This window comes from Mytilus californianus, unplaced genomic scaffold, assembly GCF_021869535.1.
Source record: "Mytilus californianus isolate M0D057914Y unplaced genomic scaffold, xbMytCali1.0.p SCAF_9, whole genome shotgun sequence".
Lineage (NCBI taxonomy): Eukaryota > Metazoa > Mollusca > Bivalvia > Mytilida > Mytilidae > Mytilus > Mytilus californianus.
This window is the reverse complement of record NW_026262745.1, coordinates 85,577,047-85,649,135: the sequence shown is the minus strand read 5'-3', so window position 1 is coordinate 85,649,135 and position 72,089 is coordinate 85,577,047. Positions and strand designations below refer to the sequence as shown.

General features: G+C 32.3%; 1 protein-coding gene across 1 annotated transcript; it reads left to right on the top strand.

The window, feature by feature from the left end:
- The first annotated feature begins 36,470 nt into the window (after positions 1–36,470).
- On the top strand, positions 36,471–62,110 carry LOC127714745 (tripartite motif-containing protein 55-like). The gene is made up of 2 exons (XM_052220795.1): positions 36,471–36,568; positions 57,118–62,110. Exons 1-2 carry the CDS (start codon positions 36,566–36,568, stop codon positions 59,026–59,028), a joined length of 1,914 nt encoding a protein of 637 aa, XP_052076755.1. The 5' UTR covers positions 36,471–36,565; the 3' UTR covers positions 59,029–62,110.
- Positions 62,111–72,089: the final 9,979 nt, after the last annotated feature.

Below are 72,089 nucleotides of genomic sequence, written 5' to 3'. Positions count from 1 at the left end.
AACGGAACATATCAACTAGTTAGAAAGTTCTTTTTTGCCAAATTAGTCAAAACCGGAACTAACAAACTAGCCCAAAAGTTCCAACGGAACTTATCAACCATGCAGAAAGTTCCATTTGGAGAATTGATGCGAAGTAAAAGCGCAACATATTATATTTGAACGTTTCAAAGGGAAACCAAAATACTGATTACAAAAGTCAAATGGAACTTATCAACTAGCCACAAAGTTCCTCTGGCAAATAAGTCAAAACCGGAACTAACAAACTAGCCCAAAAGTTCCAACGGAACTTATCAACCAGTCACAAAGTTCCATTTGGAGAATTGATGCAAAGAACTACATGAGGAGGGGGGTATTCTTCCCTCTGTTGAGGGTACTATGAATACTAAATTTGCATGATAATGCAACTTATTCCGTTTTATGTGAGCTATGAAATACAACTTAAATTTTGCATATTTGTCCCCAAGAAACCCCTTTCAGTGCGTTGGGTAAATTAATGATTTGCTCTTATATATACTGATACCAGAGACATATATATGTGTATATATGTCTCTGCTGATACTCATTCTTCCCCCTCTTTCTACAAAAAGGACGAAATATGGTATATTCGGAACGATGTAACTAGTTGTTCTGTTCCGCCAGAACTATTCAACTAGCTACATTGTTCCGGGACTTTTCAACTAGCTACTTTTTTCCGGAACTTTTCGACTGCACTCGGAATAAAACAACTAGTTGGAATGTTCCATCGGAACGAAATAACTAGTTGAAAAGTTCCGCCGGAACAAAGTAACTGACGGAACATAGTGGCTGTTACACAGGGTTTGGTCTTTTCACCACCGAACACCACCGCACACCACAGAAAACCGCCGAACACCCAAAAAGCCACCAACCACTAATAACAGTGATATAATACAATACAACGATAAAATTCATTAAATTACGTAAAATTTAATCAGTTTTTCGATTTTTATGGGCATAATTTTATGTTTAAGTCGATAATCAATATAATCATTATAAAGAAAAACGTCTCCGGATTCATCAATATTTTTCCGGATTACATTATGTGTGTATATTATATTTCAAATAAAATTCAAATATATTCATAATTAGTAATCAGTTCATACATCCTCGATCTCTATTCATTAGTTAGATTTTGATATTTGTCTCTTTTCTTACTATTGGTACAAGTATTTTATAGAAGAACAAAATGAAAAAAATTATATGTGAGGTGTCCAGTGGCAGTGGTGGTTTGCGGAGTTGTGGTGTTATAGACTCTCCTTTTCTGTTCAATGTAGATATTTGGTCTCTTAATCTTATTATTTGTTGAATTGATAACTTAAATATTATACTTAGGTCACATTTATAACGATAAAAGATAAAACAAATATTTTTTTGGGGTGTTCGGTGGTGTTCGGCGGTGTGCGGTGGTGTTCGGTGGTGAAAAGACCTACCGGTTACACAGGCATATACAGAATGTGACGGGGTTAAACATGTTAGTGGGCGCCCAACCCTCCCCTAATCCTGGGACAGCGGTGCAACAGAATAACACAAGAACTGTACAAAACAATATACAAAAAACACAAATGATCAACAGCAACAAACAGCAACCACTCAATTACAGGCTCCTGACTTGGAACAGGCAAATATAGAATGTGGCGGGGTTAAACATGTTAGCAGGCGCCCAACCCTCCACTAACCTGGGACAGTCGTGTAACAGTACAACATAAGAACACACTATAATATCAGTTGAAAAAGGCTGAACTCTCAAGATATTAACAAATAGAAATACATGTAACAAAAACACAGAGTGGACGTGGCAGGGTACTTGTACATCCCAACAACAAAAAGACACTAAGTACAGATCTGAGAGTACTGGCAGTTACTTGCTGACAGCTAGTTCAAAGCCAATAACTACTTATAAAAAAATCATGCATCTAAGACTAAATGCTTCTAGGTCCTTTATAAAAATATGGAGATGTTGTATGATTGTCAATAAGACAACTATCCACAAGAGTTCAAATGACGAAGATAAAAGCAACTATGGGTCTCATTACGAACTTCAACACTGAGAAAAACACACACCATTTAAAGTCAGCTTTTAAGGACCCCGATATAAAAATGTGAAACAATTCAAACGGGAAACTAACTGCCTAGACATGAACCAACGACAACCACTTAATGACAGGATCCTGTTTTTGGACAATCCCATTAAGAATGTGGTGGGGTTAAAAAGGATTGTATGCGCTCCACCCATACACTTACCAGGGACAGTGGTGTTACAGCACAACATAAGAACAAACTTTAAACGTTTGTTTCAAGTGGCTTGTGCAATGCTAACAAATAGATAAACAGTATGAACAGGATGTAGGATCATGAATACTCATAACTTTACACATATTGCAATATATATTCATTTATGTTTTAATTTATCAAACAAAACCAATAAGTACATATAAAAACAACATTTAAAATTTTTACTACAGAATGAAAAAGATAACCTTTAAAGGGGCATTAGGTACAAGATATAACAAAAACTTAGAATATGTTTTTGTTTTTGCTCAACCAGAAATGACAGTGAAATAGTGAAATAATAATTCGCTTTTAGCAGTTTGGTTAGAGTTTGTCAAAATAAGCTAAGAAACATAGCTGATGAATTATTCACTTGCAAGTGAAAAAAATCCTCACTGAATCCGTATTTATGCGACCTTCAATTTAACCCTTTAGCTAGAGATTGGTTGCGCATGAATTATGCGTGTTCAGTTATTAAAAGGAAACGAATGTCAACATTGAGAGTGAAACAAGGGTAAACCACTTGATTGACTGATTCGATCCACAAGAACTCATTCTTGTACAGGTAAAAGCGATTTTATATGATTAATATATATTTTTTATTTATAATATGAAATCAAACAGTCCTAGGAAAATCTTATTATCTATGAAAGATTTTGATAGAAGTTTTAAAAAAAAATTTAATATAAGATGTATTAAATCGATTCAAATGAAGGACGGTATCAATACCTTGGCAACCACCTATATTGTACATGTACTAACTTAATATTGATTATGCTGAATAAAAAATATTGATCACAGTCTAAAACCGCAGGGTAACTCGGAATGTTTCGTAAACAATAGAGAGTGGTCTACACTGAACATTTAAAGAAACGGAAAAATGAAATGTGAAAATGGGGTAGAATCTTTTAAGAACTCCATATAGGAAGGTGCACATCCTCAATAGGATTGCAAACTTTCTGTCAAGCAACAAAAATATCGGTTAAAACAAAAACTGTTATCATCTTGAACATTTAGCTGCCAAATGACTTGAAAAATAAGAAAAATATCTTTAAACAATTTCATGATAGCCTGTTTATAACTTTGACATGTGTGCAATCATTCTGTAAAGTTTCAAAGGTACGGATTTAAACTAAAGGAAGGGTTTTTGTACCTTCTTTTGAAAAATTTGCTGAAAAATCAATAAGTTCGCAAATATAATAAGAATAAAAAAACTTCCTGAAACAGTTCCACAATTAAAAGCCACTTCAAAATGTGAGCAATCTTTCTATGAAGATTCGTTGATCTGTGTTGAAAACTGAAGGAGGGCATGACACAAATAATGTACCCACTCTTCCATGCCTGTACGCCAAACATCATCAGTTTATGCGCCGTATTTGGATTTCGCCAAACCCAGCCAAAGATGTGCAACTTGTTCCTTAACTTGTCGCCTGACATCCTTCGTGTTGTTTTTGGCTTTTTTTCCCCAAAAACTTTGAACAGAGATATGAATCTGGATTGCAGTCCTATATTTAAAATACCACTAAATGATGCATATAATAAAATCTTAATTTACTATATTTCGTATGTGAACTTAAAGTAGAGTAGAAAATTATCAGATCACCATGCTCAGTTAAAAAGTTATGTGCTTAGCGGAGTAGCGATAAATACCAATTTTCAAGTCCTTGGTTCGACCTTGCCGGGGTTCGAAACAGACACCTCCTGACATTTTCAATAGTAAATAGAGATGACCAAATCAAGAATGAATAAACTTCTTTTTTTCCTTTTCTTCCGAACGAATTGTCTTGCTTTGTCTTCCAATTCACTCATCAGTTCAAACTAAGCGTTTGCAGGTTGTGGGTTAAGTTTGATGATAATTGTTTTTACTCTTGTCATTGTCTAGTACGTTAGTAATAAAATAAAGATCTCGAGTTTATAAGAATGGCGAAATACGGGGACTGTCATGTTCATCCGACATTTACGGTACAACATTTAACTGCACCGGCTGTTTCGACAATAAATATCCTTCGGTTATGCTCGTGGCCAGAATTTGAAAATCCAAAACTACTATACAAATGTTCAAATGTTAAAAAACTGATATAAACAAAAAAGGACCAAAGAGAATAAACGTTTGAAGGTTACCCTTGATTTGTTGGTAATCCCATCTTCCTTTCGAAGTTATACTTTATGACATCACGGAATACTAATCATGACTTGAATTTAGTTTTTCATCGAGAAACTTGAATAACACTACTAAGTCATACAAAAAAGTATAATAACAAAAATACCGAACTCCAAGGAAAATTCAAAGCGGAAAGTCCCTTATCAAATGGCAAAATCAAAAGCTCAAACACATTAAACGAATGGAAAACATCTGCCATATTCCTGACTTGGTACAGGCATTTCCTTATGTATAAAATGGTGGCCTAAACCTGGTTTTATAGCTAGCTAAAACTCTCATTTGTATGACAGTCGCTCAAAATTCCATTATATTGACAACAATGTGTGAACAAAACAAGCAGACATAAAAGGTAAAAATGTCAAAAATCGGGGTACAGCAGTCAACATTGTGTTATAATCTTAATCACTATAAATACAAACAAATATGAAAACAACAAAAAAAAACCAAAAACAAAATGACTTATAGACATATAGACACAGCACATAAGCAAATGTGAAAGACAAGAATAGAAAAATTGACCACAGCACAACAACACATTGGCGGAATGCATAAGTTCTGAGCCGCGCCAAAAGGATATTACCAAAAATGGACTAAACAGTAAAGGTTAATAATTTACAAAGACAAATAAGAGCACACTATAACCCGAAATTAAGATGATAAACAACGTCAGGAAATATAATCTATAGTTACTTAAAGACCATCATGTATTATTTGTGAAGTTGATACAGAATATCTATCAACAAGGTCTTGGTATCTTCCGATGACTTTTTTAGAAAAAGAACGAGACGTTCTTTGACATAACCCTGGCTCATCAACTTTCTGCTCAGACACTGGCCCATTGTTTTCTGTGTTAAATTATTTTAGCTTTTTTGTCCTATGTTCATTTCATGTCAAAACTATACATTATCCTGACTTGTGCTGAAAAATTCAACATATCCTTAATTGCATATCAGAGCACACTGAGCTGGTTCTCAGAATTTTAGTAGTACAAAACAGGTACTTCTGATCTGAGCAACATGGTGAATATGCTCTCCTATTTCTTTTATTCAAAAGAAAACTATTAAAAGGGTTTTACAGTGATCCCTCAAGCTGTCATTTGATACCCAATTTCTTAAATAAATGTACATTTTTGTATTTTACTTATTTGACAATGTTACATCTATGCGTAGAAACTAGTTTGTTTAACATATGTACTACTTTATTGTATGATTTTTCTAACGGGCCTGAATTAGTGGTTCTATAGGAACAAGACAGTGACAGAAATTAAAAAAAACAAGAGTGCACACACTGAAATGTCTCGCCTTCTTTACTAACCATTGATTTTATGTTGATAGTCCTAAATATAAAGCTTTACTACAAGTAACACATAAACTTAACATGATCCAAGAAAATGAGGTCAAGGTCAGATAAACCAAACGAGAAATACATGTACACCTTACAATCATTCAATAAACCAAACATAGTTGACCTATTGCTTATAGTTTCTAAGAAACAGTCTTAACCAAGAAAACTAAATATTGACCAATGAACCATGAAAATGAGGTCAAGGTCAGATGATACCTGCCATACAGACATATACACCTTACAATCCATCCATACAACAAATATAGTTGATCTATTGATTAAAGTTGAAGAAAAACAGACCAAAACACAAAAACTTAACACTGAGAAATGAACCGTGGAAATGAGGTCAAGGTCAAATAAAACCTGCGAGACTGACATGTACATCATAAAATATTTCCATACACCAAATATAGTTGACCTATTGCATATAGTATCAGAAAAAAGACCAAAACTCAAAAGCTTAACTTTGACCACTGAACCATGAAAATGAGATCAAGGTCAGATGACATCTACCAGTTGGACATGTACACCTTTCAATCATTCCATATACCAAATATAGTAGACCTACTGCTTATAGTATCTGATATATGGACTTGACCACGAAAACTTAACCTTGTTCACTGATCCATGAAATGAGGTCGAGGTCAAATGAAAATTGTCTGACGGGCATGAGGACCTTGCAAGGTAAGCACATACTAAATATAGTTATCCTATTACTTATAATAAGAAAGAAATTAACATTACAAAAAATGTTGACTTTTTTTTCAAGTAGTCACTGAACCATGAAAATGAGGTCAAGGACAATGGACATATGACAAACGGAAACTTCGTAAGATAAGGCATCTATATACAAAGTATGAAGCATCCAGGTCTTCTAGCTTCTAAAATATAAAGCTTTTAAGAAGTTAGCTAACGCCGACGCCGCCGCCGCCGCCGGATCACTATCCCTATGTCGAGCTTCCTGCGACAAAAGTCGCAGGCTCGACAAAAACTACTATGAAGCACTCGATTTCACTTTTGGTTCGACGTTACTCAACCTTTAGTGCTGCAGGTAGTGTCTTTGATGTTGTTTGGATTTTCCCCTTGTTTGTGCCATTGTATTCTTCATTTTTTCTGTGATTCCCATTTGTGCTGTTTACTTTTTGTTTGCAAAGGGCTGAGTATATGTATGACATTAAAGGTCAAAAATGATATCAAATGTGCTTGTGTTTTCATCTACATTTCTATGAACGATATTTACAGATTGATAACATCTTAAACTTTGTCGGCAAAGTTAAGTAAAAGATTGAAGACCGTTTTTCTTATTCAGTCAACTTCCATAATGTTTTAGGCTTGAAAATTTAGCGATGAGTAATGTCAAAGATAAAGAATACACATTTGAGCAGGTGTGATTTTTTTTGTCGCTAACTGGATTTGGAAACATTTGTAAGAAATTAAATTTAGAGCCTAGTAATGGTTACTTTTTAGTTCGAATGCGATATATATTTTGGAATATTGCACTTGATAGAACGTCATGCTGTTAAGTTGGCGTGAAGTGATGCTAATATTGATTGATTGCAAATTGATGTAGTGATTACAGACGCTGTTAAAATTCACATTATTTTAGATTGATTTTAATCAAAGATGAATAAGAAATCCAACATATTGACAGTCTTGAAGATACACGTAGTAAACGTCAGTCCTTTGATATCATCAGTTTCACAGACATTTCTTTTTTAAATGTATATTGATTTACCGTCATAATTCACCACAATCAGTTCTTCATTTTGTTTGTCGTAGTTTATCATTGAAGGTTTGTCAATGCCATTTGTCTTATTCAATACTATTTCGGCTAATGAGCGAAGGGTTTGCTTGACAAGAATACTATTACCTGTTTTGCATGAAACAAATACATTATTTGTCTGTTTTTATTCCTGCCAGGCTTTGAAGTCCCTTGAAAAAGTATGTCCAGGGCGGTTTGCTAGTGGCCATAAAATATACCATAACTTCATTTGTTACCATATTGTAGGTATAAATATTTTCACGGTTGTTTACGTGCAGTTTTAAATTTCCTCTGATACGTTCATTCTGATCAACTATGGTACCAGATTCTGTCATTTGTAGTAAACCGGTGTCTTGACATCGATCGCTGACGAGAATATCTCTTAAGTGTTGACATGTGTTTGAATGTTCGATGTACACTTTCTGCTCATCAATAAGGGTTACGGGAATTTGCTGTGATCTGATTATATCAATACTATTGGGTATACCAGGCAAGACCAAATGGTCTTTCTTATGACGATCTCTGTAGTGAATAATCAACCGCGGGTATATTCGTTTAACAATTGCTATACATTCTTTAAACGGTATTAATTTCATATCAGCGATGCATATATACATCCCTCCATCAACATTGTACACATATTATACACAAGAAGACAAAAATTATCCTTGTCAAGTATTATCTTATCTCTAGAAAAACAATAACAATAATGTTACCTACCTTTAACGAAATAAATGAACATATTCCTCAATTATCAATCAAAAATACTTGCCACGTGTAACTGATTTTACCTACCTCGTTCAAGCGTGTAAGGTGAGTGACCTTCAAAAAGGTTCACTCGATTAACATAATGTTGAGTTGGAAAAAAAATACGAACATTAAATTCCAATTTAAAAGTTTCAACCATACTTTTCTCATTCTCTTTTATTTAAAAGAATTAAAACATTTATTATGTGGTATTTTTTTCGCGCTTTATAAAATCGTACAATTTTTAAAAAATTTTTTTTTAGTTATTCACTTCATATAAAAAAAATCAGATGTATCAAGCATTCATTTGCTTTCTCTATTTTTTTTATTAAAGTTTATTCAACAACTATTCATTATAACGCAGCCTGTACATTTACCTCCACAACCTGAATTATTGTACATATGTTTTGTTCTGTTTTTGACTGGAGTGATGAATGAGGGTTTAGATATAGTTAGTGTGTTGCTTGCTTTACCATATTTGTATTTGACAATGGGTAATGATCTTCAAGCTTATCGCTCGTCGATAGGTCAATTCTAAAGTCAACTTAATTCAGTATTCTGTAGAAAAATGTTGTATTTAAGAAAAAGACACACTTATTTATTTGAATTGTTCTTGTTTATTATGAAATGCAAATGTTTTGCGTCGGTATGCTTTTCTATATATCTTGATCTTTTTTTTATTGAAACCAATGTTAATATTTGTGATACTATTATTGATTATGCTAAGTAATGATTTAGAAGCTAATCCTAGTCCTTCGGGTGGTATTTTCTCAATCTTTAACCTAAACATTAGAAGTATGCGTAATAAAATAGACTATGTTGAAAGTATTAGTAACGAAGCCGATGTGATTTGTTTAACCGAAACTCATCTTGACGAAAATACAAAAAATGAAGATATTATTATTGAGGCTTATAATAGAAATCTTATAGAAAAGATCGCAATGGCTCAGGGGGAGGAATTATAATTTATATCAGTAAATTTATTCAAGCCAAAGCAATACCTGATTTTGATTTCGATAATGAAGCGTTATGGCTTGACATCAACTTCCCTTCACATAAATTGCTCCTTTGTGTTAAATATCGAGACAACCTTCTAATAATAATACTTTTTGGAATAACTTCCATGAATCCATAGAAAATGCATCGAGCTATTCTCCAAATGTTGTAATAACTGGTGATGTAAATGTAGATTTTCTTACAGAATATTCACATAAAATATTTGACATTATGAGACTAAATGGACTGAAATATGTTATAAACGAACCAACCAGATTTTGTGCCACACGCCAGTCCTTGTTAGATCCTACTTTAAAATCCGAGTCATGTGATGTCTACGATTCCCATGTAATACAAATAGATCATACGTATAGTGTTCATGATTGAACTATTATATTCTTGAATAATCTCACTAGGTCAAAAAATAATACTACTTTTAAAAGAATGATTTGGGACTATCGAAATGCCGATTTTGACAAATGTAACTCATTGCTACTTTTGATTGGGAATCGATAATTAATGCTGAAAATATATAGTATGGATCAAAATTGTAATAATTTTACAAATAAATTTCTTGAATATATTAATGACAATTGATACTTTTCATATAACCTTAGACTTTAAAATTGGGAAAAACATCAGGTAATGACACAATTAGTCATCAAATGTTAAAAAAATTTAATGTCAGTGTACCTTTATCATTGAATTTAATTTGCTGTTTGAAAAAAGCAGAGTTTCCTAATCAGTGGAAAACAGCTATTGTCATGCCGCTTTTCAAAACCGGAGACAAATTACTGATTTCCAATTATAGACCAATCTCATAATTATCAGCTGTGGGCAAAGTATTTGAAAGAATTGTATTTAAAAATGTATTTAATCACTTAATAGCAAACAAGTTATTACATGTATACAAATTCCAGTCAGGTTTTATTCCTGTTCATTCTACCGTTCACCAGCTAATAGAAATTTACTATAGGATATGTATGTCACTTGATGATCTCTGTATAACATCTCTTAAATTATGTGATATCTGGAATGCTTTTGATAGGGTATGACGTACTGGCCTCTTGATAAAGCTGAAAGCATATGGTATTGATGGAAAACTGTACGAATGGTTTGAAAGTTATATTTCAAATAGAAAACAAAGCGTTTCAAGTTCATATTCGCCTTTTGAGAATACTAATGCAGGAGTTCTGCAAGGTTCTGAATTATGTCCCCTACTATTGCTTATTTATGTAAATGACATAGCTGATAATTTGATAAGTCTAACTCGATTGTTTGCTGATGACACATCCCTTTCTTATTCCAGTAATAACCCTTACACAATAGAGGATGTCTTAAATAGCGATTTAGAACTAATTTCAACCTGGTCTAAAGATTGGCTAATTAATTTTAATCCTAATAAGAAAAAGGCTATGATATTCTCCTGTTATACTTCCTTAGATGATATTGAAATAGAATTTCAAAATCAATCAGTAGAATTTGTCTCCTGTCATCAACAATTAGGAATAAGTTTGATATCAATGGTAAATTCCATACACATATAGAAAACATTATAAATTGTGCATGCACAAGATTAAATGTTCTTAAAAAATTGAAATATGAATTGAATAGAAATTATCTTGCTCGTATATACTTAACATTTATCAGACCAATTATGGAATATGCATGTGAGTTATGGGATGGTTGTACTCAAAAAGATTCCGACAATTTAGAACATGTTCAGTTGGGAGCAGGAAGATTAGTAACTGGGTTGCTCATGTTTGCTAGTCGGGAAGCTATATATTTTGAAACAGGCTGGCAATTGCTAGTAGAAATAAGAAAGTCCAGAAAGCTCAATATGTTCTACTATTTACATAATGGGACTGCCCCTGATTATCTCTGCGATTTAATGCCCCTTCTTGATTGTCAAATATCTAATTATGATTTGCGAAACAGTAATAATTATGTAGTACCCCGTTAGAGACTATATTACTAGAAAATCCTTTTTTCAATCTACCACTATTGAATGGAATAGCCTAAACCCCGACATACGTACTTCCAGAAATATAAATATATTCAAACGAAAGATGAAATCTAAATTGATACAGCCACCCTCCTATTTTAGTTGTGGCGATAGAAAAATTAATATTATTCATACATGTCATACACGTTGGAGAATTATGTGCAGTTCTTTAAATGCAGATCTGCACCGTGTAAATATTAAACCCAATCCCGCATGCAGCTGTGGGCATCCTCTTGAGGATAGTATTCACTATTTTTATGAGTTCCCTTTTCGCAACGAAGCAAGAGAAATATTGTTTTTAAAATTAGAAAGATATGCTATATCAATTGAGCTTCTATTGGCTGGTGACGGTGACCTGAATTCCTATTTTCCAACATTTCACTCCAGTCCAGTCTTATATAATATTCCATATCATATTGTATTTTTTTGTTTTTGTTTGTAGTTTTATTACATGCATTCCTACTATGTTTTTCGTCAGTATCTAATGTATTTTGTGTTTATATTTATATAGGGAGAGGACGTCACTAATGTTGTTATAACTTGTGTCCAATCCCTTTTGCTACTTTTGCAAATAAAATATGTTTAAACAAAAAACACTGAAAGAAATTTTAAGATCAAAGTCAAAAGAAAGCTTTACACAAGTTTTCGACGATTCACTTCCACTTGGCACATCCATCACCGAATCGTCTTGTTCTAGCTCATCTATTGACGATCCAAATTCCAGCTCTTCGTCAAAACTTATTGCACATACTCATCACTTTTGTATTCTTCATCTACGGTGTGTGGTAAATTTCGACGTACACGATCCAAATGACGATTAATTACAGAATTATAATTTTCAATTCTTCTGCAAAGCGTGTCGTCATATTTTCTAGATCTGTTAGTTTTGAATTTCCCGGATTTATTTGTTTAGTTAACTTGTTCTTTCGATCCTGCATTGATGAAATAGTTTGTTTGCGGAAGCTGTTAACTTAGCATCATCAACGATATCGCCAAGCTCTTTAACGTCAGAGCAACATCTGTGGTATTGTTATTTTTACAAAGCAAGCAACATGGTTTGTCATGTTCAATACAAAAATATTCTTATCATCTTCTAGGATGTTCATCACACCTGAACCACTCGTTTATCGTAGCTTTGATGTCAAAGTTATAAACGGTAATTTTGAAACCATGTGGTTTCGGCTTTGAGTAAATGATTTATGTTAGTTGGAACAGTTTCCGCGTACCACTTCTGTACATTCAACATATCTGAATTCGCCACACAATGCTAATTTCGTACAAGACACGGCTGACAATCGATTTTCTAAAAAATATTAAAATGTGTATATTTATATGCTTTACCCTATTTTCTGTGACAAACATTGAGAACATATTAAATACTATTTTAAAAGATATGCAATGTTATTTTCTGGTTAGTGTTTTTCAAACCTCAAGTATATATGTTTAGATTTAGTAGAATTCTTTGGTTCTTAATGCACATTTATTCGTTATCAATTTTAGCATTCTAACTGGTTTGATTCTAGCGCCACTAATAAGTTTGATATAGACGAAACGAGCGTCTGGCGTACTTAATTATTAGCTTGGTATCTATTATAATGATTATGAGTTTTTTTACAAAACGTTTTCATGCATTCGAAAGGTGTCTTGTATCGCAGGGAACACGTAAAATAAACCAGATTTTTTTTGCTTTTACGTATATGCTTTGTCAATGTGCTCCTGTCCTGACGTCTAGAGTCCTTGACAAATTCATGGAAAGGCTTTTCCATAGGCAATCGATGGTGTATATAATATTGTCTCGTAGATTCCCCATCTGTTAACTTACCTGTCCATTTTCGTCATCAAAATTATTTCTTGAAAATGAAAACATAGTTACCATTTCAAAAAGATAGCAAAATATAGCCTTGGCAACTGAATATATAAAAATATTTACAAAATAGTTATTTTTATACAATTGCAGAACCAATATCAATTAATGAATTCGAACTATTACTACTTCATCAACAGTCGTGAAACATATACATATTGGTTTTATTATGCATTCGAAAGGTGTCTTGTATCGCAGGGAACACGTATTTGCCACTGAACGTATAAACAAGCAACAATAAACCAGTCAACAAATGCCATAAAATTGTAGAACCAAGAAAGCAATTTTTAATTATTTTCTAAATTTCAAGTTGCAAGTATTTCAACATTTTTTTAAAGGTGTTGATATATTCATTGTGTCAAATAACTGCAGTTCGTTGGAAAAGGGTTTCCCAGCCAAATCAAATCAAAATCATTCTTTTATATGCCTACAGTACAGAAGCGATGGGGAAAACGTTTCCACACAATGTTAAACAATGTTTTATTATTGTTAGTTAGTATTCAAATTAGTTGTTGCCTTACAATAAATAATTATTTACTTGAAGCGATATGTGAGTATGAGTGGTTCTATGAATTTATGTGCGGTATGCGGAATGAATTTGAAAGATTGCGCAATAATTCTATAATGGGAATTTATATAGGTTGTGTAACTTTACCGGTTTGGCGGTCAGTATTTAAGCTAATTGCACGGGTTTTTAGTAATCGAGGACTGGGTAATGACCACACAAACGCACTATGTATAGTCAGAAGTTTTTTATATAGTACAGTATCTTAATGTGTTGTATCTATTTTGTTACAGAAAATGTGGTTGTTCAAGATTCTGCCAGGTAGTGCATCTTGTGTTGTTTTGATGGACTTTATTATTGTAGTTATATTGACTTTTAAGGCAAATTTTAATACCGGTAAAATAGCCACTGCATTTTTTTCATTCCATGCCAAACAACTATTTTCTGTCCGAGTTTGAACGTCTGCTCAAGGTGGTCTGCTTGTACGGGGCGTTTTGCCTGATTCTATTTGTAATCTATTCCAATTAAATTTCCAGTTTATATTTTGCTAGCGGTGTTTTTTGGCGACTATTTAAAACGAATGAGTTTTTCTTAACGAAAGTGCATTAATAGGCCTGAGAACACATTTATTTCGTAGTGCATTTCTTTTAGACAATAAATGAAAATTAAAAAAATCCTACCTGCGCTTTCTCAATAATATTTTTACAGTGTGTTGTACTACTTTTGGGACAAATTATATCAAACTTATAGAAAACTTTATCAGCTCTAATTCAAAATATGGACATATTCATGTTAAGGGGGTCATGAAATCTTTTGACAGCTTCCGAAATGCTAATTTTTAACCTTTTTCAGCTGAACCAAATCACTACTTTACTTTAAAATTCATGTCCCAATTTTTTACAGTGTAATTTCATTCCCCTACTTGCTATTTGAGGCATAAAACACGAAAAAAAAATTTGGAAGGGATATAAAAAAGATTTGCACGTATTTTCACACATCATCCTTTCTATAAATTGGATTTCTACTTTCAAAACAAAATTTCATCGGGAAACAGCGTGCATCATAAATAAGAATGTACTGCAAACAAATAACCAAGAATAAAAAAAACTCTGTTATGCATAAGGATATATACAGATAAATCGTACAAATGCTTACTAATCAATAGAAACAGAACGTTTGAAAAGTCTTTTCAAATGTAAAGAATATTAAAGCAATAGAATTTTCGTAAGACGATGAAGCATTCAATGTCAACTAATGTATTGCATTAAATCTCTCGGCACTATGCATTTAGTCAAAATTACTGTTAAAATGTTTACCAAAATAAATGGATTCTTATATATATTTAATCAATTTGCGATTAAAGTACAGTGTAAGGCCTACATTTATTGTGTCGACAACCGCAAGAAACACGATTGAACATGATATCAATAACGTCAAGAACGATAACTCGTGGCGTAACGTCATACGGTATCGTTTAGTATTTAAAATTAAGTTATAAGACTGAATTTAGTCTTGAGAAATCTCTCTCTGTTCTCCCTCCTGCTTTGATGTATAGTATTATTAAATTTAGATGTGGAAGTCACAAGTTGCCAATTGAGGCTGGTAGATTTTTTTCTTTTGATAGATCTGAAAGAATTTGTGATTTATGTGATAAGGAACAACTAGGTGATGAGTTTCATTACATATTTAATTGTAACTTTTTTAGTGCTGAAAGACATAAATTTATACCTGTTCATATCTATAACAACAGTAACATTATTAGTCTGTCTGAGCTAATGAATAGTCATGATAAATATACACTTATCGGCTTGGCAAAATTTTGCAAAATTGTTATGTCTGTATTTAAATAATCATATTTGTAATGTCCAACTGCATACATCAACTTCAAATGTATATATGTTTGTTCATGCATTAATTATATTTGTTGTTAAATTTATTGTACTAGTATGCCTCATGTGAGGCCTTTAGTGAAATAAAAAGTTTCAAGTTTCAAGTTTCAAGCATTATTCCATTACAGATCATATCGTATACTTGTACATTTCACAACTCGTTCCTCTGATTCGGAACGGTCTTATGTCGCCGATTTTGTTTATTTATTTGTAATTTGTATTCAGAAAGCAGTAGTCTATCATCCCTTCAGAATGTGCTCAAACTAGTCTTTTTCTATTGTGATATTACACTATTGTTTCAGATAAGGGTGAAGGTTGGAACCTATTAAAACGTTTAAACCCACTGCATTTGTTTGCACCTGTCCTAAGTCAGGAATCTGATGTTCAGTAGTTGTCGTTTGTTGGTGTGGTTCATAAGTGTTTCTCGTTTCTCGTTTTTATATAGATTAAATCGTTGGTTTTCCCGTTTGAATGGTTTTACACTAGTCATTTTTGGGGCCCGTTATAGCTTGCTGTTCGGTGTGAGCCAAGGCTCCGTGTTGAAGACCGTACTTTGACCTATATTGGTTTACTTTTACAAATTGTGACTTAGATGGAGAGTTGTCTCATTGGCACTCATACCACATCTTCTTATATAGTTACTAGTGTAAAACCATTCAAACGGAAAAACCAACGGTCTAATCTATATAAAAACGAGAAACGAGAACTACATAAACAGACGACAACTACTGTAATAAGATTCCTGACTTAGGACAGGTGCAAACATTTGCAGCGGGATTAAACGTTTTAATGATACCAAACCTTCTCACTTTTCTGAAACAATAGTATAACATCACAACATAGAAAAACACACTATAAAATATCAATTGGAAGGCTTAACTCAATCAAAAAACGTAAATTAACACACAATGAACGAATAAATTTTACCTGTGACACCTGAATGCAAATACACAGTTAATAATCTATTTTGAATACAAACACGACGAACTCGGATGAGAAACTTTGTAAACGAATGAATGTTAGTTACCCGCTTAAGATCAGTGGTTATCTTCACCAATACTGGACTTCTTTGTTGCTAAAATATTATACTGTCATCTAGAAAATGTTGTTTATCTGTCATATATCACCATTTCAAAACCAAAATTCAACTAAATTGTTGAATTAAACAGCTTTACCTAAAGTTTTACTTATAGACACCATATATATCAGAATTTTTTGTGTATATTTTTTTAATGCCAATTCATAACCAATGTTTAAGTCTTTAAGAGACAAATGCCGAATCACTAACGACTGAAAAAAGCCCTCTGACATTGTGAAAACATTTACGAGTATACTTCGTAGCACATTTATCCTAAAATCTTAATGCAAATTAATGGACAAAACAATTTTGGGCTAAAATTATATCATTCCACAATTGTTTTGCATAATTTGTTATTCCTCATTTGTTTTGCTAAGCAACAACATCAAAAGAACTATATATGTTCGTGTGAGTCGGGCTCGATGATTTAATTGGATGTACGAGTATTTTCATCGATTGTTAAAATGAAAAGATTTTCGTGTACATTTTTTATTATCATAAAACCCTATATATACAACCTTGCATCCAATGTCGTCTGATAGGATTTTAGTATTTCGGCAGTTAAAGATTGTGTTGGTCCTCTTAGACTTAAATACAATCAAATATAAAAAATATTCATATACTAGTACATGTTTAATTATAAATATTTAAATGATTCATCAATACATAGCATGACAGATCTGCTATCATAAGGAGTCCAACTGTCAATTGTTTGTTTTAAAAGTCTTGATCTAGTAAGCATGTCCCCTAGACTTTTTTGTTTGCTCTACATAACTATTGGTTCAACATTAAACACTTGCCCACATTCTTCGTCAAACTGCAATAAATGCTAATATTTTATGATATTTTTTTTACGTATATATGGGTTATATTTTGTTATTAAAACTTAAGAATATATTCTTTCTTATTTAAGTTTCTGTGCTGCAATATTTCAGTAGAATCAATAAATATAGCATATGTAATTATACTAGTTTCGTCTTTTTTGACGTTATCATAACCACTATCTTTTGTTATGGTCACTTGTTGTTTCTGTATCAGCCGATTCATCTTTAATAAATCCTCGGAATACATGCTGTGATGGACAGCTAGCTATTTCGATGCAGATTGAGAACATTTGTTTCTTTTAAATGTATTTCATGGTCAAGAATGCCATATGTTGTAAATCTTTGACCTTTAGTTACAATAACATCTATGATTAGTTTGATATTTAATGGTTAAACTTCAGTAAAGGATTGTCCAGACGAAAATAAATATTTTATTTCATCTGATGTTCCATTATATATAATAAATCCATATCACCCTGTATTGTCCATGATATTTCGTTTTTATGTTGAAATGCAGAAACTATCTGATTCATTATTTCAAACATAAGTATGCCACAGATTTCCGGTTAAAGGACTGCCGCCAATTGCCGTACCTATTATTTGTTTTTTTTTATATATTTTCCCATCAAATTCAAATAAAAAATAATCTATAATAAGTTTGATGTTTAGCTAGCTATAAAATCAGGTTTACCTCACTATTTTCTTCGGAAAATGCTTTGACCAAGATAGAGATATGACGGGTTTTTCACTCGTTCCGTTAATTGATAATATTTGATTTTGTCATTTTATACGGACCACCCACCCCATCCCCTCCCCAACACTCTGTCCCTCCTTTTTTGAATTAACATTGGAGTTCTTTTTGTTATACTTTTTGTCATAGGCTCCTTTAACTGCAACTAATAGAGCAATTTTAGGAAGATTTGTTAATATTTGTGTTGTATCAAATGAAACCAACAGGCTATTTGCTGTAGGTTTTAATTTCTCATTGATAATAATGAAAGTTGAAAGTATAGATCTGTTATACGGGTAGACTGATTTTTGCGAAGCTCGTTAATTTAGGGATCTATGCAGACACAAAATATATATCGTTCGACAATACACAATATTTTGTGCGCTCACTATATCTTTTGTGCGTTTAATATAAATATATAGTGCGCACAAATATATATTTTGATTGCTCGATATAAAATATTGTGGTCTCAATTAATATTTTGTGCGCTAAATATAAATATATTTTGCGCACAAATTCATATGGAGTTTACATGTGGTAGTGCTGTCTGATGTCTCCAGTTCAGAGAGATTCGTCAGTCATAATAGAGGATTTTTAAGGTTTTATTTTGACAAAAGGTCAGATTACAGCAAAATTATCACACTTTTCGCAAAATATTAGTTATGTATAGTTTTTTTTAATCGAAACTTGAAACGAAATGATATTTTTGAAGCTTCGTTTTAATTGTCGTTCGAAAACAGTATGCGCCAGATGAAGATTTCGTTACGTTCATCAAAGAAGAAACATTTGGATCCCAATATCAAATTTTCGCCTTATGGAAAATACACGCTATTGCTGAATTAAGTTGTGGTTCTTTGAAAATGTAAAATTGGATGAATATCTATTTTCCGCACTTTAATACTCAGTTAAATCATAAAAGTTACAGATCAAGCTTGAGTTCCTTCTGGACGAAAGATTTTTGCTTATGTTTTTGCCCATTTTTTTATATGATTTCTGAATCAATTGATTCGGTCTTATGAAAAGTATAGAAATAAATTTTTTGTAACAGTACACTGCTTTTAGATTAAAACAGATGCCTCAGGGATTGGGTTCCATTAGCAGTTGTTAGTAAGTCGGCATCTTTAAATGAATATTCTGTCCCCAAACATCACGGTAGGTATAGTGTCCTGCTGAGATTGTGAAAACTATACATATTTTGCTCGAAATGGGGTTTGCTAAACGTCGGAAACAGAAAGAAATATCTATATGGACGGATTTGAGAAAAAAATTGATGAGAACTACGAAAATTAATTAAGACTGAAATAACGAAATCACAAAAGTATGTTGAAAATAAGAAAGGAGATATCAAGGAAATTATCAAGCAGTTTTGAAACAGTTTAAACACTGTCCCAGGTTAGGGGATGGTTTAGTGCTCACAAACATGTTTAACCCCACCACATTCAATATGAAAAAAAGGTAAAATTCGTCATTTAAGGGCGACAACCTCTGTAACAAATCAACTGACCGTTTTGATGTGAATGAATATTAGGTAGAGCTCAACATTCTAAACATGTCTTCCTGGTCAAGTTTTTATTCATAGCGGTTTTCAAATAACAGACAACACTTGGATTTAATCTCTATGTTCTATTTTTAGTCATGTCGGCCATCTTGGTTGGCAGGCAGAGTTATAGAACACATTTTTTTTTAAAATACATCAATGCTAATTGTGACCAAGTATAACCAAAACTGTCAGAAAATTTCTTATAGGACATGTGTTCGGTAAAACTTGGCCCAGTAGTTTTCCCGAGGAGAAGATTTTTGTAAAAGATAACGACAAAGAAGGACGACGGACGCCAAGTGATGAGAAAAGTTCACTTTGCTCGTTGGACCAGGTGAGCTAAAAAATAACTCTCAAAGTATACAATCAAGAAAGATAAGACAGGTCTACCAGCAGAAAACGAATACGACAAGGCAGAAACAATGAATGAACAATTATCTGTATCTAATAAGAAATAATCAACTGAATACGTACCACTAAAGAAACCATTATATCCAAAATAGAAAGATATAGATATAATTTATGATGGGGCGAAAAAAAATTAGGTCATGGACTCAATACATCAAAAACATGAGGGCCAGACGAGAAAGCCCTAGAATATTTAAAAAAAAATGAATGAGCACCTATCATTAGTCACCTATTCCAATAATCCATCAATACCTGCTCAATACCTGATGAATGGATAACAGCAGACATTTGTCCATTCTTTCAAGAAGGCTGACCATTCGATACCGATGAGTATCCTTAAAGGGGCATTGGTCAAATTTATGTTCACCGATTTGGAGCAAATTCTCATATTTGATTCATAACATACTAAAACGTTATCCAAATTTAAAAAAAGTCTAAAATAAACAACTTACAAGGCATGGGTTCGATAATATGTATCATCGTTTCGTGTGTACTTTAGTCTAGACGCCAACTTATTAACTATTGAGTTGACTTCCGAAGACTGCCGACGGAAGTATAAGCGATATAAACATACATATAGATATAAATACATGTAGATAGCAAACTCGTGCAACTGGATTTTTTTTTTAGGTCTGTTTAATTTCATATTATAGGTTAAAAATATATATGGTAATCATCGTTTTTTCCTGTACAAGAATGAGTTTTTCTGAATCGAATCAGTCAATCAAATTATTTACCTACTTTCAATGTTGACATTCTTTTCCTTCTAATAACTGAACATGCATAATTCATGCGTTATCCATTTCTAGCTATTGGGTTAAATTGAAGGTCCCATGAATTCGGATTCAATGAGGTGGAATTATACACTTGCAAGTGAATTATTTATCATCGATGTTTCTTAGCTTATTTTGTCAAAATTGAACCATACTGGCTGCTAACAGCGAATTATTATTTAACTGTTTCACTTTCATTAGCTTCATTCGTAGCTTGTGCCCCTTTAACTTGCATTATCTGCAGCAAGATGCTCAAACATATAGTATGATCTAACATAATGTGTCATCTATTTCGTTAAAATATCATCAATGAAAAACATGCTTTTCGTCAATATCGCAGTTGCGACTATGTATTGTCATCAATGATTGAGCTAAAAACATCGATAATGACATCAAACAGATATATTTATATTATATTTTGAAAAAGCCTTCGACACAACCCTACATAAACTAAAATCGAAATTAAACAGTTACGGGAAATCAGGTAAACACTTTGTTGGATTGACTCATTCCTACGCTACCGCAAGCAAAAAGTTATGGTAAATTTGACAAAATCAAAATTGTCCACCATGCGTGGATTGTGGGGTACCTCAAGGCACTGTCCTTGGTAAGTTGTTATTTAGTCTACATATTAATGATATGATGGATAATCAGGTGTTTGCCAGAATAAACATACAAACGATCAGATGCGTAGTGTAAAATAAAGTGTCTTTTTTCGTCATAAAAAAAAGAACATGTAGAGAATAATGATTTTTCAGTTATCTTTCTATAGCACTACAATCTTTACAATCTACAAATATAAATATATATTATATAGGAGTAACTTTCAAAATTTCAACATTCCTTAAGTGTGAATGAATATACATGCATGTCTATGTTAATGTTTTCGATCATAGTAACGCTTAAAACAGCAAACTGAATGAGTGACACTATTTTCAATTTTACTATTGTAAAATGAAATTAACGGCTACTTGAACGGGATTGAAATTTCGGAGAAGAATTAAGCGGCATGCCATTCAAAGCACTGTGGACAATTTGATTTTTAGAAACTCTAAAACATTACTACTGCTAACTTGAAAAAGACACTGTGCAATTCGTATATCCGTGTACTGACTTTCCGCCAGTTTTTCTCACACCAATTCGTGTTTATTGATATTAAAGTCCAGAAGAGCATAAAAAATATGGTAATGCTTTTCCGACGGTAACAGCGTACTTCAGTATTATAATTGTTTGAGAAAGACTTTGTATAGTGATTGATTTTGTCAAGTTTAACATACAAATAAGTGTATCAAAGTTTCTATGTCTAGTTCCCAGGTTTCCTGATCGGTTGTAGTCCATAGTTCATTGTCCCATCGGGTTTCTCTTACGTTTTCTTTCCATTATACAAGAAAGGCAGTGGCTATTCGTCCGGCTAGCCGGACCAATAGTCAAAAATGTCTATTCATCCGGCAAGCCGGACAAATAGCATTTTTACGGTTTTTCGCTATTTGTCCGGCCAAAATATAATGCTGAAGATATAACATCGTGTTTTGAAGGAGATAGATAAAGCATGAGTAGTTTTAAAATATATTGTCCAACATCGTTTTATGAAAAAGAACTCATTCAAATAAAAAAATAAACTATACATTTGATTCAGATTTTTTTATTCTAAAGGAATTTGGGGAGTGGGGGTGGAGAGGGGGGGGGGGGGGCAAAAATGATTCTCTCTTTTGTTGTTCTGCCTATGAATTTCCTGTAAGGTACATGTAAATAGTCGGGCCAATGATTTTTGGCTCTACAGACATATATGATTCCAAAAGATCCTGAATTTATTGTTTCTGTGTAGTTTGATTAAAGTAAGGTCCTGAAATGATTATGCACGATTCTTCATTTAAATTGTTCGGCGATTTTTAATTCATAGGAAATTAGAGAAAAGGGTAGGCACGTGTAACATGTCCCCAAAAGTAGGATTGGGTTTTCGATAGAATTTAAAAAAAAAATGAATATTAGATACAACAGAAAAAAAGGGGGGATACCCCAACCCTGGTGTCATATTCCCAGTCCAGGCATATCAGTGCATTTTCATAGATCTCCGTTGTAGTATAACTTAAAAATAATGCATCCAAGCAAGTTTGATATAGTATTTTTCTGAATGCGTTTTGCCTCCATAAGGTAAATGGGGGTAAATCATCAATTTCACTTTGATTTCAGGCTTATTCCTCACAGTTAACATGTATACGCTATTGTTCTGGAATCACTCCTATAGAAATTTGTTTAAATCAATCACATTTTCTCTTGTTTTCTTTATGACATCGTTAAATATAAATCACGATCTCCGATTCTCAAAACGTCCATTGCATGCGCGCGTTTGTTATCCGACACCTCATCCGGGACACTTTCCGCGTCACATGACACTTTATTTGATATTGAAGATTTGCGCATCCGCAGACGGATGGCCGGACGAATAGAGATTTTTAACTATTCGTCCGGCTAGCCGGACGAATATACACTCCGTACAAGAAAGGATAGAGGGAAAATCGCCAATGTAGAACAACACAACAAGATCGCCACATCACTAACCCTAATTGAAAGCAATTAATAAAGAAACAATTTGAAAGAAAAATTATGAAAAGCATTTTCCCCAAAAATGTATTATTTCACAACCTATCTAGAATCGAGGCGAATATCCATCTTTTCAGGCCGTCTGTAGATCTTTTTTGTGTTGTTGGGTTACTGTGTTATTGACGTTTATCAAATATCTTTATTATTTACTTTTTAAATAAGAAAAGTCAAACAGACTTCAGTGAATTGCATCCCCGCTCCTTTACGACGTACGTTCATGGTCACAAGTAGAATTTAAAATAAATGAACCGCTGGAACAATTGCAAGTGGTTTATGCCATTAGATTACGTGCAATCAATATTTTAAAAACAAAGTCTCATCATCGCATGCCAATTATTTCAATACTTTATGCTTTAAAATCTTTTATCTTAATACTGGAGTTAGGTGAAATTAAACAAATATCTGGAATTTAAATTTGATACTAGTACAAATAAATCAGAAGAGCATTAGTTTAAGTGTAAGTCAGCTAAAAATATGATAAGTAATGGAACTCCTTTTCGAGAATTTTTTTTTAAAGCGGGAATAGGCTGACTTGGACTTATTTAGCATAGGCAATATTTGGCTCTCAAATCGTAAGAAAAGAAATCTAGAATCGGCTTGAATTTGGTTAAAGACCTTTTATGAGATATTGTTTGATTGATTGTTGGTTGCTTAACGTCCAGTGGCAAATATTTCATGCATATTCTACACGAGAACAAATTAACAATAAATACAATAGGTAGGTTCTGTAATAGAGGCGTCCGGGATTAAGGTCGGAGAAATTTAGACTACCACGGGAAATGAGGGTATACTGGATAGGGCCAGAAATTTAACCTTGCAACAGGTCACCTACGGACCTCTCAAAGAGTTGTTGCAAGGGTTCTTAACGTGCAAAGAGCGTGGCACTCTATTTACACGAGGCATCGGATTTAACGTCTCCGTTCTGACCGGACGTGGCTGCAAATTTGTATATCCCGCACAGCCAAACGGACGCCCCACTTTGACGAGGGTTTTACTGCCCGTCGGAGGAAGACCAATGGTGACCATATTTCTATTCCCCAGTCATCCTTGGGGGTATGAGATATTGAAGTCTTATATGCAATGAAAAGAGGGTGATATTGGGAAAAATATTTTACCCTGTATCGTTAAAAAAAAACAAAGAGTCCGAACAGTTGACACAAATTCCTAAACCTGACATGTCTACATTCTTACATGTATTACTCTGTTTCTGTTTTCCGTTTCCGTTCCGTATTCCTTTTCCGCTTTTCTTAACCCCCATTTTGAGCACTGTTTTACTTCAAATTCAGCATTTCACATTGTCCGTGTTTTTTCGAGAGCAATATTCAAAACGTCCAAGTTTTTTAACAAATGGTTCGGGTTTCTTTTAGATTTTAATGCAGCTGATTTGAATCCACATTTTTCAATTTTATTATCAATTATACATAAATAACGTTAATTGAACCCTCAAATCCGACTGCAGACACCGGCATATAGCGAACACTTTGTGAAAAATACACACAGTAATCGGAGTCCAAAGGAACTTCGCCATAAAAAAAAGGAAAATTAACAATCAAGAACAAAAAATCGTTTCTTTTTTTGTATAGTAATTAAGAGTTTCCCGTGTGAAATTGAAATATAATTATTCAAATCTAGAATAATTACAATCATTGCTGTCTGTTTAAGATTTATTTTTAGCAAGTTCCTTTGGGTAAATATCCGCAGAAAATGCGATTTTTTTTTATTATTTAAAGCAAAAATATCATCAAGATAACGGTAAGTGTTTTTAAATTTATCAAATTTACTTCAGACGGATCTTTTCTGAGATTGGCAATGAACACTCTTATCACAGTTGCAGAAAAAGGCTTTGTATGAGTTACAGAAAATAAATCTGCAATCGTGACTCTAACTCAACATCAAAATAAAACCTAATAACATGGCCGGTATATGATTGATATGATTGGTCTACCAGGTGAAATTACATTTTAGTTCATTTAATCCAGCCTGTTGTATTTGTTTTATCTTCTCCGTTTCAAGACGGTGAATGTTTGGAGGATTATAAACTCTACCTTTATTTAAGTAGCTGGAAATGATCAATTTGATAAACTTAATTGATTGTGTCATTAGTAAGTAATATCCCGAGGAAGGATTGCCTTGAAGTTACATCATGACCTTCTCTATTTTATTTTGATTCTAATGCAGATGTTTTCAGTTTTATTATTCAATAAGAAAACCCTGAGTATATTAGATATTGTTTCATGATTTTTTTCAAATAAAAAAACTGACTAATTCATGTAAAAATATGCACAAAAAAAGATTATAAATAATAAAATATCTTTCAATTTAACTTGAACCTTGGTGTACAATTTTTACGTAAATTCATAGTATCACAAATGTTTTTACTTTAAATATTTTGGCTTATCAGGTCATCAAATTATAAACGCCAGAATTATGCCAAGAACAACATGTACAAATGAGGGTGGGAGAAGAGGGGAATAGGGAGAAGCTGGTGGGTCAATTAATACTTCAATATATATGAGTGTTCCATTTCAGTGTCAAATGTTACAACCGAATGTTTATATGACTTAGCAATTGGAATGTCCTGGCTATGTTGCATAAAGTTTAGATCTGGAAAGTAAAATTAGTAACTACTATGTTCTCAGTCTTATCTTAATCAAAAAAAAAACAAAAAAAAAACATTTCCTTAACCATTCGTCCAGCTTATTCAAGTCATGGTCAACAACTGGTTTAATTGGTAGTGTATTGGGCCATTCCAGTTAATTTCTGACAGGTGGGGACGGATGGGGAGAAATTTTTTTATTCGTATCAGAAAAAAACATCATGAAAAACTACCTATCAGATCTAGAAATTAAGACCTATCAGATATAGAGTTTCTGTTCATATTGGGTGGATGGGCTTTCATGGGAAAAATTGACCTATCAGAACTTTTTACTGCAAGGGTTGTACCCATCGGAATTTTACTGACACTTCAACCTGTCAGAAGATACCTTCCATCCCTGGTAAACTTTCATTTAGTACATAATATATGACTAGTGAGTGTATCTTCGTTATTAGGCAAAAATGTATTAACTACTTTTTTGGACTTGGGGTTAATTTAGAACTTTGCATACGGTTTAAACATCTGCCTATTATGGAAGATAGTATGTTAACTGTCATACAAGTGAGAGGTTTAGCTACCTATACAACCAGGTTTAATCCACCATTTTCTACATTAGTAAATGCCAGTACCAAGTCAGGAATATGGCAATTGTTATCCATTCGTTTGATGTGTTTGAGCTTTTGATTTTGCCATTGGATTAGGGACTTTTCGTTTTGAATTTTCCTCGGTATTCTGTATTTTTTTTACTTAACTTTTGACTTCTAGATATTTTTTGGGTTGCTGTCATATTTACGTTTATCCCACACCACCTTTTATTCATATTTGTATCAATTGAAACTATTTGCAGACATAAGGCAAAACAAAATACTGTGCCTGGTTCATTAAATTTTAATTCTATAGTTTTCACTGGATTTTCAATAGGAATTTTTTTTAGGGTCGCAGGGATGTTAACAAAGGATATATTAAATAAATTAACTGAACACTGCAATTGTATTTGCCTTCTTTTGTATGGTTAAAGGGAGGAAGACAAGCAATAATTATTTTTTAATTGAAATGAGATCTTTGAGTACTGAAATTATATAAGTTTTTCCATGTGCATGCATGTGTGGGGAATGGAAAAGGAGTGGACAATTTGTAATCATTTAATATTAATAACACTTATCAATGAACATAAATCAGAAATAGAATGAGAATTAAGAGGATGTATTAAACTTCTATCCGATATCTAAATTCAAATAACATTCTTTAATAAGCTGACTTAAAAAAGACTTGAATACTGCAGATTTGCAAATAACAACCTGTGTAAATATCTGCAGTATCAGTTATTCATTTAGAATCCCGCCTTTTTGTACACTTACAGCTGACTGAAAAAGATTTCCAATAATGTCTTTTTGAAGGAATCATAAAACCTCATGTATATAAGTACTTTCATTTTCAGGGGAAAGATTTATTCCTAACACTCTGATCCACGGGAAATCAAATGAACATGTAATATCCACTGAAGTTTAAAACTTTGTTAAATAACAGCTTTTGATAGTTGATATTTCCTCTTTTCGTTAATATAAAACACCTATACAGCCACACATGTTTACACTTGTTCAAATGTGTCTTCACAGCAGGAGTTGTCCTATGATCATGCTATCCCAGATGACTGATAAGAAAATGACCATGCAGCTTTGTTTTGTGGATTACTTTATACATAAATATTTCATTACATAAAATAGATTGGCAAGAACCAGTGGAAAACTGTCTTCTGACTTTTGAATTGACAAACACAGAACATACAAGGTTTTTTTCCCAATTGATTTAATACTACAATGCAGAAATTAAAAATAGGACTATTTTAATTTTAAACAATATTACTAAAAGTAGTTAGAAATGATAAAAAAAGAAATATGACTAATCTTACAAATTGACTATTTAAGAACATATTGAGTCCAATTTTGCTTACCTCAGGCCGCAGGCACTTGTTGCGGAATTATTTGTTTACATGATAGGTTTATTGGTATTTTGTTTTTAGAAACTAGTGACTGTGTCTCGAGCATATTTTGGAAATTCATTCTTTTAACAAAGGAAGCAAATACAGATATATTTTGAGTATTAGCAATGAAAAATGATATACAATCCGAGGTCTTTCACAAAAAGACAATTAAAAACATAGAAATTTTTCATATATGACAAGACATATAACAATCCTATATTCCTGAGATACCTTGTGAAGTATGTGAATTTTATCCATCATTCTTTCATAATTTTACCACTAAGTTGGCATAGTTTATTTTGCAGTTAACATTTAAGTATAGTCTGTGATTATAAGATTTCACAACCTAAATAATTTTTTTAATCTTCATGGTATTTTTTTTTAAACATGGACAAGAGTTCCTTCGGTGATAAGAGGTTAACCATGAGAAAAGTTTGGTACATTTTTTTGGCAGTCGGCGTTACACTTTCATACTGGCAACAACATTTTCGGGAAAGAAACATGGTTTTCGGCGGAACCCTTTATGATTCTATAATAAATCAAATTCAATATGATTAATTGGCAGTTCAAGATTCTTTAAAACACACCATAAAGTTTAAGAAATTCCTTCCTTCAAGAAAAGTTTCATATTTTTGTGTCGCTTTCAGTTATTAATTTCTGTAACTAAATTTTTGAAATAATATTTCTCCTAAAAAAACAGGCATCTTAATCTTATTTATATTCTAACAATACATCGGGGTATTCCTAGCACAAATAATTTTCACTCAATGCAGATCTCCAAAAGTGTGTTCTTATACAAATGTGGATGATACATGTGTCTTCTTTAGTTGATTTTTATCTGTGGTCTATGGTCCGGTTACCATGGTTACAGATAAAATTTTCATTCCAAGTCATCAGACTATAATATCTCTAACCACAACAGCAAGGATGCTAACAAGTGGTTGTTATTAGCCCTGTCTATAACTTCACTTTAATTGTGTATTAATTTGATACGGTCACTTGTGTTTCTTATCTGCTGTAATTATGATAATGCTTCTGAGTGCATCTCTTATAAATCATTAGAATGCATGCTGTGAGGGACAATTTTAAGACATAATTTGTGAGATAGATAAAAGAATATTTTCCTTCCAATGTATTTTCAAGGTCAAGAATGTCAGGTTTTAAATCTTTAACCTTTAATGACAATACAATCCAAGAAAGATGTATTTCTAAATTATGTAATCTTTAATAAAGGGTTATTATAATTTGTTTGCCAGATAAAACAAATTCTTTAATTTCATATGATTATGAATTCAATGTCCCTGTGTATCTGCCATGATAAAATATTTTGTCTTAAAAATATGCTGAAATGCAGAAAATATTTTAGTCATTATTTCAAACATAAATGCTGTATCTATTATTTGTTTATATATCATCCAATCAAACTCAAATACAATTTTTTCTATAATGAGTTTTAACAAATGTAATAATACATTGATTGGAGGGGAAAACAGGTGTTTTTCACAGCCACTTGTCTCAGAAAAAAATTTCCTGTTATGTTAAGGTATATTGGAAATTTTTTTTCTGAGACAAGTGCCTGCATGTGTTGTTTTTGTATAAATATCCATTCACTGTATTGTGGACAAAATTCAATTCAGTCATAAATACAATACCAGATAATGTATGATACGAAACTGTCTAGATACCAAAGCACCCCTAAAATCTGACATAGGCATTTTTGTAACCCCTAAGATGTAATTATTTTTACCTTGCAAACTATTTACTGCTGCAAGATCCTCAGAAGTTTTTTGCATATAATTGTACGTGTCAGATGAAAAAACCCAAAATTACACACCTAAGATGTATAAATTTTACACCCCTCAGAAAGGACCATCCATCCCCCTTTAGCAGACACTAACTGGAATGGCCCATTATAGCCGGGTAAAATGGCGTTCCGGCTAAATGGAAATCAAGAAGGAATATTTCGCTCCTCAAACTTTTATTTTAGCAGTCCGGCAAGACCGAACAACAAACTCCAAACCAAATGTAAAGTAACATACAAACAATAACAATATATATAAGCACAAGCCATTAAAGGATTAACATATACCAAATAGAAATAACAATAGATTAGAAGAGTAGTTAATGTCCGACACGTATAGGTAAATTATTGTCTAAATAACAGAGAATAAATAATTAAATGAATAGAGTAAATGAATTCAAGTCCTTTGTCCAAGATTATGACACATAATCCGTGTAAAACACTTATGCCTAAATTTACGACAAAGTTCAGAATAATAAAATAAATGCAAAACAAGAATATACATTAAAACAATTGAATTCATAAAATGTTGTTTAAAACTAATTTCATTACACAGTCCAAATTGTCCGGTCATATATTCCCGCGGCCCTTGAAGACACGACCCGGGTCTTACTGTTCATCTGAAATTGTTCCGAAAGTTTCTTCTGTGATTGTGTCGTCCTCTGTAACGATAGTTTTGGTTTGGATGATTATCTTCTCTTGTATTATTTGGAAAATTGTCCAATTCGTCTTCTACATGTAGTTTAGTGATTCGATCCCGCATATGTTCTTTGTCGCGTTTTAATTGGTATTGCTGGTCGATTGCTTCGCATCTTTGATCGTAAATCCGAAAATTAGCTTCTTCAAGATCAGTAATGCGTTCCCGTAATTTTTCCATATCTTTTTTATCATCTGCACCTTGTTTTTGAAATTTTTCTAGATTGCTAACAACACTGGTATGCTTTTGATTTAACTCTTTAAACTTCTTCTCATAGTGTACACTTTTGATTTTAAATTTTACTCTCTCTGAATTCACTCGGTCGTGCCTGAGTCTAACGTTATCTATACATTCCCTATTATAATCTAAGGTTAGAAAGAAGTCCATCAGTTCAGTAGTACATGTATTGAGTTCCGCACAAGGAAAAATTGACATAGCTTTCTGTTCTTTGAATTTTCTCATCCTTTCTGCGTCGCGACGTAATTTCGATTTCGATTTAACTTTAACAACTTTCACGTCCGGTTGTCTGTGAAAATTACACATTCTGGCGAAATGTCCAAAACTTCTGCACTTATAGCAAAATGACGTTTTTGCTATACATTGTCTAAAATGAAATTGATTGTTCACAGTATTTCCACAAAACTTACATAGGTAGTTGTCCATATGTTGAAAATTTCTTGTCTGAAAGGTAGTTCCATGATCAGACATCTGGTATCTCCAGTCTCGGCCAAAATTTCTGGTTCTCCAAGTATCCATTTTTCTGTTTGCTGGGGGATCAGCTTCACAGGTAGAACAAGGTATCCGATAGATGCGTTGCCCGGATGTCCTAACACCAGATATAGCCGGGTAAAATGGCGTTCCGCCTAAATGGAAATCAAGAAGGAATATTTCGCTCCTCAAACTTTTATTTTAGCAGTCCGGCAAGACCGAACAACAAACTCCAAACCAAATGTGAAGTAACATACAAACAATAAGAATATATATAAGCACAAGCAATTAAAGGATTAAGAAGATTAACATATGCCAAATAGAAATAACAATAGATTAGAAGAGTAGTTAATGTCCGACACGTATAAGTAAAGTATTGTCTAAACTGTTACAGAGAATAAATAATTAAATGAATAGAGTAAATGAATTTAAGTCCTTTGTCCAAGATTATGACACATAATCCGTGTAAAACACTTATGCCTAATTTACGACAAAGTTCAGAATAATAAAATAAATGCAAAACAAGAATATACATTAAAACAATTGAATTCATAAAATGTTGTTTAAAAACTAATTTCATTGCACAGTCCAAATTGTCCGGTCATAGTATTAAGACCGAGCTGCTGGTCCAAACATCATCAGCAAAATGTCTACTAAGAAAATAAGTTAATCAAATATATCATTAGTTTAAATATATACATTGTATATGGAATAAATTAGTCTAAGTATTCTTGAAAGACTTCAGCGGGAAATGACCAAATACAGATGGTTTATTTTCTATTTTCGCTCTTTGATGGCTCCTTTGTAGGTAGCTCATAAACTATTTAACAAGTTACATTAAACTCCATATTCTTTCATTTCTTTTTTATTGAAGAATCTATATCCAACGTTATCAAATAACTAAGGAAAGTCACACAAAAAACACAAAAAATCGAAGTAGCTAAATGTTAATTACAACTGCTTTAAAAAAAAAGAAGCAGTTATATACGTTGTTATGAGTTGATGCACAGTTTGTCATTTTAGGCGGAATTTTGACGAACATTCATAAAATTTTGTTTCTCGTTATTAAATAAAGTTATACTTTCTTATTATATAACTCTCTCCATTACTTTATACCACCACAACTTGTAACATATATCGGACATAAATCGGAAAGTGGATGCTAAAACTACCTTTTTCAAATTTCAATAACATTTGCAATAATACAATTTTAACGAAAGGTACATTCTTCAAGTGCTTATTTAAAAATTATTGTATGAAAGCATTTAGTGTTAATTTAATTCAATAATATAGAAAATGTATCATAGATATCGTTTCATGTCTGTGTGAGAAATATGGAAGAGGACAGTTTTCCTTTTCTTATTTGGAAATAAGACAAATATATGTGCATGTTAGAAGATTACATTTCTCGTCTTCATTACACACGGTATCATCAATCGAATTATCATTTATAAAGATTTGTAGGAGTGGAATTTATACAAGTACCTCTATTTGATAAATGAGCATTTTCATGTTTTTACACTAAGTTTTGGAATTTAAAACTTTATATTAATCCATAAATTCCAATACATTTTGTAATATTAGAAGTGTAAAATAAAATAAAAATTGCTGATGTACAATAAAGTGTTATGTGCTATAAAGAATTGTCACGTGTTCAACACTAGAAACTTGTGTGCGTTTGTCAATTTACAATTCTATAACTTGGGTGGGAGTGATTGAACCAAAAATAAATATATGGTAGGCGTAAGCAATCCACATTACTGTATTACCAGGTTTAGCGATAATCTGTGTCCATCAATCACTTACTCATTTAAAATAATAAGTTATTTTGTGCAAAGACGATAATTAGAATTGATTAAGCAATTAAACTAGCGGTTAGCCGATAAAATTAGCGGTTAACCGATAAAAATAGCGGTTAACCGATAAAATTAGTGGTTAACCGACATATAAGTAGCGGTTAACCGATACAAATAGCGGTTTACCGATAAAAGTAGCGGTTAACCGATAAAAATACCTTTTGAACCAAATGGTACACCATAAATTATCGGGGTTTTGTACAATCTCGAACTGACATTTAAAGCTGATTTGGCAATTTTGAGAGATTTATGACAACTGGATGTTTTAAAATGTGTAGTTGAAGGCTGCATGTGTACAGTGATCTATTTGTAAACATCAGCGTCTGTTGGTCTCTAGTTGATAGTTGTCTTATTGGCAATTATACCACATCTTCTTTTTTTTATAAAGATGTCAAGATTAGACCATACTACCTTTGATGGATTATGTTGCCTTCTCCATCATCTCCATCGACAACAATATTTTACTGGTGTTCGCCTTTTGGTAATTCTACTATGGCTACGAAATCATTATGACAGAAACAGATAAACAATACAAATATGATATTAATGATAGGAGTAATCACTTTCTGAACATTTCCACAGACACCTTCCGAGGCAGTAAATAGTTTCTTCTCTGAATGACAGGAAAGACCCCATAAAGCGACATCCGCTGTTTAGTGGATCTATCTATTATGATTCCAACCTTTGTTCGGAGACGTCCACGCTTATAGCACGAAAAATCCTTCCAGCATCATTTATCTAAGAATAGGATAATTCAGGTGCCTTTGCTGAGCTGAGGCTAAATTGTTCTACCCTACCCGACTCTCCATTATAAAATGTATAACTTTGAAATTTCTGCCGTTTTTGTATACCATTCGTCCACTTTCAACTATATGTTTAAACGCGATTTATGCCGACAAATCATCAGATTTTAAAGCACACCTAGATATAAAGATGAAGAACATCAATTAAAGCGCTGTTCCTACTATTATCGTGTATTTTCACCAGATGTTTAATTCGTATACATCCGGTTCCAATAATCCTTTCTTCGCCAATCAAAAAATCACGAAAATTTTACAGTAATACGGAGTGAACTGCATCAAAACACTTGCAAAAAGAAAATCCTATTCATGTTCGCTTGAATTGGTTTACAAAAAAACTTATATAACTTAATCTTTGCCCTGTATTATATTTGTCGATAAATTCAATAGTATTTGTAAACGTAGTGTATAGAGGCTTCTCTAGACACATACTAATCTATAAAAAAGATGTTGATAAGATATACAATATTCAAACCTCTGGTCAAACGGAAATAGGTTCCATGCATTAAAACTTCCGGCTAAGAATACTTCTGTTCCATCTCCTTCCTGTTTGAACACTATCGATAAAAGTTCAGGTTCAGGACTGGCCATTGCGGCTCTCTAAAACATCGACAGTTTTGGAACCTAATTGGAAAGCTTGAATTGAAATTAATGGAACGCAAACCTTTTTATATCGTATCAACTAAGAGATGTTATATATACTATAAAAACAGACCGTCAGTGACCTAATATAGTATATATAGACTATATATAGATGTATATAAGGTTACTGTCGGGCTCAGTGATAATTTTAGCCAACCGTTGTTATGATACACGTATTTAAAAAACAACATGGGTATACTTTGAAATGTGATGGATGTCTTCTTATATCAGGCAATATCAAGAATGAGACCATTGAACACGACGAGCATTGAATAAACACGACCAATTGACGTCTCTGAAATATATAGGTGTGATAAAAACTTCATGTGTAGGTTTTCAAGAGCAGGAATGTTGCTACAAAAAATGGAAAGTTCATAAAGGAAAACGTCAGTTGTCTCTTTTGTCTTACATTTTTATTATCAGTAGACCGTCATTTTAAATTTAATACTGCAAATTTATAGAAAACAATCAGAACTAAATGTATCTGTAAAATCTTTTATTTCATGATCCGATAAATGAGATCAACACAATATTCAAACTTTTGAATTATTTAATAAATAACATCATTATAATAGCTGTATGTATATTCAAAGATGAATGGTAATCTCGTTTCATTCTTCTTTATGAGATCAACACGATTTTTTTTCTTGATAATAAATTCATTGCACTTAAGCTTTAACAGGCAATAACTTTCCTGCTACAGCTTTGATAATAAAACGATAATAGCTAAATATTCTGTTTGGATTTAAAACGTAACAGATTAGTAAGTACGCGAGTAGTGAAGTCATCATATCAAGGAGCATTTAGTAACTAACAGTGATTTTGTCATGATTTAGTTCATTTGATCAAGATTTTGGTAGGTTAGTCGCGAACAATTGTCATAGTTCTCTACAAAAGATAATAAGATGTTAATTCAATGTTTTGAAATCAAATTATCAATATTGAATGGTGGCTGTTAAAAAGTATAACACATGTAAGGCATAATATCGAAAATTGACATGGTTTGGTTACAGAAGCAATTGACATGTTTCGGTTAAATGTTCCTTTTGTCCTGGTTTTTATCACATTTGTCATGATTTTGATAATTAATCACAGATCATATAATTAATATAGGCATATTTGTTTGTGTTGTCATTCAATGCAACATTTTTTCGCCTAAAGCTATCTTTGCATGTTGTTAACGAAATATATAAGGGGTGAATAGATGAGCGACATTATGAGTTAAACGGTAAAGACCGGTAAGCTTTGGATTCTTTAATCCTGCAATTCTATGAGAAAATATCCCAATCAAAGACGGTCGGAATAGTGTGTTAACAAGTGATAGAGTTTTTAAACAACCAAACCTTATGCAAATAGAAATATTTGCCTTATCTGATCATTTTTGCGAACACACAATACCAGAGACATGTCTCTTACAATATTAAGTAATGTGCGACTGGACGAGGCATTTTTGGTAAATGTTATGGATGGCAGTACGTTGCCGTCGTCATTAATTCTGCACTTTTTGCCCATAATATTTCTCTGTTCTGTAAAAATCATCCAGACCCTCTGTTATTGTATAATAGTCTATTTATACTTTGCTTTCTAAAGCTGTCAAAATCATGATCACCGATTTGACTTTAAAAGTTTTCATATTTTATTGATCACATACTAAAACGTATATTAACCAAATCACAAAACGTTCAAAAGAATGCATTGACTTGTTATATATCAGCATTTGGTCCGCATTTTAGATTAGAAGGCATCCACTTAACAATCGGGATGACATTCGAAGACCATGAACATAAATATGGGACGAAATTGTATGTGACGAACAGACATTAGAAAGAATAAAGTCAGTCGTTTCAGTCCCCCGTGTTATTCGCCCCTTTAATAACCGGAAATACATTTAACATATCAACATTGGATATATCATAACTCTCCAACGTTGTATCAGCTGTGTATTTTTAAAAGTGTACTACTCAGCTATAACATATGGTAATATTGATAAGATACATTTCATTATAGGAGCTGCAACGTTAATCAATCGATCATAAGCATTATTAAGGCTATTGATTTAAACAGTATTTTATCCTGCAATCAGCCAACTATTGTACAAATAACAGGTACACAAATATTTTTTTGCTTTATTTGTACTTGTACTTGTACAAATAAAAGTCTCCTGTTACCCCTCTTCCATGTTGAGCAAGCGGTAATGTGGATATTTTTTTTTGCGTACCAGTTCATTTTGGGGTCCTCTTCGCGGTCCGCGTTTAAACTATGTCGATTTCTTTGAAAAATTAGAGACAATGATTTAGATTTTAACAACTAAAGTTTCAAGTGTTGGGTGTAAATTTCAGGATAAAAACAATATATGTACATTGTCGGAAAATATAAAATTTATTTGTACTCGCTGCTTGGGACCTAATATAGTATGTAATGACTATCCCTTTTATGAGGGGTAGAATTCAAGTACTAATTTGTTTGTTTAAACCACTTCTGAACTTGTGGAAAAGGGCACATGGTTATATCATTTGCAGAAACTTTGCCCAAAGAACAATACATCTATCTTGTATTATATTGATAACACATGTCCATGAATTTTGGAATATTCATGGACTTCAATCTTCTTTATTTTTGAAAAGCGTTTAGAAAAGTTGTTCCAAATATAATAAATTTTCCCACTTTTCAGTTAAAAAGGCTAAATTTTTCTTTATTCTTTTCTACAAAGGCAAAATAACCCCTTGTCTTAGGGACAGTCCCTCATTTAAGGGATATACCTCATTCCGGGGTTGTTCCCAACCTGATAATTACATGTGTATAAACGTATTTACACTTTTGGTATTAAGCTGAATTTTGTCTCCGAATGACCTTAGATAGAGCTGTCTCCGAATACCTCCTGACGTCAAGCAACAATCATTTTTTAATTATGACGTCAAATTTAACGGGAACTTGTGTGATTTTAAGTAATGGTGGACAAATTTGCATACAAGTGTAAATATGTCTATTATAAACTTTCATTGGAGTGAACTTGCAATGAAGAAAGTACGACATTTGATAATAGTTAGGTGATTTTTGTATTATAGATATCTTCATTTAATGGTCTTTAGATACCATTGTTTATCTTTGATAGGGATGAGATATTATTGTTTACATTAATTTTTTTATGACTTGACACCCATAGTTGCTATGGTAAGCTCTTTACTGTATTGGTGCATTTCCCCATACATTTCCTGTGTCAAAATGCTAATGCTATTAGGTCACAGTTAGTCCGAGATTTTCTGACGTCCAACGGCTGTTTTGCCAGACAAGCTGGGGCCGTGGGACCAGCTTGTCTGGCAAAACAGCCGTTGGACATCAGAGTAATCTCGGACTAGGTCACAGTGAGAGTCCATATTAGTTCAATGACGTAATTTACAATGATTGACCTCTGTGTAACCGGTGTAACTCATTCAGAAATTACACCTTATCACTATTGTCCGCCATTACTGGACATCAAAAAGTTTCCCGAAAATTTTGACATCTCAATAGATTACAGGGGTTCAAATTAGTGTGGGTCCGAGGTCCAAGACCTGTCTTTTCTAGGAGAGGACTTTTTATTTTTAAATTACAAAAGTCAAGGACCTACCATTCATGCCACATGTGCCATTCTTTACACTAATGCTTGATACACGACCATTGATTTCTTAAGGCAGTCAGGGGTACTACTTGTACAAGTTATTTTTATTTACTTTGAAGAAGTAAATAATAATATACTTATATAAGTAAATCTGTTAAATTAATAGCCTGTAGGCGTGATGGCGACAACCATTCTTTGATGGCCCGTATGACCCTCCATACCTTTTTTGAACTGCCCCAGCTGAACTGTCATGATAGCAGGGACTTCAACCAAGCAGTTCATGGTCCATAAACTCTTCTCAGATGTCTGTTCATGAAAATATGGCACTTTGAAAGCCGTTTAAGAGTTCAAAATCGGAAAAACGTGAAAAGTAGCCAAAATCAGGTGGGGGTGGGCATCTTTTGATAGCCACTACGTAACTGGTAGTGACTGTAGGTATAAACTATTATCATAAATGCATGCATAGGTGGTACAGGAACACAACGAGGTATAATATGGCCAATAGGAATCTAGTCCGTAAAATCTAGGTCACCGTTTTGTCAAAAATCCGTAAAAACGGACATTTAGGCAGACCTGACTTGACAATAATAATTCCCCAGCAAGACACTTAAGTCCAATATACTCCCAGTTAGCATGAATGGACTGCTGTAACTATAGGGTAATACTTGAATGACAAAGAAAAACAGTCTGGTCAATGTTTACCTCTCAAGGTCGTTTTAAAATCGGAAAATAGACGGAAAATTAACATTTTTCAGTGGGGGTGGGTTCAAACCCACGAGAAAATATTCCACCTCACACCCCACCCCCCACCCATGCCATCCGCCCGCAAATCTCAATACATAGTTTAATAGATGAGCATCAGTTACAGCATCAAGAGTCTGCTAATTTGCATATAATTTGCATGTGATTGCAAATTTTCGAAAATGCCTGATTTTCCAGAAATCTCTTGGGGGCGAATGAGTTAAAAGTATCCTTTAAACTACATGTACTATGTACAATTTTAAATTGCTACATTTGCAAATGAAGTGCCATACCCAAAATAATTGGTTTAATGTACATGATGTAAAATCGAATTTGGTGATTCTATGTTTTAAATAAAATCTTAATTCATTCATTAAACAAACTTTATTCATCCATTTGTTTTGTACTTTGTCACAAACTTACAAATGTATATGTTTCTATTATGGATATTTTTTCTTTTATTAAATCATTTTCCTCATTGTTTTATTTTTCCAATATTGATTTTAATTTTGATTCTAAATCACGTTTGGCATTTTTCTGTTTTTTGCTTAAATTTTACACACTTAATGCTACACTTCTTTATTTCTGATTTGAGGGAGTCCCTCACAGAGACTTGAGTCATTTTTTTAGATCTTTTTACTATATTTTTGTACAATTTAGCTTATATTGTACTCATAGTCTTGCACATCAAGAATACTAATATCAGTTGAGACATATTGTAATTGTATGGAAACTGCTTAATCATGTTAATGGTCAGTGCATTTAATAAGAATATGTCTAATGTCACACAACTTTACTTTTAAAACAAAACTTTTTTAATAAAGAACATGCCAGTTCGACTAGACAATGCTAGACTGGACTGGATTTTTTTGTATCCTTTGGAGGTTTAAGTGTATCCATATATCTATTAAGCATGTTAAGTGTTTGATTTTATCAAATTTTTCAGATTTTACTTATGAGTATATTAGAATTTTTTCTATCTACATTTCGTAGGGAATCATTAATCAATCCTACTATAATTATTGTTCATAGTGTGCTTTTATTTTTAAAATCATTTAATTTCTTGAAAAAGATATTAAGTTCAGATTCATGTACATGTATGTTAATTAGAGAATATATTATATTTTCAAATTCGATATTTAAAATCCTATATATTATAATATATGATATATACTTCAAATTAAAGATCATTAAAGAAAAACGTTTGATATTATAGCAAAGTTTTACTATAAAACATGTGTACGTAGACTTTCTTTTAAAAGAATGTCCTTTCTTTTATCAAAATTTTCAGAAATACTGCTACTGAATTGTTGTCATCTCAAACTGTAACACCCTCCTCCCCAACTTTCCTGTATGCGACGACCTTACCTTGACTATGATGTCTTTTGTTATAAATTCGATCATCAATTGCGCAAGTGAGAGGGAAAATCTGTGACGAAAAAAAGGTTAAGGAACGTGGAAGAAAGATAGTTTTAATCCATTCTAAAAGAAAATTATTAATACCGGTTACACCAACTCATTTTACAACGGTTATGACTAAGTTTCATTAATGAGACAGTATCTACGAAAGTCATGAAACTGAAAAGCTGTGAAAATGTGATAATTTATAGATATGAATGGAAAAATATGTTCCATGTAATTATCAGGACTCTAATGAATGTACATGTATATGTAGTGAAGAAATAAAACCCTAATTGTTTGTCATCTGTTAAACCAGAGCACATTCATTATGCAAGAATGTATACTCATGTCACAAGCAATACCTTGTGGGTTAAACCTGGTTTTATAGATAGCTAAATCTCCCACTTGTATTACAGTTGTTTATAGTTCCATTATATCATGTTTATTGACAAAATTAGGTGAGCAACCCAGACAGACATAATAGGTTTATGTGACAATAATTGGGATCCAGCAACCAAAACTGTTTAAACATACATCACAGACATACAACACAACTGACTTAAACCAGGGTTATATGAATATGTGGTAGGTTTTGAAATGAGTTTTTGTCGGACCGATAAATATTCAACTTTTTGATAAAAAGTAAATTATCGTGATAAGAACGTTAAGATTTGCAGCAACATGGCTTTCATTCGTATTTTATATATAAAACTTACTATATTCTTGAAAAAAAATTGTCAAGCAACTTTTTTGTGGAAACCGTAGATACTGCCTCTTTAACAAATGGGAATGCATGAAAAATATAACAATAAAACAAATATACACTCTATCATTTCATTTTATGCCCCCGTAGTAGCGGAGGTGGTATTAAGTTTTACCCTTGTCCTTCTGTACATACGTCCTTCCCTTATGTCCCAAAATTAGTTTCCGTTCTCTAACCAAACATGCCAAATGTTATGAAACTTATACACAATGCTTATTACCACCAAAAAAAGATCAAGTTTGAATTTGGGTAGGGTCATTTTCACCGTTCTCCAATTATGTCCCTTTATAAATGGAAAAATTGTTAAATGTGCCGTTTCTGCACTCTAACTTTAGTTTGCTTCAACCAAATGTTATGAAACTTATACACAATGCTTAATACCATGGCCACCAAATACTGATCAAGTTCGAATTTGGGTGGTGTCACTATCACCTTTCTCCAGTTATGCCCCTTTATAAATGGACAAATTTTTCTTGTCGTCCAAAAACATTTTGATTCACAGACAATAACTTGAGTATAAGTGTATGGATCTCTATTAAATTTTAGCACAACAGTTTCCATACCACAATAGGAAGGTTGGGATTGTTTTTTGGGGGTTATTGTCATAGCTGTTTAGTAATTAAGGGCTTTAAAGAAGCATTTTACTGGTTCGCAGACAATAAATTGAGTATAAGTGTATGGATCTCTATGAAATTTTAGCACAAGGTTCAATACTACAGTAGGAAGGTTGGGATTGATTTTGGGGATTATTGTCAACATGGTTTTTGTAGCTGTTTAGTAATTAGGGACCAAAAAGGAGCCAAAAAGAAGCATTTTTCTTGTTTCAGGACAGTAACTTGTGTATAAGTGTATGGATCTCTATGAAATTACCACAAGATTCCATACCTCAAAAGGAAGGTTGGGGTTGATTTTGGGGGTCATGGCCTAAATGGTTTATGAATTAAGGGCCGAACAGGGGCCAAACAACTAGGATTTTCTGGTTTCTGGACAATAACTTCAGTATAAGTCTATGGATTGCTATTTAATAAAGGTTTTATACCATAAAAGGAAGGTTAGGATTGATTTAGGGGGTTATAACCTAATGGTTCAGGAAAAAGGGGCCAAAAACAGTACTTTTGTAATACTTTGTATAAATTGCTTATTTCTTGACCAATTTTAATGGGGTTTAATTCAAAGTCTTGAATTTTTGGGGTTCTTTAATATGCTGAATCGAACCAGTCATTTAGAATTTGGATTTTGGGCCCCGTTTTTGAATTGGTCTAAAGGGTCCAGAATTAAACTTTGTTTGATTTCATAAAGAATTGAATTATTGGTGTTCTTTAATATGCTGAATCTAACTGTTTATTTATATTTTTATACGACCGCAAAAAAACTTTTGCGTCGTATAATGCTATGATGTTGTCGGCAGCGGTGTCGTCGTTGTATGAAGACATTTTTAGTTTCTGGACAATAACTTTAGTTTTAGTGAATGGATCTCTATGAAATTTTACCAGAAGGTGCAATACCACAAAAGGAAGGTTGGGATTGATTTTAAGGGTTATGGTACCAACAGTTCAGGAATTAGGGGCCAAAAAGGGACCAAAAACAAGCATTTTTGTAGTTTCCGGACAATAACTTGTGTGTAAGTGTAAGGATCTCTATGAAATTGTACCACAAGGTAACATATCACAAAGGGAAGGCTGGGATTGAGTTTGGGGGTAATTGACCCAAATGTTCAGGGATGAGGGGCAAAAAAGTGGCCAAAAACAAGCATTTTTCTAGTTTCCAGACAATACATGTAACTTGTGATTAAGTGTATGGATCTCTCTAAAATTGTACTACAAGGTTTCATACCACAAAGGGAAGGCTGGGATTGAGTTTGGGGGTAATTACTCCAAGGTTGGGGATTCAAAAAGTTCGGGGGGGATTTTTTTTCTTCAAAATTTTTGAAATCTTCAATTGCACAGTATTGCGCAATAGCACAGTCAGGACCAATGACAGTATTGTACAATAGCAAGAAATCTTCAATTGCACAGTATTACGCAATAGCATAGTATTGCGCCACAGCACAGTATTGCACAATAGCACAGTATTGGGCAATAGCAAGAAATCTTCAATTGCACAGTATTGCGCAATAGCACAATATTGCACAATAGCAAGACATTTTCAATTGCACAGTATTGCGCAATAGCACAGTATTGTGCAATAACAAGAAATCTTCTATTGTAGCAACAACACAGTATTGCACAATAGCAGAGTATTGTGCAATAGCACAGTATTGCGCAATAGCAAGAAATTTTCAATTGCACAGTATTGCACAATAGCAAGAAATCTTCAATTGAATTTAAAGTCTTTAATTTTTGGGGGTTCTAACCTTGTATTAATTACTTTTTTGGATATTGGGCCCCATTTTTAAATTGGCCTATATTGAGGTCAAAAGGGTCCAAAATTAAACTTTGTTTGATTTCATTAAAAACTGAATTATTGCGGCTGTATCATGTGTATGGTATGCTGAATCTTATTGTGCATTTCTTTTTTTTATTTTGGGCCCTGTTTTCAAATAAGTCCATATTAAGGTTTGAAGGGTCCAAAATTAAACTCTGTTTGATATCAACTTAAATTAAATTTTTGATTTTTATATGCTGAATCGAACCATGTTGTAAGATTTTCGATATCAGACCATTCTAGGTAAATTAAATGTCCCATTTCAAATTTTTAAGATCTTTGACCACATTTATTTTGTGTCAGAAACCTATATTATGTCAAAAATTTGACCACAATCCAAATTCAGACAGTATCAAGCTTGAATATCGTGTCCAAACTTGCCCCAGCTGTTCAGGGTTCGACCTCTGCGGTTGTATCAGGCTGCACTCAGCGAAGCATTTTATTAATTTTGGGGCCTGTCTTCAAATTTGTCCACATTAAGGTCCAAAGGGTCAAAAATTAAACTTTGTTTGATTTAAAAAAAATGAATTCTTGGGATTCTTTGATATGCTAAATCTAAGCGTGAATTAATTTTTTTTTAATTTGGGCACAGTATTCAAGTTGATCCAAATCTGGGTCCAAAATTAAACTTTGTTTGATTTCATTAAAAATTTGATTATTGATGTTCTTTGAGATGCCCAACCTATTAGTGTATTTAGATTTTTGATTTTGGGCCCATTTTTCAAGTTGTTCCAAATCAGGGTCCAAAATTAAACTTTGTTTGTGTTCAACAAAAATTGAAAAAATGAGGTTCTTTGAGATGCTGAATCTAAGCGTGTAGTTAGATTTTAGATTGTGGTCCCATTTTCAAATTGGTCCAAAGGGTCCAAAATTAAACATTGTTTGATTTCATCAAAAATTTAATTATTGGGGTTCTTTGATATGCTGATTCCAACCATGTATTTAGATTTTGGATATTGGACCATAATTGGTTAATTCCCAATTTAAAATCATTTAAATACTTAGACCACATTCATTCCGTGTCAGAAACTATGCTATATAAAATATTTTATCAGAGCAGTATTGCACAATAAATAGAAATTATTAGTAGAGTCATATAGTTAAAAATAGATATCGCATCATATGATTAATCTAATTTTTAAGAGAAGAAATATAGTTTGAAATTTACTGTTCATTATTAGATTATAAAATTGTTAAGAAGAGCTGTAAATCTGTCATCTCATGCTGATAAAGGGACAGATAATATTACTAAACAAACAGATGTTTAAATCAAAAAACTTAGTCTGTTAAGATGGAGAGATGATAATATCCAGTTTCTGATATTACAAATGTACAACTCCAGGACAGGAACAAAGAAGTTAAATGAAATTTTGTTTATTTTAACATTTTTATAACTATAATCATGGAAATTGAATATTAAAATGAATACAGGAAAGTTTGTGATGTATTTAAAATTCCCTACATATGCTCAAAAAGAACATTTGGGATGCCAAATCGAAAAAAAAAATGTATGTGCGAAGAGACTATCCGATTGTTTATAATGAATAAAGCCTGTAGATATTAAAACATTAATTATGCTTCATGCTATAACTATTAAGCTGACTCTGTTTCTACATATGAGATCAAATGCTCCGCACAGTGCAGCTTGATACGACCACAGATGTCGATCCCTGAACAGTTGGGGCAAGTATGGACACAACATTCAAGCTTGTTACAGCTCTAAATTTGGATTGTGATTAAATATTTAAAACATCATAGGTTTCATACACAGAATAAATGTGGCCAAAGAACTGAAAAATTTGAAATTGGACTTTTACCTTTTATGGTCCAATATCCAAAATCTAAACATTCTAAATACACGATTAGTTTCAGCATATCATAGAACCCCAAATGAAATAAAAAAAACTTTAATTTTGGACCCTTTGGACCTCAATGTAGACCAATTTGATAACAGGGCCCTGAAAATCCAAAATCTGAATACAAGCTTAGATTCAGCATAAAAAAATCCACATATTTAATTTTTGGACACCGATTTGGACAGATTCAGCATAATGCTGCATATCCAAGTACACCAAGAATTTAATTAATCTATTTATCAATGGACAATATGAGCTAAGTTTTTAAAGGGCTTCGCTTCATCAAAAAACAATATATATATATATGTAAAGCATTCTGAAAAGTAATCTATACAGAACAACAAACAAACCTATCACGAAGTTTTTCAAAGAATTTACAAAAGAAAATGAAAAAAACAATTTCCAAAATCTCATTCCCCATTAATACATTCCTGCAGTTGTCCCTAAGAAATCACATCAAAATGATGATGGATTTAAAATCAGCTTTTCAGCCACACCACTTAGAAAATAAATTTGTCACTTCAATTATAAGTGTGTTAGTTGTTTTCTTTTCTTGATAATAGGTGGTAATTGCTGCATGAATGAATTAATAGTAAATACACAACACATATTAATAGCAATTCTCTGTAACCACCAACCAAGTTGCGGCACTCATAGTCTCAGATTTTCTTGAAATTTGGTTTGTTGGTAGCTATCGATTAAACAAGAAATATGTTGACAATAAATTTGTTTATGTCCCTGTTGCCATGGTAACGGGTCCCCTTGGATTTTGCCTCAAAAATGCATATTCTGACGAACAAAAATGACCAATTTTAAGCAGTAATCATGCACACATTTCAAGTTTTATGAATATTTTGACTTTTGTTCATTAAAATATAACACTTATGAGTAAGATGAAAGAAAAAAATTATTTCTGACAAAAGGGGAGAAGGGGGCAGCACTGATTTAAATAGTGGAGTTTTCAATGTATCCAATAAGGCAAATTATAGGCATTTTGCATGACATAATTTTACACTTTTGCATCCATAACCAATTATACTAAGATAATAAATGTAAACTATCACTGTTGCCTAGGAATAATTTATCAATAAAGGTTTTGGAAATTAGTTGCTAGGGTGGTTGCTATGGGAACATAAAAGTGTCATTTTTTGGTATTTTGAAAAAGAATTTTGACATTGTTAGCAAAATAGCTTTAAAACAGTGACAGATACAAAATAAAAATCACTTGGAAGATGTTGTGCATTCAATGACCTGAAAGTTGACCTAAAGGTCAAAGCTTATTGATGACCTTGACTTTGACCTTCAGTCTTTTTTTATTTAATTTTGTTAGGAAATTGTAACAAATAAACCCAAAAAGTATTTAGAAAAAGAGTTTAGACCAAACTTTGCTTTTATTTGGTAAGAAAGCAAAATGCCAGAGGTCAAGGTCATGTTTTAAGTTCTTAGCAACAATCCTTACTTGATATAAAAGTACCTAGCAACCATATATAGTTGGGTTAAGATTAATACGAACTATGATATAGATCCTAATTAAAAGTTAAGGGGTCAATATTGTCAACATAAACTTTACCAGCCATTCTCATATAATTAGAAAATGCATAGCAACCATCCTTGCATTGGTGCTTTAGGTAAAAATTCTGAAATTTTAAAACTAAAGTTGCAATTCATTCTTCCAATTAGACTCTCAAATTTCTTTAAAGAACAGTAATTGTGTTTCTTAAATAATCTACATTTCAGTTAATTGCCAGCTACTTGGTCTCCTGTTGTTACTTGAATTACAAATGCTGTTTTTTCCAAAGTATTTTATCAGTTTCAGAAAAAAATACCAGTTGATTCATAATATCATTTCCCAGGGGTCTCCTGTTTTACTTTTATGTTCTTAATCTTGAAACTTCAATACATGGATAGAAAGTAATATAACAAATCATTATTTTTATTGAAACTTATATGGATAAATGAACAATTTAATAGCAAAAATTACTCCATATAGGCGTTTTGCCCTTAAATAAATACTAAGGGAGACAAATTTAAATAACGACATTTTTTCTTGTTTCCTTATCCCAATTATGTACTCGTGTTTATTTACTCTTGTAGCTATACATAGCGTATTGTATATTGATATATTTATGTTAAGAGAGCTACCATTTGATTTTTATAGGGGGGGCTAGGATGAAAAATTTTGTCCTGCATTTTTTTTAGTTGTAATCTCTGTCCTGCCTTTTTAGTTTTCACTCTATTCGGTCCTGCATTTTTTTTTGAAGTTTATCCTGACTTTTTTTACCTAAATTGTCATTCTGACTTTTTTTTTTGCAAGTGTCTCATCCTGCCTTTTATTTTTACTCAAAACTCCTGTCCTGCCTATTTATTTCAAATTTCATCCTAGTTATAAAGGGACATAACTAAAGAATTGTAAAAGTGACGCTAGCCAAATTTGTACTTGATCTAAGTTTTGTGGTAAAAGACATTGTGTATAAGTCTCATAACATTTGGTTGAGGCTAACTAAAGTTAGAGAACAGAAACGAAAAATTCAGCAATTTTTCCATTTGTAAACAAAAATAACTCTAGAACTGTAAAAGTGACACCCCCAAATTTCAAACTTGATTTGTATTTTGTGGTAATATTATAAGCATTGTGTACAAGTTTGATAACATTTGGTTGAAGCAAACTAAAGTAAGAGAATGAAACGAAAAAATTAGCAATTTTTATGTTTATAAAGGGACATAACTCAAGAATGGTAAAAGAGAAGCCAGTGAATTTCAAACATGATCTGTATTACCGGTATGTGGTAATAAGCATTGTGTATTAGTTTCATAACATTTGGTTGAGGCAAACTAAAGTGAGAGAACGGAAACGAAAAATTCAGCAATTATTATGTTAAAAAGACATATAACTCCAAAACGGTAAAAGTGACGCCACCCAATTTCGAAATTGGTCTGTATTATGTGGCATAAGCATTGTTTACAAGTTTAACAACATTTTGCTGAGGCAAACTAAAATAATAGAACGATAATGAAAAATTCAGCAATGTTTAAGTTTATAAAGGGACATAACTCCAAAACTGTAAAATTGACCTCACCCAATTTCGAACTTGATCTGTGTTTTGAGGTAATAAGCATTGTGTATAAGTTTCATATCATTTGGTGAAGGCCAACTAAATTAGAGAACGGAAACGAAAAATTCAGCAATTATTATGTTTACAAAGGAACATTAATTTACTCCAAAACGGTAAAAGTGACGCCACCTAATTTTGAAATTGATCTGTATTATGTGGCAATAAGCATTGTATATGAGTTTCATATCATTTGGTTGAGGCAAACTAAAATGAGAGGACGGAAACGAAAAATTCAGCAATTTTTATGTTTATAAAGGGGTATAACTCCTAAACAGTAAAAGTGATGCCACCAAATTTCGAACTTGATCTGTGTTTTGTGGTAATAAGCATTGTGTAAAGTTTTATAACATTTGGTTGAGGCAAACTAATGTTAGAGAACGGAAACCAACTTTGGGACGTACGGACGTACATACAGATGGACAAGGGTAAAACTTAATGCCGCGTCTGCTTCAGCGGGGCATAAAAAAGGTTAAAATTCATCATTTCAGGCCAGAATCTCCCCTGTAAATATATATACCTTCACTCAGAATATTAAAGATCCTGTCAGTTTTTTGTCGAGCCTGCGACTTTTGTCGCAGAAAGCTCGACATAGGGATAGTGATCCGGCGGCGGCGGCGGCGTTAGCTAACGTCTTAGAAGCTTTATATTTTAGAAGCTAGAAGACCTGGATGCTTCATACTTTGTATATAGATGCCTTATCTTACGAAGTTTTCGTCTGTCATATGTCCATTGTCCTTGACCTCATTTTCATGGTTCAGTGACGTGACTACTTGAAAAAAAAAGTCAACATTTTTTGTAATGTTAATTTCTTTCTTATTATGAGTAATAGGATAACTATATTTGGTATGTGCGTACCTTGCAAGGTCCTCATGCCCGTCAGACAATTTTCATTTGACCTCGACCTCATTTCATGGATCAGTGAACAAGGTTAAGTTTTCGTGGTCAAGTCCATATATCAGATACTATAAGCAGTAGGTCTACTATATTTGATATATGGAATGATTTTAAGGTGTACATGTCCAACTGGTAGGTGTCATCTGACCTTGACCTCATTTTCATGGTTTTTTTTTCTAATACTATATGCAATAGGTCAACTATAAATGGTGTATGGAAATATTTTATGATGTACATGCCAGTCTCACAGGTTTTATTTGACCTTGACCTCATTTTCACGGTTCATTTATCAGTGTTAAGTTTTTGTGTTTTGGTCTGTTTTTCTTCAACTATAAGCAATAAATCAACTATATTTGATGTATGGAAGGATTGTAAGGTGTATATGTCTGTCTAGCAGGTATCACCTGACCTTGACCTCATTTTCATGGTTCATTGGTCAATGTTAAGTTTTCTTGTTTAAGACTGTTTCTTAGAAACAATAAGCAATAGGTCAACTATGCTTGGTTTATTGAATGATTGTAAGGTGTACATGTATTTCTCGTTTGGTTTATCTGACCTTGACCTCATTTTCTTGGATCGTGTTAAGTTTATGTGTTACTTGTAGTAAAGCTTTGTATATAGGACTATCAACATAAAATCAATGGTTAGTAAAGAAGGCGAGACATTTCAGCGTGTGCACTCTTGTTCTATTTATAACAATTTTCATGATGATAGACAACTTAAACTTGCATTTTACTCCTATATTCTATTTTAGCCATGTAAACCATCATGGGATACATTTTTAAAGTACATACTCTAATGATGATTGTGTCCAAATCTGGTTTAAGGAGAAGTCCAGTAAAAGATGATTTTGCCAAAAATGTTACATTTTAGACACTTAAGTGTGTACTTCACTTGAATCAATCAGTTTGTGTTAAAGATTTGAACTGATTTAGTCATTACAAATGCTAAAATTCAAGTTCAACTTCAAATTTCATTTTAGGATGTTTTTTTGTCTAAAATGGAAGTTGCCGAATTCATGTTCAGTCTCAACATTTATATATGTAATTTTCATTACATACAATGTTGTTATTCTAACATTAAGACTGAACACATGTGCCACCACTCCCATTTAAGACAAAAACCGTCTGACAATTAGCACAAATGCTAAAATTTCAGTATTTTTGAATAACATAATGATTCATGTACCTGACGCGTGTCCATTGTGTTGTCAAAGACTACTCATATTTATCTAACAAACGCATTCCACTTTCTTATAAATAGCGTTAGAGTTTACATTTTTAGCAAATTTGTAATAATTCTATATTTTGGGGCCAAAAAGGGATCCTGATTGGCCTAGTCTGTTCGACTGATTATTAATTTCAGAGGAGAATTTTTTTTTAAAGTTAACAACAACTAGCCCAATGTTATGAGTAAATCTCAATTGGCTCTGTGGCTCTATTAAAAAAATAACTTTTGCTAAACACACATCGTATTTTTTTAATAATTTTTTTTTTAATCTTCCACTGTTGAAATACAAACATAGCAATGAGCGGATGCAGGGTAGTTAAATTAGTGAGGAAAGACCATTTTATATTTTGTGATGGGGATAATGGATGTTTAATGAAATGAATGTGATAGTGTCTTAATCTGAAAATCAATAATATTGCACAAAACATGCTGAAAAGGAATTTTCTGTCCATTCAAATGCACATCAGCCACAAACGATTTAAAATACAAAAACGGTATTATATATATATATATATATGTATCAATGTTTCTAATTAATAAATTGTAACAAAATATTTGGGATATTGGGTTCTAGGATGGTTGCTATGGAAACAAAAATGTGTTATTGTAAATGAATATTTTGTCTACGCTCGAAAGGCCAATCCCAACCAATGAAATAAACTCGTCGATCTCTTAGCAGTTATATTCCTTTTCTCTTCTTGTAGATTCAAAGGACCTATCTTAAAAATAACATTTGGTTGTCTTCTGGAGAGTTGTCTCATCGGACAACATCTTTTAAATTTTTGTATTTGAATGTGTAATCAGTCTCATGAAATTGAATTTGCTATATAATTTACTATTCTTGATTAGACATGTGTTCTTAGAGAAAACTGCATGTTTCATATTATTTTTTTTCTGATTTTTATCCCAATGAAACCTAAAATATATTGTTACTGCGCAGTTTTTCTAAATAATTAAATGGTTGCTATGCACTTTTTCAATATAAATACATGGTTGCTAGGCACTTTCCTAATATAAATAAATGGTAACTAGGCATTTTTACACTTTAAATGAAAGATTGTTGTTTAAAACTTGACACCCCCACCCCCTAAAGACCTTTTAAGTTAGGTCTATGTAATAGTTTATATAGTCCTGAATGAAATCATGTATGGTTGCTAGGTACTTTTTTTTATCAAATAAGGGTGGTTTCTTAGCACTTTTGACATGACCTTGACTCTTTATTTTTCATATGTTAATAAAATAGTGGCTTAAAAGGTCCTGAACATTTTCTCCATGTATAGTATGCCTCTTTCTATTACATTTCCTTTCAAAATTCAATTAATATACACAAGGTCAAAGGTCAAGGTCATCAATGACCTTTGACCTGTGGACAAATTTATGGTAATTTAATTGCCAATAGTTTGCACATCATGGTTATTCAATAATTATTACTTTTTGTGGATTATTTTAATAACATGGCCACATTTTAGAGGTAAAAAGGCAAAAAAGAAACATTTTTGTTTCCATAGCAACCACTCAAGAACCCAATATTCCAAACATTTTGTTATAATTTATTGATAAGAAACATTGATACTTTTCATTCATAACCACAGCTTAAATGGAGGTGGATGCAAAAATGTCTATTTTGTTCATGCAAAATGTGTGAAATTTTTTACCTGAACTACAATGAAAAATGACCTTTGCTTCTGCGGTTGTGACAATATTCAGCAAAAATATTTTTTATATATGACATTGCTATTTTGTTTGTTAAGTTTCATGTTTCTGAAAAATATTTACAAATATCAATAAATAAAACCTGGTTTTGATTACGAATGACTGCAAAGTAGTTGTTTTTTCGATGCTAAATTCCTCAAAATTTGCGGAAATCTCATTCACTTGGTTGCCATGGCAACCATGGCCTAGCAATATTTTGGTGGGCATTTTTCTTACTTTTTTACATCATCACATGTTTTGGCTAAGTTTCATGAAAATCGGTGACTATGTGTGCCGACCCCCTATATAAAATGGTTGATGGTTACAGCTTACCCTTCCGGAGCACCTGAGATCACCCCCAGTTTTTGGTGGGGTTCGTGTTGCTTAGTCTTTAGTTTTCTATGTTGTGTCATCTGTACTATTATTTGTCTGTCTGTCTTTTTATTTTTGGCCATGGCGTTGTCAGTTTGTTTTCGATCTATGAGTTTGACTGTCCTTCTGCTATCTTTCGTCCCTCTTTTACAGAGAATTGCACTTAATATTCTCGTAAATATGAATTAATTACAAATGTAAACATGGTAAATATGTAATACAAATTGTGTGTAGTTTTTAAAGGACGAAAAATTAAATTTTCCTTTTTTTTAAATAATAATAATAATAACAATAATAATAATTATAATAATAATTCTTTATTTAAAGAGTGTTACACAGTAAGCTGTAAAATAGACCAGTTTTACATAAGCGACTTATCAATGCTGATCTCGAAATCCTATGCGCGTTTGAGTTTAAATCCCGCAATAATTAACGATATCATACGTGACAGGGGGCTACATCAAATTGACTCTTATATTTAGCAACACAATAATAAATCAACTAATAATACACATCTCTCTCTCATGGTGTATGCTTGAGATTATTTAAGTTTAAGATATTAATAATCGTTTATTTGATTTACAAATTTAAAATAAAAAGATTTGGTATAATTGCAAACGAGACAACTATCCACCAGACCCAAATGACAGATGAAAGCAACTATATATCACCATACAGCCCGCGACAATGAAAAAATCCATACCGAATAGTAAGCTCTAAAAGGTCCCGACACAAAACAATTCAAACCTGAAAATAAGTCATCTTGTTGCTAACAGTTGTGTTTTAATATTAGTAAAATGGTTTTTTAAAAAGTATTAATCTTGTAATTGCTTTCTTTTGCCTACTGCGCTATGTACATTGCAGTATATCAGTTTGATTTTTCTTGAAAAGAGAAAAGTATTTGATAAAAAGAAAATACATTTAATTTCAGTTCTGTTCCAGTATCAATTCGCAGTTTTTCTGAAATATTTTTTTGCATCTTCGGCTTGTGACATGCATGTAAAGGGGTTACGGCCTACATATAGGTTTAGCATCATAGACTCAAACTTTTAATTTTCTTTAAAAAAACAGGTTACTATTATGGTGACTTTTACGTGAAATTTTATGGGTACAAGGACAAGTTACCGGCAATACTAAATACTCGAAATATCCACTAATAGTAGTATGGAAGTGAAAACCAAAATTGATAGAATTTGTCCTTATATCCTTTGTCAAAGATGTAGTATATATTGTGATATGTTAAAAATATGGAAAACACAATGATAGGTCACCGAGTTTTGTTTTTAAGCTACAGGCTGTAAAAATATGAAACATTTTGTATGGCCTATACAGAGAAAAATTTTAAGGTATCGTTATATGAATATTTGAAGGTAAAATGAATGATAGAATATCAAAATAAAATGTGGGAAGATATAGCTCTTATAGAATTCTTCAGAATACCAACAGAAAAAATTGACATGTAGTAGACAGGGCCTCGGCTCCGTGTGGAAGACCGTACTGTGACCTATAATTGTTAACTTCTTATACATTGTGACTTGGATTGAGAGTTGTCTCATTGGCAGTCATACCACATCCTCATATTTGAATGTATATTTGTTTCAAATATTTCTGCGTCAGTGATATTTTAAACGGCCATGACAATGAAGAGAGATATAAAATCAGTTTTAAAATACGTATCAGAAATACAGGTTTATCTTTAATTTCAAACATCAGACTATAATACAATGCATTCAATACCATTTTAATTTCTAAGCTATGTTCATGATCGACTTCGTCTGTCTATGCAGAGATTCAGTCCCAGCAACCAGAGTAATTTTCTACATATTTTCAACTTTATCAGTTTTCATGCCATTAAAATTAATTGAATATCCTATATTTACCACGCTTTGCCAAAAAAAAAAAGATCAAATTGCTGAATGACCCCCCCCCCCGCCCCCCCCCCCCCCCCTCCTAAATTATTAAAATATTCCCAGTGGCATCAAGGTCCGTACTGGCCATGATAAATAAATATAAATTAGGTACTAGGTTTAACATTTTAAATATCTGTATAAGGGGATGACCATTTGATTTTTAGGGGGGGATGTTTAGAAAATTATTATTCTAGTAGGAGTTAAATATAAATATGTAAGACCAGGCAGGATGGAAAAGAATAATCTGCAGGATGCAGGAAATAATTGTGTACAAAAGTTGAATAAATCAATCAAATAGTCGCCCTTTATCAGTAACTGTATGTATAGAGAAGGGTACGTTTTTATCAATTGTCACCTGGTGAGATTGTACAAGGTAAAACGAGGATTCCACATGGCTAAGGTGTTAGTTGACTTCTTAATTTATGACCTAATACTATGCATCTTCGCTAGCCAAAGGTTACGATCCACTTCCCTCCTCTCAACCCTTGGCAGATTAAGCCAACATTTGTGATAACAATGTTGCGCCATCTATCGGTAGATTAAAGTCACGCCCATTCCGAATACATTATTCTTGACCAATGGTAGCACTTGAACTCTTCAATTTGGAGGTAAAAACGCGGTAGCGTCTAGATTCTACACACTTGGTAAAACAGGAAACGAAAATATACGTTGACATTCATGCATTTGTGCAAAAAACATACACAGGAACTTCTATTAGTTGATTAAAAACATTCAAATTGTTTGGCACTAAATATAGTCGTATGTTTAGGGATGCAAAGACTTGTTGCACAATAAGCACGTGGCAATTGTTTACATACACTTTCTACATTTACACGTGCTCATGTTATAGGCGCTTTTTGGTTGGATGCAGTGAGTTTCGACTGCAACCAATGAAAATCATTATCCTTGTGTCTCCAAAATTCTATCTCAATCTGCCAAGGGTGGAGAGGAGGGAAGTGGATCGTAACCATTACCTAGCGAAGATGAATACTATGTAGATGAAGTGAGCCCCGCTTATTTATCTAATTTATTCTTCCCGTTAAGTGAACGACCTCAGCGTGAGTTTGTGACAATTAAAGGTACAATTAAAGCCAGGCGGCATACCAGATCGTATATTACCGCAACCAACAACACAGCAGTAGTCCGTTTTAAAATCTTTAAATGTGTCATTGTTAAAAAAGTTGTCTCGTCAATATAATTTATATATTTTGATTCAAATGATGCTCATGTTGCTTTGACATGTAAACGCAAACATTTAATCAGATGATTTTTTTTCCAAGTCTGCATGGTCACTGCTTATCAACCGTTAGCCCCCAGTTGATGAACTCTCTGAAATTATCGCGTGATTTCATAGTTTGGCTAATTAGATTAGACATGCGCAGTTAAATGTGAAACTGGTGTATTAATCTTCCCTTAGGCCCTCATGAAATACATCGAAATTTAACAAAGAATTACAAAATAATCAAACAAATACAACATTAGCTAACATGGCTAATGTGTAGAGTGAGTATGTTCACAGACGCAAAGAGTTGACTGTGTTGCGACATTTATCGTGATAATTTGTGTTGGGACATGCATGTATAAATGATTAACAGCAATGTCATTGTTGTACGTCGATTTCTTAACCAATCAAATTTTTGCTGACAAATACTAAACTTATAGAGCTCAGATAGACTGCATCCAGCAATAAGAAGATATTTAGAGTTTTTTTTGCATCTTAACATTTTGTTTGAGATTGAGGTGTTTACCAGACGTGATTTTGAGAAACTTAAAGGGACGCTTTCTCTTTAGTCATCGCTATCAATGCCAAACGGTCTAAACAATCTCTGATCGTCATGTCTAAGATGATAGCTGTATGTAAACTGGTACTGATTAGAATTGAGTTTTTTTTAAGGAGTTAGTTTCGGAAAGATAGCAAATATATATTCGTACAAACTTGGTCCTTCCTCTTTCAGGAGGAACAATTTGGAGACTAACCTTTCCCCAATGATTTTTATTCTACAAAACATAAAAAATAGCATTCATTACAGAAACTATTTTTCTAAAGAAAAGTTTATCATGTTTATTTAAGATTCAGCTAAACTGGCAAACATCTAATTTTATACACGTAGTTCTGAATACTACGTTTAAACTTACTTAATTTTAATTTTCATTATATTTTAGATAATAAGAGTAAAGTTTGATCTATCTAATTACAATAAAGATATCTGATTGCGTTATGTTCATATTGATTTCGACGGAACAAGCACGTTATGATAGATCTGAATTTTAATCAGATTGAAAATTTGATCATTTTCGATTTTTAAAGCTATACAATACATGTCTTTTATTTCAAAGAAAACGTCCGCAATAGAGAGGGACGGTATTTATGGTTTATTTTAACATTGGAAATTATATTAAGTAGTCCGGACTATTCAATATAATCATTATCCTGTATTTAGGGGATTCCGGTTTACAGAGGGGTCGGTTTTATGGGTTCCATTGTAGTTCTAAATAGTACGTTGATCTATTATAATTTTCATTATATTTCAGCTAATGGAGTGTCAACCATGTCATGAACAGGATCGAAATTCATCCGCAGAATTTTGGTGTACCGAATGTGAAGAAGCGCTTTGTGATTCCTGTAAATCCCAACACAAATCATTCAAGGTGAGCAAAAATCACAAAGTATCCAAATTGTCGTCCCTGTCCGTAAAGAAATCTTCTTCTGACAAACAGAAAGAAGATATAGGTGGTGAAAATGGTGAATGGGTTATGTGTACAGAACACGACGACAAATCTTTAGAATATTTTTGTATTAAACACGAAAAGCCATGTTGCATTCTCTGTAAAAGAAAATATCATCGACATTGTTGTGAAGTTGAAAAGGTTGAAGACGTTATAGATGACACTAAACTGGCAAGTATAACAGAGGATTTCTTATCAGGGATCGAGGAACACAAAAACCGCTTAACAAAAGTTGCAAACAACGAAAGATGTAATCTGAGAGATTTAGAAATCATTAAGGATACTTGTACAGCTGACTTAAAAAATACTAGAATTGCCATTGAAGAGCATTTAGATATATTGCAAAATGACGTCGAGCAAAAAATGAACCAAAGGTTTGAAGGAGACAGTGGAGAAATAAACAAACATTTAACAGATCTTTCAGCAAAATTTAATTATTACACCGATCAACAAAAATTGATACGGGATATTGCAAAGGAATCTACGATGTCTATAGGTCAAAAATATTTAAGGATATTGCGTCTGGAACATTTGAAGAGTAGTTATAACGAGAGTAATGAGACCCTTTCAAAATGTAATTTACGAGCTATAACTAATTACAAGCTGTCTTATGACAAAACTAGTGATAGCATAACCATATGCATTAATCGGACTTTGCAGGAGAAAAATAACGATATGGGAAACTTTCAAGGAAATAAAGATGAGATAGAATCTTCCTCTTCGATAGTTGAACTAGAAGCAACTAATTCAGAAGCTAAATATTTGCCATTGTCTGTACCAGTTCGAGATTCACCATTAACTTTTCCTGTGACAAGTGCACCTTCTTTGACCGCGAAACGCCGTGGTGTTTCGCCTATAGGACCAATACATGATTCCAGTATAACATATTGTTTACCTACAGCTCTTCCCACAAATGTTTCTTGTCCATCACCATCTGCAGAAGGTTCACCGTCCGAATTCCATTTGAAGAAGTCATTTTTCATTGAAAAAAGAAATAAAAATGCTTTCATTACCGATGCAAAATTGATGCCGAACAAGTACAACATAGCTATGGCAGAAAAATCTAATCGTAAATGTATGATGTACAGCAAAGATGGTCAGAAAAAGGGTCAAGTTCAGCTAAGTGGTGAACCAGATAGCATTGCTGTAATGCAGAGCAACCGCATAGGCGTAACTCTTGTTCATGAGAAAAAAGTGTGTGTGATTGATACAGATTCATGGCAGTTTATTTTCACCATTCATGTTCATGACGACTGCAAAGGACTCGTTTATTTTGAAAATAAACTCATAGCTAACTGCGCAAATGACGGGTTGATGCATATTGATTGTTATGGAAAAATAGTAAAACAAAATAATAATATTAAAGGGGACTTATACTGTCATCTTGACAATCAAGGAAATCTGTACACTGCTAAAATGAAAGCTAAAAATATTCATGTTCACAATTTAATTAACAATAAACGGTCAACATACTATATCAAAGGTCCAGATGATTTGACAGGATTGACTACAGACAGGAACAATAATTTATTTGTTGCATGCAATGACAATGACACAATTGTTGTGAAGCAGTCACTTCATTCACCTGCAAAGGTTATATTAGAAAATTCAGATGGCATTGACCATCCAATGAGTATAGACTACGATCAACAAAATGATGAACTTCTTGTAGTGAATAATGCGGGGCATTCAATTTTCATATTCAAGAGACAGTAGAACAATTTGTTTTTTCAAATGTTCATATTCGTGCACAATATTAACTGTGGACTCAAGCAAGGTCGAATCTAACATATTATTATATATTTGTAAGATCATATTTGTGATAATTTTATCATCCACATTTTATCGATACAGACAACACTAAGTGCTGAATGTTTGGAAAAACAACTTCAGGTCATTTCCAATACGATAGGAGTTTTAAACACGAGTTATGCAGATTGACATAGTTTTTGTCGAGCTGCGACTTTTGTCGCAGACATCTCGACATAGGGATAGTGATCCGGCGGCGGCGGCGTTAACTAACTTCTTAAAAGCATAATATTTCAGAAGGTAGAAAACCTGGATGCTTCATACTTTGTATATAGATGCCTTATGATATGAAGTTTCCGTCTGACATATGTCCATTGTCCTTGACCTCATTTTCATGGTTCAGTGACTACTTGAAAAAAAAGTTAAGATTTTTTGTAATGTTAATTTCTCTCTTATTATGAGTAATAGGATAACTATATTTGGTATATGCGTACCTTGCAAGATCCGCCTGTCAGACAGTTTTCACTTGACCTCAACCTCATTTCATGAATCAGTGAACATGCTGTATGCAATAGGTCAACTATATATGGAAATATTTTACCATGGACATGTCAGTCTGGCAGGTTTTATTGCTCAATGTTAAGTTTCTTGTTTTGGTCTGTGTTTCCAATATGTTATGTAATAGGTCAACTGTATTTGGTTTATGGAAATATTTTACGATGTACATGTCAGTCTAGCAGGTTTTATTTGACCTTGACCTTATTTTCATGGTTCATTGCTCAATGTTAAGTTTTTATACCTTGGTATGTTTTTCTTAAACTTTAAGCAATAGGTCAACTATATTTGGTGTATGGAATGATTGTAAGATGTACAGTACTACCTGTGACATTATCTTATTAATGGTGGCCATAAAAAATATGGTCACCATGATGGCCCTAAATGTCCATCATTATACCTCCTGTTGCTTAATTAATACACAAGGTATTAATCAAAAACTGGTCAAAGATAAAGGGAAATCGGTTATAAGGTTCATTCAACCTATGCCAACATTTTGAAATTTAAGTATAAAATTGTATGAAAAAATGTTGGCATAGGTTGAATAATTTGTAACGGATTAAACGTTATAACAACATAAATTGATCAGGAGCTAATCAATTTACAACAAGTTTAAACTTAGCTTTATATACCATTTTTGTTATTACATGTAATAGTAAAAATGTAGGTATAATTGTATTTGTTGAGGATCTCTATTTCATAAGGAATTGATATAAAATAATATATAAAAAAAAAGGAAAATAAGTGTTAATTTCTATAATTTTATTAAATGATCATCTATTCATATAAAATATATACCAGTGTCAATCTAATGAATTATATAAAATATTTGATAAAATATTTAATTCTATTTCAAATAGATTCCTTCCAATTCAAATACATAGAAATACTGACTATCATGACTAATACTATATATGGTACTATTGAAACACATAGTTCTGTATTTTTGATATTCTACTTTTTTTTCATGAATACAAACTCGTGTAAAATATCTATTTTGAATGTTCATTATTGAATCCTACAACATTGACACAGACAGAGAATTGTACAAAGTTCACTATGATTATCTCAAAAGTCATACACTTATTAAAACGAAGAAGATATGATGCTGCATCTGCATACATAACTGCTGAGTACTCAGTCTGGATTACTAGTATTGTAACCTTAATAACTGTTTGCTGTTTCTTCAGTAGTTTTACTTTGTGGTTGTCATGATTGTACCAATTTGGTAGTTTTGTAGGTATGTTATTGCGAGTATTTTAATGTTGCTTGACAACTACGTGTAGTGCATATCATGTATATTTTATCATATAGTCTGGATTTAACTCTGAACATGTACCCACTGTGGATTAGATTCTGCTGCCTAGTCTATTGGTAACAAACTGAATATCTATATCTAAAACATTTGGTCTTAGATGCATGGTTTTTTTAATTAGTTGTTAGTGGCTTTGAACTAGCTGTCAGTAACTGCGAGTACTCTCAGATCTGTACCTAATGTCTTTTTGTTGTTGGGATATACAAGTACCCGGCCAAGTCCACTCTGTGTTTTTGTTAGATGTATTTCTATTTGTATCCATCGGATGAGTTAAGCTTTTTTCAGCTGATTTTTATAGTTCGTTCTTATGTTTTACTGTTACACCACTGTCCCAGGTTAGGGGGAGGTTTGGGATCCCGCATGTTTAGCTGTATGTATGTGCCTTTCAAATAATTTTAAATAAAAAACAAAACGACACCAAGCACGTATTTCTAAAGTAAAACTAAGTAAATAAAGGCTGCACTTTTTTACTGGAAAACCGATGTTTAATAAATGAAATTTTTAAAATTTTATTTGATACTCGCTTTAAATTTCATTTTGCTAAATTAATTTGATTTAATACTTTTTGTTTTTATATAATTATGGTATGATAATTGTATATAGTGTTGCTTTTTTATTTGTATGTTGCATATTTAGTATAGGAAAGTTCATCATGAAAATTCTCAAATAAAATAGCTTAATTTCATTCTTTTTCTGTAGTACTACATGTACGTGTTCAATTTTTGTGTATTTTTATTATTAATTTAGTATTTACTTCAACACAATTTTGCTAGAATCAAGTGTTCTTTTTTATCATTTTAGTCTTTTTTTTTATTTAAATCATTTTTACTTAATAGTAACAAAACACTATTGCACATATTTTATTCTTGTTTTTTTTTTAATTTTCGAAGAGTAATATTTTAATGCTTAAAAATACTGACTGTATTTTACCTGTTATTAATTAGTAACTATTATAACAACACCTATTGTATTTTGTTTGTAGGCATAGGTTGAATATATATTTATCAAATGTTGGCATAGGTTGAAGACACCGGGAAATCATGACTGCATTGAAGTGTTAAAATTATATAACTTACAGGTAAAGTGTCTCAGGTAAAATATATGTGTTTGTCAAATTTGATAACTGTGTCAAGTAAATTCTAAAATAAAATGAAATAATAAATCTAGTTGGACATATAGCTTCCTAACTTTTTTTTGTAAAAATTTTCTCATGACTGTTTGTTTTTATGTTCATGATGTTATACCTTTTAAATAATTCTATCAATTTAAGTAATTTTTACATGTATTTTTTGGCAAATGAACAATAAATGAATATCATCTTCTAATATAATGCAAACTTTCACAATGCCTGCCTTTTTCAATGGAAAAGGTGTTTCTCAAATTTATTAATTTTCTAAAATCAAAATTGTTTATACTTACTGCATTTAACATGGTTTAACGAATGTTTAAGATGATTTTTAGGACTTGTTCTAAATAAAATTTAGGCAATTCATTAGGGCCCCGCCGAACGGCGGCCGCCCTATAGTGATCAGTCTGTCCGTCCGTCTGTTCGTCTGTCCGTCCGTAACAAATCGTGTCCGCTCTATATCTAGAGAACCGTTATGATTTCAAAGTTTATACTTGACATGTATATTAACCAACACCAGAGGGTGTGTCATAATGTATGTTCAATTTCCTAGGTCAAAGGTCAAGGTCAAAAACTTTGGTTTTAGTTGACAACCCCATGTCCTATGGTAAAGATCGTGTCCGCTCTATATCTTGAGAACCGTTATGATTTCAAAGTTTATACTTGATATGTATATTAACCAACACCAGAGGGTGTGTCATAATGTATGTACAACTTCCTAGGTCAAAGGTCAAGGTCAAAAACTTTGGTTTTAGTTGACAACCCCATGTCCTATGGTAAAGATCGTGTCCGCTCTATATCATGAGAACCGGTATGATTTCAAAGTTTATACTTGATATGTATATAAACCAACACCAGAGGGTGTGTCATAATTTATGTACAACTTCCTAAGTCAAAGGTCAAGGTCAAAAACTTTGGTTTCATTTGACAACCCCATGTCCAATGATAAAAATACAATTTTTTTACCACACATTATTCACAGCGGGGCCCACAGAGATGGCTCCCATCTCAATGATATCTAGTTATTTCTCTATTGAATAAATACATGTATATTCAAAATATTCATTACAGAAAAATTTGATAATATTTTTGTTGTCATATAAACATATTACAATTTAATCAAGTTTCTGACAAAAAAACCCAAAAACAATCATTATTATGCAAAGAAATAACAATTTTATAAGAAATCAAAACACATGGAAAAAAATTATTAGGTTTTGCCCTAAATTCTAATGACTTTTTTTATAAAGGAGCCAATATTTTAAACATGTTCCATGTTATAGAGGTTAAGCATTTCTTTTTCTTTTTGTTCTTGGTTTAGATTTTATTCATTATAAGATTCAAGATTTTATTCCAAAACTAGTCAGAGACATAATTATGAGAAGGTAAACAATTTTCAAATAGATTATCTCTAAGTTGTTATGTTAATTTTACAAACAATTCTATCCTTTATAGTAACTTTTATCCACCATTTTCTATTTCTAAATTATGACCACTAATTCTTTACTGAGTGAAGCATTTGAGTTTACTATTTTCATCAATAATTTTTTATTTTATTTTCAAAAATATTCTTATTTTTTTCTTAAAATTCATTTTTAATCAAGGGCTTACATGAATCTAATTCATTCAAGTCCCTGCAATTATTAACTTTATCTAAAAGGCCTGAGTTGAGTGAAATATTCTTTGCAAATGTATACCTAGAATAGGTATCATGCATATGCCAGTCCTGCAATTTCGACAATATAATACACAGAACAAAAATTGATTTAATTAATAGACCATAAAAATGTCACAATCTATATAGAAGTGTACTTTATTTTTACTGGAGACAAATTTTGCCTGTTAACTGACAAAATTAGCCAAACTGAAGATAACATATTTGATAAGTTTACAATTGTTTCAAAACGCAAGACAATTTTTTCTTTAAATAATTTCTTTTCATAAGATTTACTTTATTCAGATCAATATAGAGATAAGAACATTTTTCATTATGATTACCATATATCAAAATTTGATGATAACTAGGTAGCCATTTGGAAAATTTAAGTCTCTAGTGATTCATCATGCACAACTCCAGTTTTGAGATTTGGAAAAATTTATGAACAAAAATAGTTTATTCCTATACCATATAATGATATTTTTAGTTTTCCTGAATAATAATCATGAAAATAGATTGTACAACTTTGTTAACAAAATTTATTGTAAAAGGATTGATATTCGTGATATTGATAATTTTAATTAGTTAAGAAACAGCGGCTCTTTTCACAAAAAATCTTATGAGTAAAATTACTCGTAAGTCATACACATTTCAGTATAACTTACGATCAATTTTAATCGTAAGATTTTTTGTGAAAAGATTCGCAGGCTTGTTAAATTACTTGCTTCATGGTTCCTTTAAACATATCATTTTGCATGATTATAAGTTACAATTAATAATAATTCATTTGATGATGCAAACAAACAATTGAATACCATGTACATCATGTACAATAACTTTTTTATACTGTAAAAATAATTTAAAGGACTCTCTGTTATGTTTTCAAATGCTTGTCAATTACATTACTTATCTTTGAATTTTTGTCATTTCTACTCAAGATTCTTTCCAAGAAGAAATTAAAAGAATAAGAAGCAAAAAACAAATGATAAAAAAAAAAATTATAAAAAAAAGGAAAATATGTAAATATAAAGACTGAAAAATCAACAAATGATATGAATTAACAGACTAAAACAACATTCTATTCTACATTTTAAAGAAAAGGTGATATGTCAATTTGAGAAGAAACCTGAGTTACCTGTACAGGTAAATTTTAATGAAACATACAAGATGAAAACTTCAACCCTGATTGATTTCAACAGGTAACATAATTAGATAAAACATTAACCTATGTTTTATGACCTCAATAAATGGCCAACATCTTAAGATTGAATACCCCAATGAATGGCCACCATTCGATGGTGACCAAACAAGAGGGTGGACATAACTAAGAGGAAGTCACAGGTTGTACTGTATATGTCTGTCTGGCAGGTATCATCTGACATTCACCTTATTTTCATGGTTCATTGGTCAATGTTCAGTTTTCCTGGCTAACTTTGTTTCTTAGATACTATAAGCAATAGGTCAACTATATTTGATGCATGGAATGATTTTTAAGGTGTACATGTCTGTCTGGCAGAGTTCATCTGACCTTGAACTCATTTTCATGGTTCATTGCTCAATATAAAATTTCCCTGTTTCTTCATACTATAAGCAATAGGTCATCTATATTCGGTGTATGGAACGATTGTATTAAAGGTGTACATGTAATTCTGGCATTGTTTATCTCACCTTGGCCTCATTTTCTTGGATCATAAATCTTAGTGTGATACTTGTAGTAAAACTTTATATTTAGGACTATCAACATAAAATCAATGGTCAGTATAGTAGGCGAGACATTTCAGTGTGTGCACTCTTGTTGGCTATGAACCCAGGAAAATATGATAAGCATATATAGCTTATGAATTTGGTTATTTCTTAGCGTTACTCTGTGAAATGAATTTACCGATCCGCTTGTGTATGGTGCTTAAATGCAGGATTGGACGAATTTTAAATTTTTGAAAAGTACTAACGGTTGTAACTAGTAAGCAGACACTACCGACCCCTTCGGAACATCTTAATTAACTTCCAGTATTTGATGGAGTTCTTGTTTTTCAATCCTTGGTTTCTGTGTATTGTTTTGTGGACTCCTGTCTGATTATCATTTTTCATTCGACAATGATTGTGTCTGTTTTTCTTGGATTCAATGGTTTTTATACGCCCGTCAAATTTTTGACGGGACTTATTATGGTATACAAATGTCCGGCGTCCGTCCGTCTGTCTGTCTGTCCGTCTGTCTGTCCGTCCGTCTGTCTGTCCGTCTGTCTGTCCGTCTGTCTGTCTGTCCGTCTGTCTGTCCGGCGTAAACATGTCGCACCGTAACTTGAGAATGACTTATCCAAATTTCATGAAACTTAACATAGTTGTTTCTTATGATGGTCAAACGATCTGTATACTTTTTGGTGAAAATAAGATTAAAACTTTTTGAGTTACGGGACTTAGTAACTAAAACAGGTGTGTGTTTTTTTTCACATGTCGCGCCGTATCTCAAAAACAATTTATGATTATTGCTGAAAACTTTACACACTTCTTAGTTATATTTATCTTAAGATCTGTATACTTTTTGGTGATGATTCAAAATTTTATTTTAAGAGATATTGAGTATTTTGTTAAAAAAGGGGAAGGGGTTTTTCACATGTCGCGCCGTATCTCAAAAAAAGTTTTTGATTATTGCTTAAAACTTTACACATTTCTTAGTTATATTAACCTTAAGATCTGTATACTTTTTGGTGATGATTAAAATTTAATTTTTGAGTTATTGAGTATTTTGTAAAAAAAGGGGGAGGGGTTTTTCACATGTCGCGCCGTATCTCAAAAACGATTTATGATTATTGCTTAAAATTTTACACACTTCTTAGTTATATTAATCTGAAGATCTGTATACTTTTTGGTTTTGATTCAAAATTTTATTTTAGAGATATTGAGTTTTTGTAAAAAAAAAAGGGGGTTTTCGCATGTCACGCCGTATGTCAGAAACTATTTATGCTTATTGCATAAAAATTCACACACAAGACGACGGGCGTATCATGCGCTCATGGCGCAGCTGTTTATTGGTTACATCCTTTACATCTTTCCTTTTTAAAGAGTCAATTATCAATCCGCTATTGCGTGATGTCTTATCACTTGATATAACTTTTTTTAAAGGAGTAACACGACGGGTGTCACACGTGGAGCAGGATCTGCTTAGCCTTCCGGAACACCTGAGATCACCCAATGATTTAGTGGGGTTCGTGTTGTTCAGTCTTTAGTTTTTGTATGTTGTGTTTTGTGGACTGTTTGTCTGTCGGTCTTTTCTTTTTTTAGCCATGGCGTTGTCAGTTTATTTTCGACTTGTGAGTACTACATTGTCCCTTTGGTATCTTTTACCTTTCTTTTTTAACTCAGATTATTCTAGCAGATATTATTTTTGTTTTATCTACTACAATTTTGAGTTATTATTTAAGATCAAGAAACAATAAACGGGCGATGTAATCTGATATGTTATATCTTATTTAGCCTTTAGAATTTGTCTAGTAAGTTATTTAATCACATTCTCCAAAGTAATCCAGTGATCCAAATTATTTACCTGACGACGCAACAATTTTGATCAAATGTTTATAATGCATAATGCAGATAAAAAACATTCATGTGCACAATATCTTTGGATCAGGAAACAATTACTACTTTCATGAGTTTGTCAAATGCTACATATAGACCTTAGTCGGAATTCATGGTTAAAGTTTATCAACAAAATCAACAAATATTAGTACCCAACAAATAGGTATACATATAGTATACAGTGGTTTGAATATTGTTACTATAATAGTACCGATGATAGCTACTCAACAAATTAACACGGGATATAAAATCCAAAGGAAGGCTCGACTTAAATGTACAGAGAAAACGCATATTAAAAAGTTTTGAATCAATGGGTGTTTTCAATCTAATTAACTCTTGACAATTTCAATTATTAAAGTTAAGTCTGAACTTTTGTTTATTCTCTTAACAATTTAGTATACCACAGATTTGTGAGAAGAATTAACACAATTCACAATAATTGTACAAGAGCTTAAAAATGTATAAAATCAAAATAAAATAAAATTCCGCGAAATTTCATGAATGATCTTGACGCATTAACGTCATGTCAAATGACATGACGTCATACGAATGAAAAAGCTGATAGTTTTCCGTTACGTATACGCCCTAAGTTCGGATAATATCGCATTAAAATGGAGTTTTGAGGTAGGTGTTGTTTTATTTTCTATTCTATTGCATTATTCGCACTTATGTAGATTTCAGCAAGTCAAAATGGCGCCTTAGTTACGACATGTCAACTGTGGATTTGAAGTAAATAGTAGCCAACGAAAAAAAAATGTTTGGGATAAGAATAATAAGGATTGAACACATTTTTCTAGTGTTCAGGATAAAATTCGAATATCACGGCCCAGGCCATGTGTAAATGTCCAACAAATTATGGCTTCAATAAATTATTTCTTAAATAGGACATACATTAAATAGAATTGATACTATCCTCTTTGGGTTTCCTGTTTTTCCTTTCATGTAGAAATATTGTTTCCAGGTTTTGTCCACCTGTTTCCTTTTGTTTGTTTAGTTTTCATAAAGAAGTATTATTGTATCAGCCTGTATCTGTATCTTTTTAGCTCACCTGGCCAAATGGGCCAAGTGAGCTTTTCTCATCACTTGGCGTCCGTCGTCCGTCGTCGTCGTTACAAAAATCTTCTCCTCTGAAACTAGTGGGCCATATTTAACCAAACTTGTCCACAATCATTATTGGGGAATTTAATTTAAAAAATATGTCCGATGACCCGGTCCGCCAACCAAGATGGCTGCCATGGCTAAAAATAGAACATAGGGATAAAATGTAGAGTTTGGCTTTTATCTGTGAAACCAAAGCATTTAGAGCAAATTTGACGGGATGAAATTGTTCATCAGGTCAAGATCTATTTGTCCTGAAATTTCCAGACAAATCAGACAACCCGTTGTTGGGTTGCTGCCACTGAATTAGTAATTTTAAGAAAATTTTGCAGTTTTTGATTATTATCTTCAATATTATTATAGATAGAGATAAAATGTAAACAGCAATATTGTACAGCAAAGTAAGATCTTCAAATAATTCAACATGACCAAAATGTTCAATTGATCTCTTAAGGAGTTATTGCCATTTATAGTCAATTTTTACCAAAATTTTTGTAAATTTTTTGTAATCTTTTACAAAAATCTTCTCCTCTGAAACTACTGAGACACATTTAACCAAACTTGGCCACAATCATCATTAGGCTATCTAGTTTTAAAAATGTGTCCGATCATACCACCTACCAACCAACATGGCGAACATGGCTAAAAATAGAACATAGGGGTAAAATGCAAGTTTGTCTATTTTTTTTTTGAACCGTTATAAATAGAGAAAATTTGAATGGAGCAAAAAATGTTCAGCATAATGAGCTCTACCAATTGTCCATATACGTCAAAACTGTAAGACAAATTCTTATAGGAGTTATTGCACATAAATGACAAATTGTACCATTTTTTTTTCATTTTTGCTTATTATCATGAAAAATATGATAATTAGAGAGAAACATTTTTTCCGTTGTGCCTTATAGGTGTAATACCACCAAATCATAGTACGTCACATCCGGTTGCATACGAAAATAGGTCGAAAAAAAATATTCCCTTGAATTTGACAGTTGTAGATAATTGATCCTACATTTCATTGCAGTAAAACATTTCTGGGTCATAAACATATATCTTGGGTATTTCAAAGCACCATTTTTTTTTTATTTGGGGTTTCTATAGAATATTTTGGAAACTTGAGGTTACATGGTTACTAAAGCTTGTACACAGGTTAAAAAAGGGGGAAAATTTAATTGGTTAACTTCCAGTGATGGTTATTTTCTTATATGCAATGAAATGTTATGTGAAATTTTTTCTATAGTACTGGACAGGATCAAACTTTACTCATGCCAAGTATTTCTTTATTTGAAACAAAGATAAATTCTGCACATTTTTTTGAAAAGTGCAAATTTAACAAAGACTAATAGGGGAAAATCAATGGTGGTATTACACCTAATATGGGAAGCTGTACATGCACCTTTGACCTTGTGAGTACTCTCATGTGTTAAAATTTCTTGCTATTTAAGTGAAATATTACTAATAATGAAATATTCTGAGTGGATTGAGTCTCCAAAACACATTTTATGAGAAAATTTCCTTGAAATAGGACTTTACCATGAATATTAGTTGACAGAATAAGCCATACTTAGAGTTTTGGGGAGCTTTTTCTCCTTTTTTCTTATATTCTGCTATACTAGAAAATTTTTCCTAAGAAATACTTTAATAAATATATAGTTTTAAGTAAATGAAATTATTTTTAAAGCAGTAACAACAAATTATTCACCTAAAGAGAAGCTTTTTATGTCCCTCTCTGGAACGCGGCGTAAATTTAAGTTTTACGTAAGGACTTATGGAAACCTCCTTGGAGACAGTAAACTTTTATACGGATAGTTCATTCAGCTTGAATACTTCAATTAATCATTTATTATAACATTTCTATCATAAATGAGTGAAAGTTACCCCAAAATTTTTATTTATTGGCCTATAAAGTAGAAATTTTGAGGAAATGAGAGGTATAAATGGACCAAAAGAGACCTTATAAAGAAGACAAAGAGGTCCATTAGTAGTATTTATCATCCTAAAGTCATCTTTTGTATCATATTCAACTGTTTGTAGGCAGATGAGATAAATATTTGATCATTTATTGGTCCACACTATATTCTATCATGATGCGGCTTGGTTTGGATTTTTCGAAGAAATTTAGCTCGAATCGCTGTAGATGTCGTCTTACATTATACTAGATTTTTCTCAAACTATTGAACTGATTATGACAAAACTTGACAGGAATGCTTGAAATAACCAGTATTACAAAGGAAAAAAGTCACATTCAGTTTATTTAACAAAAAAGTCTTCTTTAGGTGTAATACCACCAAATCATAGTACGTCACATCCGGTTGCATACGAAAATAGGTCGAAAAAAAATATTCCCTTGAATTTGACAGTTGTAGATAATTGATCCTACATTTCATTGCAGTAAAACATTTCTGGGTCATAAACATATATCTTGGGTATTTCAAAGCACCATTTTTTTTTTATTTGGGGTTTCTATAGAATATTTTGGAAACTTGAGGTTACATGGTTACTAAAGCTTGTACACAGGTTAAAAAAGGGGGAAAATTTAATTGGTTAACTTCCAGTGATGGTTATTTTCTTATATGCAATGAAATGTTATGTGAAATTTTTTCTATAGTACTGGACAGGATCAAACTTTACTCATGCCAAGTATTTCTTTATTTGAAACAAAGATAAATTCTGCACATTTTTTTGAAAAGTGCAAATTTAACAAAGACTAATAGGGGAAAATCAATGGTGGTATTACACCTATATGATTTAAATTATAAAAGATAAATAATCACTTTAAATCACAAAAATGATCAGCAAGGCAAGACCTCTTAAAAAGTCAAATTTCGCCGATATTGTTAGTAGACTGTCACTCTTCATAGGAGTGATTGCCTTTAATTGAGGATTTTTTTTACCCTCTTTTGTGTTTTGAGCAAAAACTAAAGAAGATAGAGAGAAACTAAACAGACTTAAAGATCAGTAGTACAAGATCAACAAAATAGAGATTTTTGTCATGAAGTCTATTCTCGTCTACAATGTTGGAGAGTGTCCTTTGTTTGATAGGCACATAGACCACGGTGAGCGACACAGGCTCTTTAGAGCCTCTAGTTTTATTTTAGGTAGATTGTGTACGAATGTTTATCATGGTTTCCTTATATGATCACAAATGAAGCTACGGATACATGTTTAGGATATAACATGAGGATGTATACAGTTCGAGTTGTTATATTCTACTTACACTGCCCTACCAAAAATATTGATGTATCAATTTGTCCTCTCTGGTTTATTATTTCACTTGAACATTTCTTTAATTGAAAGACATTATCTTTTATAAAACGTATTATTGTATCAAATTTCACTTGACTATGAATATCTTAAAACCCATTTCTGAAGCTGTTCAAATTTCAACTAAATGTAAATTAATCACTACACGAAAGTTTGCAAAATAAAATTAAGGCAGAGAGGTCTTAGTTGTTTGTGAATTTTAAAAGCACAATTTTATAGCTAAAACAAAAGGACATTTATTTTGTCAGAAAATTATAAACAACGGTCAAGGAAAATTTTCAAGAAAGCACAAGACAACCACACTAAAAATACAGGATGAAATCCTGGACCCAGAATTGGTAGTTCATGTACACATAACAATAAAAGTTTAAAATATGAAATATAAGGGGCTAGTAATTCATCGGTCATTAATTTTCTTTTTGTTGCCTTTTTTTTAAAGATTT